General features: G+C 38.4%; 1 protein-coding gene and 1 long non-coding RNA gene across 2 annotated transcripts; both read left to right on the top strand.

Moving 5' to 3' along the window:
* The first annotated feature begins 27,987 nt into the window (after nt 1-27,987).
* On the top strand, nt 27,988-59,137 carry LOC124289951. The gene is made up of 2 exons (XR_006901799.1): nt 27,988-28,154; nt 56,689-59,137. It is a non-coding gene; the product is annotated as an uncharacterized LOC124289951 (long non-coding RNA).
* Nucleotides 59,138-63,001: 3,864 nt separating this feature from the next.
* On the top strand, nt 63,002-65,603 carry LOC124289948 (silk gland factor 3-like). The gene has a single exon (XM_046726618.1). It carries the CDS (start codon nt 63,109-63,111, stop codon nt 64,372-64,374), a length of 1,266 nt encoding a protein of 421 aa, XP_046582574.1. The 5' UTR covers nt 63,002-63,108; the 3' UTR covers nt 64,375-65,603.
* The last annotated feature ends 6,486 nt before the right edge of the window (nt 65,604-72,089 follow it).

Genomic DNA, 72,089 nt, shown 5'->3' with positions numbered 1-72,089 from the left:
CACGTCAAAAGTACAAATGTGTAGTGTCCCGTTAAGACCGAAGATTGTTTCAGTCTTTTTCTTTGCAAAGTAATGAATCACTGAACCAATATGTTGGTAATACATTTCAGCCAAAACTATTTATTATGATTTATTGATATTGGCGTGATGGTGCATTCTACCGACCGTTCTCTTCAAAATAACCATGTTGCCAAGCGTTCCTATGCACGACCGACTCGTTGAGTCACTTCTTTTATGACTTTTGATCTACCAGCAGAAAAGTATTGGAAATGATATTGCGTTCGATGCGACTAAACTCACTCCTGAAATGAAACATTCTAAAATGCAACAAAACATACCTCACCAAATACATTATCTGTCCTTTATGTCCACATAACTCTACATATAGAATTTATGCATTAAGCATTAATAATGAATGATACATGAAAGAGGTTACTTGAAATATATTTGACGTTCATGTTCCGTTAACGTCAAGACTTCTATGACGTTACTCCGCTTACATTTGATTTATAGATTTATAGCTCAACAATACGTTGACCAGCTTGGATCACTGAACGTTCATATTAACACCAAGAAATTATAAAATTTTGTTATAACGAGCAACAAATCGGATATAATTAAAGGTTATAGAAGCGTATTCGACAGTAGATAACCTGTCACTCGGCATAGACTACAGGAAGGCGTAGGCTACTGTTGAACGCATGTAATGTAGGAAGATGATCAAAAGTGACGATGGGTCTAGGGCGGTTACAATTATTGTGTCTCAGAATGAACATCGAAATCGGATTCGAACCCAAAACAAGCGAATCCTGACATCGGATCCAACAGAGATTATAGAAAATCCAGTTAATATTTTGGTTTTATGCATGGACAAATGAAACAAACTTATCACCATGCGTTTCTTTACATTGGAAATATGGATCAGTATATCAAACTGAAAGTATAAAAGGAACGTGGGTATTTAAATTGTGTAACATTATAAGCTTTCAGGACAACGCGATGGGCATTATGCATATTTAAGCTAGATGAATGCATGATAAAAGTGTTAATGCTTATCCCCGTCAAATATGTTACACAACCCTTTATCAATTCAGTCCAGCATGACGGCAACATCCATATGCAAGCATGAAGCACACATTTATCCTTCATTATCATATCCGTAAAACATTGCTGGAATTTTTAGCAAAAAATATATATCATATCGATCAAGCATAGCAGCGGTATCAGGTCTTGTTGAATGAAGGGAACCGGATGTTCACAAAATGAAAGCAGGTTTTAGTACCCTTTGTTCCTAACTAATTGTTTCACATTTCAAGCATTTTATAAAAACTTTCACGTTTGTATTTCGTTGGTCTTTTACCGTTGTTTGGAGTTAGCACATACTTACATTAGTCGTATATTACACAAAAGTTAATTCAACTCTCTCTTTATTCCATTACAAAGTATAACAACAATAATGGCATACAATCACAATGTTTGCAAACGTTGTTTTCTATATTAAAAAGCATGGTGGATATACATACCAAGTTTTCGAATATAAGTCGTATTATAAGAGTTCATTAACAAATTAAATTTAAACATGGTAGCGATATGAATAGTAATATTGTGGTTGACTTAAATCAGTATAGTAAGGACATACAAGCAAAAAGTGGAACTCATCTTCAATAATTACATTTAGTGCACAAAATTTGCACAACCTGTTTTCTCTTGGAATATTCTAATATCTTCCCTTCTCGATCATAAGATCATGTTGAGAGCATCTAAATCTGGATAATGAAACGTGGAATTTTCTAAGATTAATATCGTGGAGGTATTGCTCTGTATGGAAAAAGATTTAAAAGTACTGTAAAATGGATTTGGGGGACTGTATTAAAGATGAATTCCAGATCTGAATGTACATATCTTTTAATCTTTGCGATAAAGCATTATAAAATGACTTTGGGCAGGTAATCTTTTGTGACAAAAATACACCACTAAAACCACAATGATTTAGTGAATTTCTAATATTCCTTACCCAATTTGATTTTCCGTTGGTGTCAAACAAACACATCATGTTATAACATTTCTTGGGAAATCTTGATGCAGGCATATTAGTTAATTAAGGCTAGGTGGTCTCAGTCAGACAGAAAGTAACAGCATAGGCTCTTGCATATTAGTGAGATGGGGCTACGTTCTTTTGGCCACATAGAAAATGACAATAGAGGTTTTCAAGGAGTGAACACGTAATTTATCTATCTGCAATACAGAAACCCGTAAACATGTCCACAAGTCAGATATTCAAAACATAATAACGAAGAGGTTTACTTAAAATTGCTATAAACAAAACGAAATCGGAATATAGTCAGAATTAAAACTGCACAGGGACACCAAGGGTGCAATAGGCCATATACTTATTCATGGTTTTGTTATTAATCTGTCAATTTCAGACCACAAGGTTACAGGTTGGCGAAATGAAGGTGACATTTACACTAAAACAATAGGCTTAACGTTACTGTATATGTATGTAAAGCGTGATATGGACATGCAATGTGTTGCATATTAATATGATGCCTTGAGATGAATGGAAATGTGACCTGTGTTCTGACGTCGAGTTTATTTGTGATGTGTCCCGACCATAAAGAATGCTGGTGGAATATCAAATTTGTGAAAGATGAAATTCAGATCACATTTCGTTGCATGGAAAGTTAATTTATAACGCAAGGTGGTCTTTTCAACTATCCGTGGTATCTCCTTCACCTTGGTAGCTTCTGTCACTGAGTAACACTGGTCAGAGGCAATTAATTCAGATTTAGCTTTCTAGAGTTGATATGTTAAGTTTAAACATGATTAAATTTGCGATAGTGACTCAGTAGCCTTAATGTAAGAAAAACCACGAACGTTAAACTCAGAACGGAGCTTGCTTCATGTCTTTGGTGAGAATAATTTCTATTTGCCATAGACCATGCTGGAATTTGTTTTCTTGAATAAACAAATTCAAGCAGATGATGCATCATTAATAATTATAATTAAAAAATGTAGTGGGCATGGTGTTCGTTACCCTTTTTTACATATGCAAAATTTTGTAACAGCTTAATGCAATGATTTGTCAGTTTCTTTTCATTATTTTAAATATTTACATTTATTTCATTAAATTTCAGGGACGTAGGGGTGTGTCCGAGGATGGGTAGGTGGGTGCAGCCTACGAAGATGCAGATATGAACGATTAGTATTTCCCTTATAGCTGTGGACAACCCATGGATAATAAGGGAACAGCATTTCAGCTTATGTTCATTTCATTAAAACACGCACGAGGAACACAAGTCTGTATATCACGATGGGCACTTCTGCCTCCAATACCACGTCTCTACGCAAATCAAAGGCGTAGTTTGGAACTAGGAAACAACAACTGGGTAGCATTGTGGTTAAAGCGTTCGCTCGTCACGCCGAAGACCCTGGTTCGATTTCCCAGATGGGTACAATGTGTGAAGCTGATTTCTGGTGTCCCACGTCGTGATATTGGTGGAATATTGCTAAAAAGAGACGTAAAACTAAACTCACTCGCTAAATAATACCTGTGAATCTTGTTCGAGATGTGTCCAAATATCTGTTCACGTTGTATATAGTGATAGGCATCACACATTGATTTATTGCGGATTGGGGTGGTGGGGTAGCCTAGTGGTTAAAGCGTCCGCTCGTCACGCTGAAGATCCGGGTTCGATTCCCCACATGGGCACAATGTTTGAAACCCATTTCTGGTGTCCCCCGCCGCGATATTGCTGGAATATTGCTAAAAGCGGCGTAGAAGCATACTCACTCACTCAGCTATTGCGGATGGACAGCCGACGGACTCTAACGATCAACTGGACACTCATCAGTGCCGAGATGAACAGCATGTACTTCACTCGGACCTGTTACATGGTCAGTTACACGCTGGCCATTACATAACGGTCAGATAACACAAGGGGCGGGGACGGGGGACAGTGGTTGCTAATCGTCCATTACTATTTCATTGCAGTCACTTACGTAGCCTCTAGAGAGTACATCCGACCAATGAGTGTAATCTTTCACTGTACATTGATGGTCAGTATAATGTCAATTACCATACACAGCCGTTCAGGGAACCACTGAGTTTGTTTCTACAGAATAATCATGTATATTGATCGCAAAGATTGATGACAGACACCCACAAACCGTTGGCGCTGAGGTGTTGCTTGCGTGATGATCAATCGAAACATATCTGAAAAAATTGTATAAAACCCTGTGGAATAGAAACTACTCACATTCTGCTTTGACACCAAAAAACAGATATACCTTGCATAACTGCAATAACCTCATGTAGTACCTTTGGCTGTGCCTGAATTCTCAAAGGTGTGATCATGTGGCACTAACTGGTTCGCGTTTTAGACAAAGGCTCCTTTCCCTGCGTGTCTTATTCCTTTCGATGAAAAACGACTTTGCTTGGTAAAAGTACTTACTTTTACATGTATTTTAATATGAGTGAGTGAGTTTAGTTTTAGGCCACTTTTGGCAATATTCCAGCAATATCACGGCAGGGAAACCAGAAATGGGCTTCACACATTGTGCCCATGTGGGGAATGGAACCCGGGTCTTCGGCGTGACGAGCGAATGCTTTAACCACTAGGCTACCAAACCACCCCTATTTTAGACAGGAGTGTCATTGTCGTGTATTTACGAAATAGCACATCTTTATATACTGCAAACCCGTGAAGATCCTGGTCAGGATTGATCTTCAGTAACCCATGATTGTCGTAAGAGGCGACTAACGGGATCGGGTGGTCAGGCTCGTTGACTTGGTTGACCCATGTCATCGTATCCCAATTGCGTAGATCGATGCTCATGCTGTTGATCACTGGATTGTCTGCTCCAGACTGCTTACAGACATATAGCTTGAATATTGCTGAGTGCGGCGTAAAACTTAGCTCACTGACTCACGCACTGATGTAAAAAAATTATAGGACAAATATATGTTATTATTTACAGACCGCCTCCATATACCTGGAATATTGCTGAGCGCGGCGTAAAACTAACCTCACTCACACACTTACACACTTCATGGCACACGAAAGTGTACACCATTTAGTGATGGTGGACAAAAATGAAACAAACCAAAACTCATAAATCGTATATATTAGATGCAGGTACCATACGGTTCTTGAGAGGCACATAGAAGTTGGTATTTAAGTATATGACAAAATATCATGGATGTAAACTTCTTCCTTATTGTATACACAACATGTCGGGGCTTTTCCTTTCCCCTTCGTCAGGTACCATAGTTGTTTTGGACTTCGGTTTGCAGTGTTTCGACAATAGTCTGGAATGACGATGACGATGGTAACCTTTGGACATTTCCTATTGTCATGCACATTACTATCCTTTCTTTGCCCTTCAGATTTTATGACACAGATACTACACAAGCAAATAAATTATAAAAAGACACAAGTCATACTGTTTGTATTACTTAAATTCACTACACATTTGACAAAACAACATGCTCATTTGAAAAAAACACATTCTGAAACGCTTCATGGAAACACGTGTTGTGTTTTTTTAGTCAACGCAACAGTTTGACCACGACTTACAAACATCAAAGGACAAGATGTGCCCTTCGTTTTTTAGGAACCCTTCAACACACAACTCGGAAAATCTAATCCAGTTTAGCCGTGTCCAGTAAGCTGTATCATAAGGACTATCAAGTACTGATTGAGCCGGTATTTTCCTCAACACTTTTGTCCTTCCAAGACAATGTTTGCTGTATAAACACTCCTCCCTTGCCAGACCTAAAGTAGTGTAGTCTCTAGTCGGCGATATGCCGCTTACTCCAAGCACTTTGCACAGCTTTCTGATCGTATCATAACGCGCTTATGAAAGCTCTGCGTTGTTTATTTACAATGACTTGAGGCTGTAGTAGCTTCAACATAGAAACCATACTCCCCAAAGCGAAATCCTATCGTATTAAATCTGCATTGTGTTGAAGTAATTAGCCTTCCATTTTTCAGAAATTAATACCTAGTCTAAATTGGTTTATAAATCTTAGCTCGACGCCTTCTCAACCACGTCGTGTTTGGTGCACAAAGCCAGCAGGCTCCGATTGTGACCTTTCAGCCCCTGTCCGCCATCTTTTAAATGGAACACGGCTCTTCTGCGCAGTCGCACTCAATAGATTCCTTTGTTCCGGTGTTGACAGAGTAAACATTTTCTGGCGATTTAGTCCATTAGGAGGAGAAAGTGATATCTAGATATCGGGCAGGTAGACACCCGCTTTAAGTACCGCAACCTGTTTTGAGTTTATTTAAGAATTAAAGGAACACTCCCCGCCTAAGATGGCTGGTGTGATAGGATCGATTTGGTTTGAAAACCCGACATTGTATTTGTGAAATTGATGACAAAGACGCCGTTTGACACATTTGAAATCTGCGTGGTCACGTGTGCTAAGAAAATTCCGTTCATGACGTTGGTGAAGTATTTGAAGTTGTCATGATATTTTGATCTCAGCTAACAATAATTCATATTCCTGAATAATCTGATTATAGCTGCTTAGGACGATTCAGTATCGATTATCTGAACAAACATTCAGCCTAACAACAGTCAAGAGCGCGATTGTTAAAATGACGTTTCTCATAGCAAAGATCTATACAAACTAATTACCGTCCATTGCCTCAAATCAATGATATCTTAATTTTTTTCTACAAAAGAAATCAGTTTGGCAAGTGAATACCTTTTTACGACGTCGCCAGTTTAGAACTGAATGTTGAATAATTATTTTCGGTTTGCACAAGATCGTGTGATAAATAACATGATAATGAATACTAGTTTAATGTTTATGAATGTATATCTGGAATAAGTTTACTTTCAAGAGCGATCGTATCTTGCCGTGAAGCTGGATTCGTGAATGAATATTACAGTTTCTTTCTTCATATATCTACTACATATGTCAGGACGATCATTTCATGTTTGGCGATGTAATCATGTTTCGTTTTGTTATCGCAACAGTTTTTTTCCGGCACCAGTTCAGTCACGTATGTTTAGTTCAGAACTGAACGGCATTTTATGTTTGTTTGATCAAGTCCATACTTTATGTTATCTTGTCGTCTTAATATCCGATTCAGCATTCATACGGATCAAGGATTGGTCTTGTCTGGAGTAAAAACATATACTTGATACCAAAAAAGTGAAAAAACTTAATTCTTCTTTCGTTTAGTGTGTCTGAAAAAAACAATATTCGGCCATGCTCTCCTGGAAATAATATGCCGTGATACGTATCGTAAGGTGGTTTTGGGGTATCGTTTTAGTCCCAATATTTACATCTTATACCGTGCTTAAGTGTGTTTGGGTGTTGATACAAGCAAGGTAGCACATTTGTGACCAAAGTTAAATCACACTATTTTGGCTCTTATTTGTCCAGACACCTGTCCGCACGGATTCTGTATGCTTGGGACGTATATATCGCATCCATGGGGCATTAAAAAATTTCGAGAAACCTGTTATTTAGGGTTCGAATCATGGTTTCTTCCGATAATGTTTCCTAGGTTGGCACCATACAGGTGCTCGTGGATGTTATCGAAGTGGTAAACGTCTTAGATATATATATATCATTGTATTCCCACGTTATCTGAAATAACCGTTTACAATAGTACTATAAAACCCTGACTGCGCTGCCTACCATTGCCAGAAAACCCGAAAACAGTTTTTAGTCCGAACAATTTCATTTGGACCGATTCCATATAGATTAATGGAGTTATACTCTATGGAATACAAAGACATTATAGATCAGTGAGCATCGATCTAATTTCAACGGGGTGAGTGGAAAGATATTTTTGACTGAACAATTTCTTCAGAAATATGATCAAAGTGATAAGCATTTTGGCAATGTATTTAAAAATCTCGTTTGTAAAAATACTCTATTGAATTGTTTGTGAAAAAAAGTGAAAGTGAGTAGATTGTTTGATTGTGTTACTTAATAAACAAATTCGTGGGATACAGCTCCAAAAATATTATTTGTTCTAAATAAAAGTTCACCCAACCCCCAAATTAATTGATGCTCACATAGTCATCTGTGGTGATGAAGTATAAAACAACCCGTAAATAATACAGGTACATAATGGCCTCTTCAATGCCACTCGTGCCTTATCACATTCCAATTTTAAACTAAATCCACCGTCAATAATACACACCACTAAACAAATACATACAAAGTTATTTTAAAGCTAGTTAACAGTAAATAACACCGTCTAACATACTCCACCTGAAGTAGAACGCACCCTAAATCAATTTACCAAAACCTACCTCAAACCCAATGTGATTGATTACGTACTTGGCGGTAGTCAGAACCCGTCAAGTTAACCACACACATACACGCCATGCTGTTATAACCTCCTTGACTCGCCCGAAAGCTTCGTCACAGGTAGAAGTCACAAGAGTTAATGGTGATGAATATGTGTTTGCCTACACTTTGTCACGATGGTGGTGTTTATACAAAGCAGCGAAACACAATGTGGTTCAATTCAGGTTTATCACAATATACTTAACAAGACATGCTTGAAGGGACATAAATGTTCTTTTATGAATTTATTTTCTTCATTTAAATTTATTTTAAAAGTACATAAAAATGTAAACGACACGAGTTTTTTTTAATAGAGTAATGTACAATATAATGCATCATTTGCATTTGTCACTAACAAGGTATTAACAGCTTATGAAATTTATTAATTTAGAGTTCTCGAATGATCATAACTTTATATTTAAGATATTGAGGAATATGTGATAATTTAACAATTTATAATGAATAGACAGAGAAAGGAAAAAGCTACCTTTTCATTCATTATTTTTTAACGATATATTTTGTCTTTATATGAAAACGATTTGATCTCATCAATAGAGAAAAACGATATATGATGTGTCTTCAATATATGAAAAAGACCTTACTTCTACTTATCAGGCCAGATGTACGCCTCAAACCTATAACACTATTCTCTCTGCCAAAGACGGACATGACACCAGTCTTTACAATGTTTATTTAAACTTTCTCCAAATCTCATAAGTCGTAAGCATGTTAGATTTCAATATCTGTCACCGATTTCAACTTTTCAAATGCTTTTAAATGTTGAGCGAACAGACACAGGAGGCGCGACAAAATCTTCACGGTGTCAAATTTCGCAGTATCTACAACACAATGGGAAGAGAGATATCTTGTCGTTGAAATAATTCGCTGCACTGGTCCCGTCTTTTGTTTGATCGAAACTAAAAGTGGTTAGCGAGATGCGATTATCCAACATATGTTCCGCATCCAGTTTGGCAAATTGCAAACCCTTGTCCAATATTGCGCATGCGCAGGGGTTAGTGGTTAGCGTCATTGTGGCGATAAAGCTCCACACACCGCAGTTATGTAAATAATATCTAAATCTCTTTCTCATCATCGGCGTGGACAAGGGACGATTTCTCAAAATTTACACAATTGTCTTTAGGATCCTGATCGTATAATGATGACAATTTAATCGTTCGTTCGTTTTATTTATGGTTTCGGGGAGGGGGCATCTCGTTCATCATTGCGTGGTTTGTGATGTCCGGTGCGCCTGTGGTCTAAATGAAGTCTTGGTTCCTGGCATCGCGTCTTTATTGCTGCCTGGACAGAGGACAGAGACATCATGGTTGTTTTAGATGTTATTTCGACATTCCCAAAACTCCAAAATATTTTTTTCGATCATGATTAATTTTGTCTGTAGTGTCTTTTGGTATACCTAACTTGCCTGGTATACAATTTGAATAATGATTGCTTGGCTTTTTGTTCGATATCGTTCATTTTTCACAACTGCAAACTGTTGACAAGACTTTTATGAAATTGACTACAGCAAACCTCTTAACCGAAATTCGATTATCGAGATATACGGTTTAGTAGTAGCTATCAAGCGGCCATCCTACAAACGGTTTTAGAGTTAGTTTGTGTGAAAATGAACAGGCACAAAGAAAGGTTTACTCGAAAATGTGATGTTTAGGGGATGTTTAAAAGGGATGTCCACTGTACCCCATGTTCCAGAATTTGTGGACTCGATTGCTTTCTTTAGGGCGATGTAACTCTATGCAGAATCCTTCACTAAATGTCAATATCGACACTATGTTTGTCTCGAATAACGGATAACTCGATATATTTTTATGGTGTCTAGGGATTTGTGCAAACAGGTTTCATTGTTTCAATGTATCTTTAGAGGCGGTAATGTAGCTTTGTAGTTAAAACGTACGCTGGTCACTCCGGTTCGATTCCCCACGTCGAGGCAGCAAGGCAACATGCTACAACATCACTCACACCCGGTCTTTATTAGTTTTGTTACACCTAAACATCAATGTGGTTCTACTTTATTCAAAACAACCACACCGAAGATGAGTCATCCGTCCTAATCTTATTTAAATAAATGTGAAACAGTTTTGACGTTTCATTGTGGATCCACGTACTTGTATTTAGGTTTCAATGTATATGTTTCTGGGTTGTCGATTATTTTCATGATTGACAACAACAATAATAACAGTAATGATGATGATGAAGATGATGATGGTGACGATGCCGATGACGATGTATGATGATGAAAATGACGATGACGATTATGATGATCATCATCACCATTATCATCATCATCATCACCATCATCATCATCATCATCATCATCATCTTCATGATCATAATTACTGCTACCTGGACAGAGGCATCGATGATGATGATCATGATGATGATGATGGTGATGATGATGATGATGACGATGAACGATGATGATGATGATCATCATCATCATCATCATCATCATCATAAATTTGCCCACAAAGAAATCGGGCACAGCCTGAGTAATCTGCAAATTCATGCAACGATGCTATTTTCTTCTCAGCCCCCATCCTCGCTAGTGCTGCGTCATCCGAGCAGTTGTGTACAAATAGGGGTTTGGTTTCCCGTTTATACAGAGATTTCCGTGTCTACCCACCTCTACTTACTGGCTAGACTTTCAAACAACGCCACGGCATTGCATGCCTCATTTCAACTCCTGATGACGTTGATTTACAAATACAAAACTCTGGCTCTCACGAGACACAGCTATTACGACATAAAACAAATGAATGGGTATATCTGTCTATCTAATCCTTTGGACCAGTTCAACATTCCAACTATGTAGACTTCAACAATGTACATTTCAGATATGTACATTTCAGATATGTACATTTCAACTAGAATGTTCCGTCGTCCTCTCACGCAGTATATGTGGCCTGGTATGGTTAAGTAATATTAACTAACAGTGGTCTTCAGTGGACTTCTAAGCCCCTTACTATTCACTCGCCTGTGGCAAAAATCATAGCTGCAGTAACATGTTTGAGAAAATTAATTCTCCATTGACCATTTGTTAAAAAGTAAAGACTTAGATATTACCTTTCATGCAATAGAATCGAATCAATCCCATAAAGTTAAACCAACTTTTGGACATCGTTTTTCATTTGCAATGTATTTTTATGTTTATCTTCACGAGTAGCAAAAAACAAAACCGCACTAAATATTCCCCATCAACATTACCCATAACTAATAATTATTCAAATACTTTTACATATATGTAAATAAAGCACGGGACTCTTCATAAGCTGATGGCGATCCGCAACAAATGCAAACCAGTGAACACCTGGTGTTCGTATCGTTAACACCATGACACATGTTCGTCACTGTTTCCGATAACAGGAGATAATTCAAAAACAGCTGACATTATCCACATTCCGTTATTGTCAGGCAGAATGAAGTAAGTAGCAGAATTGTGACAAATGTTCCAATTTCAGCGGGGGATCATTAATCATGAACAAGTTAACTGGGAATGTTTAATTACCTACTTGCTTTCACGGTGAAGTATGCGGCTCAATAATGCATCATTAACTCTCTTGTGAGCAATATCAACGAAAGGGTCTCGCAAACTTTGCTACCCCTTCAAAGTTAGAATTCAATTATCTAGGCGACAATTCGCCCATTTTTCACCCCAGCCAGTAAATGATATTCTGTATGCAAACTTGAAATGGCTCTGCTTATAAGAAGAGCGAAAATATGTCAAGAAATTTTTCAAATGAAGATGCATCGGACCATTGTTCAAGGGAATGAAAGACAGACTCATGCATATTCAGCATTGACAGATAGGGCCCGAAACTTCGTAATCGAATTTTAAAGCCATTTTAGTGTTGATATGACCCCGAAGCGTGACCTCTGGCAGCCATTGCCATTTACCTTCCGGTACTTGTCTCGCGGAATTCTCGCGAGAGTTCGCGATATTGGAATGTCAGTGACACGGGGAAAACTAACACAATTTTGCGAAACCTTTCTTCTAATGGTAATAGAAAGACAATGAATATGAATTAAGAATGTTAGATTTCCCTAAAACAGCGTGACTTCCCGACATTTCAGAAATCTAAAGTGAATATATTTTTACTAGTGTGACAAAAGTTTGAACACTCGAAATTTCAACACTTTCCTTCTTTGGTGTATGGAATATTACTTACATTTTCACAAAATACGTATCTGAATTTCAAATATTCTATGGTGAATTTTGTATTAATGTTTATGCATTTTCTCCCTTCTTGACGAAATATATACATACAAGTAAACCTTTTTAAGGAAAATGCAAATCTAAACACGTTCTTGATGAAGGCGAGATCCCTAGGTACATTTCACACTTAGAGGAAGTAGACGCTCTCGTCAGCTTCTTGAATGCCTAGCATCATCATTGCACGCATCACAAAAATTCGGATATGTAAATTTATAAAATTCAAATGTGTCATTTTCATTCTACTGATTCTATCTCTTCCCGTGACAAAATATGAGCGCCAACGCCCTTCAAGCGCGTTTTAATTCCCTTAGTATTCTGAATTTGTCTCTCCGTTAAATTCGACATATGAATAAGTCATGATAATGAATTGCGTAATTTTGAAAATGTGCCACCAAAATTTCAAGTCTTCTGTGACGTAGGAATTAGAATAATTCCGCAGACACGGTGTACTTTCATCTGTCAGTAAATTGTCTTACCTTTCGACTTTAGTGCTGATTAAACCGCAGGACACATTTACTTTAAAGAGAGACAGAGTATATAAAACGTCTTAACACTGTGATTAAACCTAACCACCATTTAAACCATCATCTTCTATAACAGTCGTGGACCTGACCGTTCATTGATATGCGCATGCGTAACGGTACCTATCGGCGGTCAGTTAAATGGCCTTGCTCGTGGGATGACCATTGTTACCTCGTAAACACATGCTTTATATGTCTTTGTATCCATCAATAAATGATTTATAGTTCATCGATCAGTGTGCTGTGTGGTTAAATCGTTTTATGACATCTTTGTCGTGTTGAAATTTGAACTTTGATCTATAAATTCAGGTTCATTCTGGTTTCATTGTTAATTTATTGTCCATATTTTCAGACCAGCCCAGTATCTCACACAGAGTGTCTGATGCTGCAGGGAATGTTTCAGAACGAATTATTTCATGATTAATTGATACCTTTTCTTGCAGGCATTTTTATTTTTATTTACATACCGTTAATCAATATAAAATCATTTCCCGAGACGAACACGACGTGGAAACTGAATTAAATTTAATTTTTAGTGATGAAGACGTTAATTTTAAGCAGAAAATATAGATGATAAATTAGATAAACATAGAATCCCTATGCGAGATATTGCGTGTTAACATATTAGATTAAGTGTGATGCGATAGACGGGTTACACACGCAATATGTCATTTAAGCTGTGTTTTGGTTCAGCATGATGCTCAGAGTAGTAAAGTAAATTTAACTCGTCTTTAACTGTATACTTATTTCCACACTACTCGTATAGATTTAATGCAGAGAGTTCAATTATACTTCCAAGGTTAAATTATTCAGTTCCTCAAAGTTTCATTTCGGTTGAACCATATAACTGGTGTATAGGAGTTTTTCTGAAGCAAGCCAGTACTCGAACACCAGATATTCTGCGAACATTTTTCCATATTACAAAACACAAACGATTCTTAGGATTGTTTGCCAAAGACCTATGATACCCAGGATGCAGCCCCAATAACATACAGCATATAAAGGTGCGGTTACATGATGGGTGTGTGCGTGCGTGTGCGCGTGCGTGCGCGTGTGACTGATGAGGTTCTTGTGTCTGTATCATAGTGCTATCCCAATGAGATACCATGCCTCACTTGAACACGGATTCTGACGTATTATACTGACTATTGGCCGACAAATCCTTGTTTTGTCCCCTGAATACAGGCGCCAGGCTGGGCAGCAACAAGTAACGTCTTTTAACGATTGCTCATGTTGCGCGACAGTTAATAAACTCCCAACCTTCAGCTCAGAAAGCAAGACCAGAAACGTCTTAGATTTTCTAAATATAACTTGAGGATTGAACAGAAACTGAAAACATATAATCTTGCGAAACCTACAGCACCACGCTATTATAATACCCGTCACACTCTCGTCACATGAACGTGAACACATATCTGATGAAACCCACACCTGCCGTCTTGTCACGCAATGTTAGCAGTACGGAACGGAGTTGTCTCCCTTACTTCATTAAACCTCTTGAAGGCTGTACAAGAAACGAACGCTTCTGACATACATTTCATAGTTTTATCTTTGTTGGTTAATGGTGCCACCGAAACTCATCGTTGTGATAATCACTCGGTAATACGAAATATTGTGTTTTAAGCAAATGGAAAGAAATGAAAATGAGAAAACCGTATCTCGAAGCATTTCTACACAAAGCCCGCCATTGGCAATGAGAAGTCAGGACGAAGATAGCTCTGTATTCATTGCTATTTCTTGTAACAGTATTACTGAGAATAAAATGGTTCTGAACATTTTCAAATGTTTCAAACATATTTCAAAGGAAATAATTAGGCATATTATTCCAAACTCCCAACAGTATTCAGGAACTGTTGTTCTTTTAAGTTTGGTTTTATTCCTCTAAACATGCGTTTTGTATACAGCTTCGTTCATTTAGAAGTAATTCTTGGTGAAGTAATTGTAATAAACATGCTCGAAGATTGTTTTGAGTTTATGTTAATAGAGTGGTCTGTTACATATCTCTTTCTATTAGCAACACAGTCTTATTCAGCATTTGGATTATCGAACTAAAAAGCATAGTAATTACATATGAATTATTTTCAGGTGAAGCTTGTGAAACACCATATATTTCTAAGTCCACAGCTTTAAGAAAAACACATCAAAATTTTGGGCAGAATTTGTTAACTAAAACCAAACCAAATATTCATGTATTATGCTTTGCTTCATAAAGAGACGGAGTGATAAACATCTTCAGACAACAAACAAATAAAAAATGACTTGTCAATAAAAAAATGTTTGCTTTACAAAAAAATGAATAATCTTCAGTCCAAGTTATCAATGTTATTAGAAATGTTTCATCGGGAGATTTTAGCATGGCATTACAATGATAGAGTGATCAATAGCAGTTAATTTAAACCAATACTTAACCCCTCTGAACGTTACTGGAAGCATATCGTCGATCACGAGAAGCATGCAAACCTCTCGGGCACGTTTCTCATAGATAAGCAGGTCGGTAGGACAAATTTTACAGCATTTCTTAAAATAAAATATAATAAGGAAAAAACTTTTCATTTTGTTAAAAACACAACCGGGTCACTATTAATGGGGGTCTTTCAAGCAAGGAAAGTTTGATAACAGCAAGAATGGATAACAGAATCTACTTCACATGACTCGGAAATTTTGAAGACAAATGAAGTGGCAATAGAAATGACTGATTCGCGGGATTAAAAGTCTTTCCCCGATACCCGAAAACATTTCCTTTTTCAGAGAAATAACCCTCATGAACTCACGAATCTATCGTTGTTAACATCTCAACCAACATTTAAGTACATTTTACACATACAGACTTAACTTAAATCTATCCCATATTCCACGCCAATAACAAGCGATTGGCGATAGTTAAATCGTTTAATGTGATCAATATTTTAAACACCACAAAAGGACCATATAGACAAGCCAGTTCTATTTCCCTTTGAAACACCGTCAACAAATAGCAAGTCATATTAATTATCAACGCTGAATTCAGCATTAACATGGCTTCCACCAGGATTCCGTACATGCGCAATAACCCTGTTGATAAAATAATAAAACTGCGAGTTTAAGATTTAGCCTTGACAGCTAGAGTTCCCGGTTAAAGTAAACATGTTGGTGGATTGTAAGCTGCGAATACATAAAAGTTGCACCATCTTAAAATGTACTCTGATTCTCATTTGCCTCTGCAAAACATATCAACACTGAATAAAATCTGAATTTTCTTGTGTGTGTTATTCTTTATGACAGGATTCAATGAGAAACTGTGGTCGTGGTTGGAATAATTGCCTCTATATCGTGATTGTGTTTCACTACAAAATGTAGACATGAGAGAGAAAGACTTAATCAAGGACATACACTTCAGTCGTTTAAACCTTGTTTAACGCAATATGGCCGATACAACGTTTCATTTTAACTCACTCACTCACTTAAACATGTAGCGTACATTAGTCCTTGCCTTGAGATCTGGAAACTTTGCAGAATTAAAAAATGGTAAAAAGTCATGATAAAATGTGTCAATGTGTTCAGTATTTGGTGATAGAATAAAATCAATGACAACTTCTGAATTATTGATAGTAAAGATCACTTTTTGATCATTAGATCATCATTCCGACGTGGTCGACACATAGTACATCTGCTGGAGTTTAAGGCTGAGCATTCGAAGACCCACTTAATATCATTTATGAGAGGTTATGAACAACATCGACAATTTAAACCATTAAGGTTTTGATCATTCAAAAATATGTTTGGTTATTTCATGATTGACATTTTTTATCAGTCAGGCCTAAGCGCCATCTTGATTTTGTAAATCGACATAAACTGTATTTTAAAGTTATTGAACAATTCCATATAAAGAATAAGTCTGAAGATAAAATCTATATCAATAAATCGATCTGCTACAACCTTTCAGTGTGAGCTTTATGCTGGTTGCTTTTATCGTCAGATCCTTACAGTGAATTCTGGGTAAAGTATGCGCCGACATTAACACACGGTGAAGTAGCGGAAAATATGCTATTAGGGCAACAAAAACCCCGGTGATCCAAACAGCTTTTTTTATTTCTCGTAACCATTTCCGAAAAGGCTGCACTGATCCCAAACTTTCACTGAGACGAAATTAATACCGTGTCTAATTACCCTTTCTGTCGAGGCTATCAATGCAACGAGTAACAGCGGCCATTAATACGCCTGCCATATTCGACCTTTCATAAACTCGCATTTGTAGCAGAAAGTTCTGTCATTTCGTTTTGACAAAGGAGAAATCTATCAGCTGATTTATTTTACAATAACCTCCCGTTGGAGTGATAACAAGACGGTGGGAGTGACATTGATCGAGCGAGTAAACATTACAACGCTTGGGACCTAATGAGTTAAACTTAGACTGTCTCCCTTTGTTTATCCCACCCCCACCACTACCCCCACCACTACCCCCAACACCAATCCAGCCCCATCTTCACTTATCTCCCATCTTGTTGTATACATCATTAAACTACAAAACACATAGATATTCGTGGAACATTATCGTTCGTGAATATTCTTTATAAAGACTGCTTAAAATGATTAAAAATAACGTTGTCCCATATTTTATCAATGTTTACACCATTCGATAATCCACTGAATTATAGCAACAACTGCGAACATGATTTGCATACAATTGTTCAAAATTGAAGTTTCTTTGTTTTCCTTAGGGCCTTACCTATCACAGTCTACCTCACACATCCCTTCCTCAGGGCCTTTCCCTCTCACACACCTCCTTAGGATCTTGCCCTCATCAATCCCCGTCCTCAACGCTATACCCCTCTACAATAATCTTCCTTGAGGTCCTTCCTCCTAACGTGTCACCCACCTTGAGACCTTACCTCTCACCCATCCCATTCCTCAAGGCCGTTCCTCTAACACATCCCCTTTATGCCTTACACCTGTACCAATCCCGCTCTGAAAGGCCTTACCCCGTCACAATTCCCTTCCACAAGGCCTTTCCTCCTCACACACATCCCCTTAAGGCCTTACACCTGTGCCAGTCCCGCTCCTCAAGGTCCTTCCCTCTCACCATCCCATTCCATAAGGCCGTTCCTCTAACACATTCCCCCCTTTATGCCTTACCCCTCTACCAATCCCGCTCTTCAGGGCCTTACCCCGTCACCATCCCCTTCTCCAAGGCCTTTCCTCCTCACACAAATCCCCTTAAGGCCTTACCCTCGCCCATCCCCTCTCCTCAAGGTCCTACCCCTCTAACACGTCGCCAGACACGTCAAACACAGACAACATTAGCTCCAGCCATACGATCGTTGCTCGTGACCCCATCTCTTCAAAGCTTCCCCCTCTCCTTTATCCCATCAACTCTCCCCACCGACCCCCGTTTCCTGAAATTTACCGGGGACGCGTGACTTTTGAGTTAATTTTTCGAAACGCTTGACACTTCGACCTCCATTACTTATGCCAGATCAGGCCTCCTGGATACAGTCCAAGTAAACCGTGTTCCACATGACAGCCTCCAAATGTCCATCTGGTCAAGAAACCTAATCTCCGGTCGACCAATATGGCGTAAAATGACCACACTGGTCACACTGTGGTCATTTTCCTGCTGTCCCCTCTCATTGTTCTTTGTTTACAGGGTTCCGCCGAAACACTATCAAGTGACCGGGGACAATGAAATCGACATGCGTCGCGTGCTGTTAAAGGACATGAGGGATGATATCGACAACCTTTAGAAAACCTCCTAAAGGACATGAGGGATGATATTGACAACCTTTAGAAAACCTCACAGAGAAAGCTGTTGCTGAAAACGTTCTCTCCAGTTTCACTGCCGCTGAAATATACCCCTGACCCGAAACAAGCCCTGTCTCTGAAGAGTCTTCCTGACTTTTATTTGAAACTCTACTCAAGTTAATCTAACTATAAATTTCATGATCAAACTGGACCGAAGTTGTATCCATTCAACTTCGTGACAGATGTTGTCTTCATTCGGAATCTGATGCAGGGCCTTTCAGATCGCAAAGGAATCTATTGTAGTCTGACAATAGGCGATAAATGCTGCTGTGTGTAATTACAGGTACGCCACAACAACTGTGATCAAGTACGTCCCTTAAGAGACCCCTTTGTGTGGAGAAAAAGTGTGAAGGTATAGCAATTATCTCTTAAGCCTCGGTTATATATAGAAATAACGGGCTGTGGTATCGGTAATAGCGGAGGAAGGTTTTGAAATGTGATAGGTTGTCATCATTTTGTTTAAAGTCAGCTGTAGGTTCAAGCATGAAGTATGACCACTAAACGTACATGATATCAACAAGAAATACACATCGTATTTGACAGATATAAGTTTGGTGTGTACACGAAATGTATATGGTACCAACAAGAAATAGACATCGCATTTGATTGAAATAATTATGGTATGACCACGAAATGCACATGGTATCAAGAAGAAAAGGCATCGCTTTTGGCAAAAATAAGTATGGTATGACCACAAGATGTACAAGATATCATCAAGAAATAGACATCGCATTTGACAGAAACAAGTATGGTATGACCACGAAATGAACATGGTATCAACAAAAATAGACCTCGCATTTGAGTGAAATAAGTATGGTACGACCACGAAATGTACATGGTATCGACAAGAAATAGACATCGCATTTGACAGAAATAAGTATGGTATGACCACGAAATGCACACGGTATCAACAAGAAATAGACATCGCATTTGACAGAAATATGTGTCGAATGACAACGAAATGTACATGGTATCAACCGGACATAGACATAACATTAATCAGACATAAGTTTGGTATAACCACGAAATGCACTTGGTATCAACAAGAAATAGACATTGCATTTAACAGAAATATGTATGGAATGACAACGAAATGTACATGACATCAACAAGAAATAGACATAGTATCACCCAAATGAACACGACGAATGATGAAGCAATATACACTGTAGTTTTAGAAAATGCAATCTTTGAACCAAACTGTAATGTTCAGCTTTTCCAAATTCAAACTGTACCAAAATTTCGCTAAAACAAATGACATGAAGTTAGAAATGAAATATGCATGGTACATTTTTCAAAAGGATCGCAAAGTATGATCTGTATTGAAATATAAGTTAAAAGACAATTGGGTTTCGCAAATCCATGACTTCCAACTTTTTTACAATGCTTTTTGTCTTTGTATCATAAGACCATCTGGACAATAATACTCATAAACTATTCCAACTCTGTTTTCTTTCACTTGCTGTCGACCTGCCATGATATTATTGAAATATATTCCACTGTCAAAATATCCCATTTCGCATTTGACTTTAACTGTATATATAATGACGAGGAAAACAATGTGTTGACGCATCGAACAGTAAATAATGTATTGTAATAAAAAACAATATGTTAAACTGGTCAAGGAATGTTACTGTACTTGTGAATTTCATAGTAAAAATCCCTAGAATAAAATTTGCATTATCGACTCCTGCGACATTTGTTTCTTGCGATAACATTTCGGCAGGTTTTCGTAGCGCCGATGTTTAATCAGTCGTGTAATCTAACCCTAAATTGTTTGAAGTGGATTTATGAGTGCAAATACATGCACATTTTAAGTCTATAAAACGGTAAAAAGCTCAGTTCTAAGCTAATAATGTATATATAATGAAAGAGAGGGTATGTTTTTAAAGAATATACCATGTCATTTTATTACCAAATGTTCAATAGAATGAGATCATCTTACATGCCATTCATCAATTAACATAATAAAGCATTTAAATGATGGTTGTATGATTTGTAAATAAGTCTGTGTTATCAGATGGTTTGATGACAGTTGCATTAGGTAGAATGAAGTATATGAACCAAATGAACGCCAGTGACATACAGAGACCCTCGATACTCCGTCCAATGAACAATATTGGTTAAATACACAGGAGATTAACAATATATTTGTCATAGTATATTCGTAGATGTGTGTGACCAAAATCGTTCTGATAGAAAGGTTTTTGACAATGATGTGTTCGGAACGAGCTATATGTGTTAAAAAATATTGCATCTCTGGCGCGAGCGAAATGAAGATAGAAATTTCGTGGCCACAGCTATGACCGTTTACGATGGAGAGGTTACCTCACCCCTTTGTCCTTTACAATGCTTACAGATTCAAACAAGATCAGTCCCATTCAATTGCTGTAGCAACGGTGTACGTTAAAGAAACACCACTCTACTGCATGTAGGACTCGAGTTAGTGACAAAGACGGATGTGGTCAAGATTAACAGATGAGAGAATGATGGGCAGGATTTAAGTTGGGATGAGTGAGTGAGTTGGTCTTCACGTCGCTAATAGCATATTCCAGCAATATCACGACGGAGGTCACCAGAAATGGGCTTCTGACATTGTGCCCATGTGGGAATCGAACTCGGGCCTTCGGCGTAACGAACGAACGGTTTAACCAGTATGCTACACCACCGCCCCATTAAGTTGGAAAGAGGATGGGAGAGGTCAAGTAAATCAGATAACAAATATGCCTGGTAGGTCAGGTGTATGGAGTCAGGTGTATGGAGATGTGCCTGGTAGGTCAAGTGAATGGAGATGTGCCTGGTAGGTCAGGTGTATGTAGATATACCTGGTAGGCCAGGTGTATGGAGATGTGCCTGGTGGATCAAGTGTATGGAGATGTGTCTGGTAGATCAGATGTATGGGGATGTGTCTGGAAGGTCAGGTGTATGGAGATGTGCCTGGTAGGTCAGGTGTCTGGAAATGTGTCTGGTAGGTCAGGTGTCTGGAGATGTGCCTGGTAGGTTAGGTGTATGGGGATGTGTCTGGAAGGTGGGGTGTATGGAGATGTGCCTGGAAGGTCAGGTGTATGGAGATGTGCCTGGAAGGTCAGGTGTATGGAAATCTGCCTGGTAGGTTAGGTGTATGGGGATGTGTCTGGAAGGTGCCTGGTAGGTCAGGTGTATGGAGATGTGCCTGGTAGGTCATGGGTGTATGGAAATGTGTCTCAGGTGTATGGTCAGGTGTATGGAGATGTGCCTGGTAGGTTAGGTGTATGGGGATGTGTCTGGAAGGTCAAGTGTATGGAAATGTGTCTGGTAGATCAGGTGTATGGAGATGTGCCTGGTAGGTCAGGTGTATGGAGATGTGCCTGGTAGGTCAAGTGTATGGAGATGTGCCTGGTAGGTCAGGTGTATGGAGATGTGTCTGGTAGGTCAGGTGTATGGAGATGTGTAGGGAAGGTCAGGTGTATGGAGATGTGTAGGGTAGGTCAGGTGTATGGAGATGTGCCTGGAAGGTCAAGTGTAAGGAGATGTGTCTGGAAGGTCAGGTGTATTGATGTGTTGGGTAGGTCAGGTGTATGGAGATGTGTCTGGTAGGTCAGGTGTATGGAGATGTGCCTGGAAGGTCAGGTGTAAGGAGATGTGTCTGGAAGGTCAGGTGTATGGATGTGCCTGGTAGGTCAGGTGTATGAAGATGTGCCTGGTAGGTCAGGTGTATGGAGATGTGTAGGGTAGGTCAGGTGTATGGAGATGTGCCTGGTAGGTCAGGTGTATGGAGATGTGTAGGGTAGGTCAGGTGTATGGAGATGTGTATGGTAGGTCAGGTGTATGGAGATGTGTAGGGTAGGTCAGGTGTATGGATGTGAAGGGTGGGTCAGGTGTATGGAGATGTGCCTGTTAGGTCAGGTGTAATACTCCTAACCGTGTAGCAGGAAGTATGGTAAGCCAGGTAAGCCATGTGTAAGTGTAGCGGGAAATGTGGTTAGCCATTTGCAATATAACGAACATGGCTGAAGACCATGTGTAAGCGCAGCACTGAGAAAGGTGGTTAGCCATATGTAATATAACGAGCAGTGTTGTATGCTGTGTAAGCTTAGCACTGGGAAAGGTGGTTAGCCATATGTAATATAAAAGCATGGTTGTAGGTCATGTGTAATTGTAGCACTGGGAAAGGTGGTTAGCCATATGTAATATAACAAGCAGGGCTGTAGGCCATGTGTAATCGTAGCACTGGGAAAGGTGGTTAGCCATATGTAATATAACGAGCAGGGTTGTAGGCCATGTGTAAGCGTAGCACTGGGAAAGGTGGTTAGCCATATGTAATATAACAAGCATGGTTGTAGGCCATGTGTAAGCTTAGCACTGGGAAATGTGGTTAGCCATATGTAATATAACGAGCAGGGTTGTAGGCCATGTGTAAGCGTAGCACTGGTGAAAGGTGGTTAGCCATATGTAATATAACAAGCATGGTTGTAGGCCATGTGTAAGCGTAGCACTGGGAAATGTGGTTAGCCATATGTAATATAACAAGCAGGGCTGTAGGCCATGTGTAAGCGTAGCACTGGGAAAGGTGGTTAGCCATATGTAATATAACAAGCAGGGTTTGTAGGCCATGCCATATGCGTAGGCCAGTAAGCGTAGCACTGGGAAAGGTGGTTAGCCATATGTAATATAACGAGCAGGGTTGTAGGCCATGTGTAAGCGTAGCACTGGGAAAGGTGGTTAGCCATATGTAATATAACGAGCAGGGTTGTAGGCCATGTGTAAGCGTAGCACTGGGAAAGGTGGTTAGCCATATGTAATATAACAAGCAGGGTAGCACTGGGAAAGGTGGTTAGGTAATATAAACGAGCAGGGTTGTAGGCCATGTGTAAGCGTAGCACTGGGAAAGGTGGTTAGCCATATGTAATATAACAAGCAGGGTTGTAGGCCATGTATAAGCGTAGCACGAGGAAAGGTGGTTAGCCATTTGCAATATAACGAGCAGGGTTGTAGGCCATGTGTAAGCGTAGCACGAGGAAAGGTGGTTAGCCATTTGCAATATAACGAGCAGGGTTGTAAGCCATGTGTAATCGTAGCACTGGGAAGGGTGGTTAGCCATATGTAATATAACAAGCATGGCTGTATGCCATGTGTAAGCGTAGCATGGGGACACGTAAGCGACGTATAAGTGTGTGTGTAGGGTGGAGAGAGGTAAGCCATGTGTAAGTTAAGTGTAAGTGTAAGTATAGCAGAAATGTTGGTAATACATATGTAAGTCAAGCATGCAGGGCAGTAAGTCTTGTGTAAGTGTAGTGGGACTGCAGTGAGGCACGTATAAGTGTAAGCCATATATAGATGTAGCGGGAAAGGCTACACTATGTGTAAGTGCAGGGTGGAGAGTGGTGAGCCATGTGTAAGTATAGCGGAAAGGGTGGGTGGGTGCTAAGCCATGTGTAAGTGTGGCTGGCAGGGCAGTAAGCCATGCGTAAGTGTAATAGCAAGGGGAGTAAGCCTTGTGTAAATGTATCGCTGACGACCGCGAGCCACGTATAAGTGGAGCAGGCAGGGAGGTAAGCCATATGTAAGTGTGGAGAAGCTGGCTTCCACTAATGAGAAGACTTAGATACAAACTTTGTAAAGACAAACAAACAGGCCCATTACTTCAACATCGTCATCAACCCGCTTGCATGACGATGACCTGTAGTTCCTCCTCATTACAAACTCTCTGTTACAACCCAACCCCTTCCTAATACATAGCTTGTCAATTTCAGAAGAATTATATCACGTCATTGTCTCGTGCAGCACATGTGCTTATATGCATACAAGCCTGTCTTTTGTCATACACGAGAAGCCATAACTCAACGTCCTACTAAAACGTCATCAGCCAGAGTCATTAATTGCAATAGACAATACGGTATGTATTCAACAAAAGTGTGGGTTATAAAAATGTAAAACGTTTTTTGAAAATAATATCTTCAATTGAAACCGAAACGGACTGTATTACAGCTCGAAACGGACATTGCGTGGTTAGTAATACATAACTGACTTGGCTTGGTGGAGGGGCCACGTTAATAACTAAAAACTGCCATTTCTACATCCATGCAACATGTATGCAAGGCCTTTTCAAATGTACGAGAATCATATATTCACCCTGCATACAATGAACATCCTTCTGTTGCAGCATTTGTTAATCTTATCAATTCCACATGTCCTCAAACATTGTTGAATGTAAGAAATTTAATTTTAGCATTTAAACTTTACCCATCGTTACATCAATAATGTTATTATCATGTATTGTGTATTACTATAGTTCTATCTTGTGAAATTCATTTATCTATTTTATATTGATGTGTAACAAAATGTGTATATATGCTGTTAATGTACGTTATATGGGCCTGTGGTGACTTGAATGGGAAAACGAGGAACATGAACGTTAAATCCTTTTGTCAAAAATAGAAATAACATTACAGTATGACTGACAGTAAACAATGCAATTCCTACATGAATCGCTCCCGCTGGGTAGACTTCCATTTAGGCTCAATTAATCCGCATCTAGATTTCAGTGCGTTAAAACAAACAAGGCTTCTCGAGCAGCGAGTTCACTCCGTGGAAAGAGGGTGGGTCCTTTTCGTCGCGCATGGGATGGGTAAATATGGCAAGTGTTCTCGAATTTGTGACAATCTGTTGAAGCTTCGGCAACGTTTCTTGAGAAGATAATTTCAGATTTAATATGTTCCCTGGATGTCGTTAACGCGAAAGCACAGGCGTTCGTTTAAACACCTGACCGAAAAGAAGATCACCAACACCACTTGCTCGTCACACAATACGTGTGATACGAGTAATTTGCGAATTTAGATTGCTGAGAATTAGATATCAACTCTCTACAATAAAATACATAGCATACAGCATACAATACAAGATGTTTGATTACCTAGTCATGAGCTATATGTATGAAGTAATTGAGTAGATATATAACATGTATATTTACACAAGATGTATATTTCAGTGGAACTTGAAACCGACATGCAATTGACATTAATGCATGATTATCGTTCTTTGGAACATCTGCAAAATCAAAACTCTTATTACAAACTACTGTATTTGCGTTTTAACCATGGTTATTATCATGTGTTGTGGATCAGAGCCAAACAACTACAATCACGTCTTCTATGTCCATATATATAATAATAATTATTATTATTTCATCCTTAAACACTTGTCATTCCTATAATTATTTCAATTTGAAACAGAAATAAACATGACAATTGTTCAATAATGGTATGATTTTTAACTGAATATGAACCACGAAAACAGGTAAAACGCCAGACTGTTTTAGAAACCTTGTCCTTAAAAACGATATAGGTTATTTAATCTGTGACACCATTCTCATAAGGACGAACTGGCAATGGCGAGGCTTCAACTGAATTGTGGGTAACCTTTCTCAGTCGATGGCATGTGGAGAGCATGTGATGAGGAAACGCCTCTCGTTTCAGTCAGAATGTTAAAAAAAGTTATTTCACACATATACGCAAGATGTCTGCAGTTGACATAGCTGGAGTTAGGTATTTATCAGAAAATATTCTGTTGTTATTGTTTGAAATAGGCATGGCGTGACTGTTTCACCTCCCCGAGTCTGTTCCAACACATTTTACATTGTGAAAGGAAAACTACTTAAACGAGTGAAATATGTTATATTCCGTTTCAGTTTAAACTTCAAGTTTTGTAATCTTATATTAACATGAAATATGCACCCTCAGCAACACATGTATCGTAAAACATTTTAAATTTGATTATTTTTATTTCATAAATATTATGTTGACCCGCAGAATTTAAAACACACTTATAGAAATGACATTGATATTTTGATACATGATGTTGTTGGGGGTTTTAAACTTTTTTTACGTTATTTCTAAAACGATATTCATTTTGTTAAAAACATCTGTGACAAGTGATATTAATCCTTTTGAATAAGAACTTCACAATCCTGCATACGGCTATATAGTGTTTCTACATGGGTTCCCTCAATGATGCGCTTCCCAACAAAGGCAGATTTACAAAGGGTGATCAGGTGATTTCAAGCGTGTGCTTTCTTTCATTATCAATACATCCTGAATATTTAATCATTCATGGCACAAACGATCACACATAAAATGTATATTTGGATAGATGGTTGCGAGTAGATAACGCTATTAGGGTTGATCTCTTGTCAAGTATTACTACAGTATGTTAATACACATTAAAAAAGCACAAAAGTGGCTAAAATAGTCTTTTCATCACGGCGGGAAATTTTATAGTTAATGTCCAAGTATATTTTTATATCCTAATCAATGAAATATTAAATCTAATCAGTCACGAATCCTTCGTACTAAAAATTATATAAAATTGTAATAAAAACGATTAGTAACGTGTTAAAAACTTCGAGGCGTGGGGCGATTAATCGTGCAAAAGGAATTGCTTAAAATACTGTTTCAGGAAGTTGTTTATGCTCGCTTATGTATCTAAAATCCTACTTAATCATTTAATAGAAACGTATTTAGCAAAAGGTGATAATTTTAACATTGCGCCAGTTGATGTATTGATATCCCGTTAGTTTATAATAGAAACAGAAGGGTCGGAAGAATGCAAAACACTTTTTTGAAGACGTCTACACTGACGCTTCGAGGACAAACGTAAATAGTCCTTCATATATACCTAAGTTTTATTTATTATTCAATATGCATTTGATCAGGCGGGATATGGAATACGTGATTTGTTTATGAATATTAAAATGGAAGGGACTATTAGTAAGTCTCGATGAGCGATTTAGTCAGAATTAACGAAAAAGATTTGCGGTTTACGGGAAAAGTATTGAAATGTTTGTGGGAATTTAGCATTTAATTGTACCAACGAGCTGTTCCGTTTGAATAAATCTAATCAGCTTCTTGTAAAATTAGGGGACTCAAGACGAAAAGATGGGGAGAATTCTGATTTGCATGAAATTGCATCACAAATCATGATTTGCCGATTCATGAACTGTGATTATTCATACATTACCGGTCCCCCAATTATCCTAACTTGAAAATTATGCTGAAGGCACAAACGAATTCGGATTTTTTCGTGTGTACGAAATATTCATGTGCATATCTGCCTGTATTTCTCATTGTTCATTATTGTCTATTTGGATTGCAGTTCGTCGCTGTATAAATTCCCTAGCCTACCAAGTTAGAATTTCATTTCTAGTGGGGATAAACGAAGAGAGTGAGAATATGGGGGCTCAGAACTTCGGATTATACGTACAATCGCCGAATCTCCCCACGTAACCATGCATGGAGTTTTCACGTGTGACGCTGATTTTGTTTGAATTGTAAGTATTGCCAGTTGATTTCTTAACGTCATCTCCGTTTTGTGTCAGCTACGCACAGTCGATGGCTGACAAGTTTTCTTATGTGTCTTGAAACTTAAATACGGGATGATAACAGCTATGACAGCTACATCTTCCCAACGTCTTCGCCACCGTAGCCTAGTAGGCGAAGTCATATCAAAATCAGGTATCTGATCAAAGTAAGGTGTGAAAGTTAATGCAATCCGATTTCAAAGCAAACTACCTTTTATTAATAATATTCAATCCATGTCATATAAAATATCATTTGAAGCTAAAACTTAAGTCCCGTCGTCCCTTATGTAAGGAGAAAGGTGTGTAGGGAATTTATACATGCCTCGCAAAGATACTGCCATATAGTCTGTACCATTGCACAAGTATACTCTTGTTGTATAAAAGTACATGAAAAATCTCATGTAAACATACGTCAAAGTTTTATAAGACATAAGAGAAAATATAACCGTGTAAATTCTTTGTTTTTCAGTCAGGGTCCGTATAATGAATATGTCACATTGAAATAAACACATGTAAATATCAAATGTATTTTATCATTTGGATTTAAAGATGAATGTTGTTTAAACTTTTACTTGTGGGACTTGACTTGTAGGTTGTAGGTTCATTTTCTAAGTTATCATTTCTTCTTTCAAAAAATTGATTGTATAATGTGTACTTTTAGGTATATGTGTTATGAATACCACGTAAAGGAATAAATTACAATGCAACATTAATATAGACATGACTAAAATATTGGGCCGTTGCTACATTGCAGGGGACACGTGAGTGAAATCTGCAATCATATGATTGTCATTTAATACGTAGTTTATTTCTCTGAACCTTTTAAACTTTTTCATTTGCATACAATTAGAAATGTTAAATTTGTATCGCAAATCTAACAAAATGATATAATTTTGACCATAATATTGTATATATTGATAGCTAGCATTAATATGGAGACTATAATCAACACAAACATGTTTGTGATGCGGTGATTAACTACTGTCTATTCTTAACATGTTTCGATAAACTATAACACATACACCTAACAATCAAAATATCTAACCATTTCAGATTCTGTAAACTAAACTATTGACAATAATGAAATAGACATTCGGACTGAAATCGACACGGTATAGAAAGGCCAGGTCTGTTATGCAACCGACTCGCATCTCGACGTAACACATTCCACTAACTGTAGCAAAGTTTCCTTTGACACTTGTAATGTACAAGTCTCATGCATTGTCATTCGCGGGAATATAAACAATGCAGTTTGGTCGATCCCTTGATTGACCTAGAGGACAAACTACCCTTAGCTAACGGAGAATGTCCGACTGTGACCACGCATACATAACACTCGACTTTGGGTGGCCGAGGTCAGTGGTTACCCTGGTGTTAGGGTCCGGCTGTAGAATCCAAGCATCACTGTTCTACACGTATCCCCTTCAAATCATACAAACAGGGATTGCGTCTTACATAGGAGCAAGTACATTTAACGAAGAAATGTTTATTTATTTATCTTAATATTTTCAGTATTTAGTGCTAATTTCTGCTTTGGGCTAATATATTGGTAAAATAATGACTGGAATTTAGTTATGCTGTTTTCAAAATGATTAAAATATTTAATTATTAAATGGTATATTATTAACTGTATATTTCATTTTATGCAGAATGTCTGTCGGTGCCAATGTGACACGTCTTCAATATTGTCCAGAATCGTTAGATGTGGTTCTTGCTTTGGTATCGTGCCATGTAATATTCTGAGTAATTATCTACCGGTAAATAAAATAGAATGCAGAACATTTTCAGAACGTGTGTTCATTGTAAATGTTGTATCATTTATACTCAACATAACAGCCTTCAAGTTTAAATTCAGATCCAATCAACTGTAACAAAATGTAGAATTCTTTAGCATATTAACTAGCAATTTAAGAGTATATATGCAGAAAGAATTGTCTTAGCTTAAATCGTGTATTTAACATGTGTCCAATATAATCACATGTAGTCTCAAGAAGAATTCTCATTTATTTTTAAATAAATTCTAACATGAAATTTCAAAGGCTGAGCATTTATCATTACACGCAATGAATAGCTTTATTAAAACAGAAACCATATGTATATATATGGTGTGCATGTATGTGTGCATGCGTGTGTGTGCGTAAAATAGTGTTTCCTTTGACAAAAAAGATATATATGTAGCCTCCAGTGATATTGATTCTTATATTAGTACTGTTGTGTTGATGAAGATATTTCCAAATATTATATGTGCGCTGACATTGTCTTTTACGCTAGGTATTGTATTAGCAGCAACGGTCGAATATAATCAAAGACGGAAAATGGTAATGTATGTTAATGCTGGAAATGTAACCAGATTAATTTATTCATTCCAGAACTGGCCCTTGAAAACCTTACGTTAATTCCAATATATTATAGGGTAGAGTAAATAAGTGTCAAGTGCACGTTTAACATTGTACAAATTATCGCGTGTGTGCATCTGGCATGTACACATTAATCCCGAGTGACATTCCCCATACATGCACATTTCATTCTGCAATATACAAGCATGTGTTATTTGAGTGACAGTTGACAATACATGTCTGTAATCCGCGTCATGCTGATGAATATTCATGGTATTTTGACAATGCCCACATGTTCGCAGGCAATGTGTGAGAAGTACACCCAAAATATTTATATTGAAGAACTTCTTTGAAGGAAATAGAACGGTAAACTGTGGTTTGGGAATCTATAGGAAAACTTGACTTTTGAAATATAAATTTGCAATTAATTCATGATTAGGCGAAGGGGCAACGCTTACTCAAACTTTGAATTCGTAGCTAGAAGTGACATATTAAATATATTAGGATATATTAGATCATAATTGGTATCTGGCAATCTTGTCTGGGATATTGCATGAAGTGTCTCGTCAACCTATTTCTATTTACGTGACAATCAGACTTACAGAAGTACTAATGGAAATCCCTTGGTCGAGTAGATCCCGGTATTCTTGTAGCCTAGCGGTAAAAGCGTTTGCTCGTCACCCCGAAAGCCAGTGTTCGAATTCTCACATGGGTACAATGTATGAAGCCCATTTCTGGTGTCCCCGCCCTGATGTTGCTGGAATATTGCTAAAAGCGGCATAAAACCATACTCACTCATTCACTCACTCTCTTGTAACGAGAGACAAGAAAGATCGCTGGATTATAATGAGTTACGTGGATAGCGCGTATTTCAGCAAGTACGCCTGTGCTCATGCTATCAACCTCTGGTTTCCTTTGGAAGACTTGTTTATTCAAACACCTCCGTGTTTTAGTTACATGTCACACCCCCACTCGTACATGTATAAAAGACCGCCTCCGTGGTGTAGTGGGTAAAGCGTCCGCCCGGAGAGCGGAAGGTTGCGGGTTCGATCCCTGAGCGCGTCATATCAAAAGACGTTAAAATATGGTACTTGTTGGTCCCTGCCTGCCGCTCGGTATTAATGGGTACAAGGCCTGGTCGGCTCGGAGTCAGTATAATGTGTCTGAGTGGGGTATTCATGCTTCCCAGTGGGCTAGCACTATAAAACCAGCTTAAGTCTGGGCTAGTACAAGCAGCCGCACCTACACACGCATGCACGTCGTCATATGAGCGAGATATTCTTAAGTACGACGTTAAACCCAATTTCACCTCACCTCACCTCACCTCACCTCACCTCACCTCACCTCACCTCACCTCACCTCACCTCACCTCACATGTATACAACCTGTGTATTATTATGTGTTATATCTGACGTTTCGTTTGGTATTTTTTGTGTTATTGTTGATGAAACTAAGGAAAGCACACATATATGTTACACATTTGGTTGTTGCAATGTATAGATGAATTTATACGAAACCTTTTAAGATGCATTGCTTGTGAGACATGAGTCAGTTTAACGTATTGAATACTCGGAGACACCGTGAGAGTCACAGATGTCGTATTTGTAGTTGTGTTGGAAGCAGTAAATGTAGTTGCAGGGTAATCGTTGATGCGATGAAGCATAAGGAGGAGTTGTTGAAGTAGTAGTAGCAGCAACAGTAGTTACCGTAGTACTAGCAGTACTTGTGATGATGATGATGATGATGGTGATAATGATGATGATGGTGGTGGTGGTGGTGGTGGTGATGATGATTGTGGTGGTGGTGGTGGTAATAATGATAATGATGATGATGATGTTGTGGTGGTGGTGGCGGCGATGATGATGATGATGATGATGATGATGATGATGATGATGATCATAGCGGAAGTAGCGGATCGATTCCCTCTTTAATCACAATGTCTGAATCCCACCAGTTGTAACCCATGGTAACATTGTAATTATATTGCAGAAAGCGACACAACAACCCACTCACCCACCTGACGGTCAAAGGTAGGTCATGCGCTGCACCCCGGCCTGTGACTGAAACGCTGGACGCGTAACAGCGTGTCTTCTTTTCGATCGGGTATCGGTTCGAATCTCAAACGTCGGTTAGAATTCTCTGTAACGCAGCGTGCCCATACTGCCTCACACCTCTTCCACCCAACCACTCGTTGCCTAGCAACTGTTCTTTCCTGTAACCTTCTGCAACTATCCCCTTCACAATGCAAGGGTTATAAAGCGAGTTCCAACCAGCACTGCATGTGTGACCGAATCAAAACCCCGTCACAAGTTAGTTTCATGCTACACGGAGGAAATGTTACACTGTTTATCGAAACAACATCTCTGGCATGGTGTCATGTTCATGACAACTTGTCATGTAGGTTTCAACTAGACATGGATATGGGACGAAACGGTTAGACACTGCCACCGACGACTAGGGGTCTTAAAAGTATATTGGAACAAGAGCAGTCTACAAATATTTCGTTCAGTTCGTTTTTGTTTCCGCGTTAAAAACAGTTCAAATACCAGGCATTTTTATTCCCGCATTGATGGCGCACCTGGTTATCTGGGGTGAAGTGCCATATATCTGTTGATATTATGGTCCAAATAGACGACAATGAGTGCTTCCTCCCAATCCGGACCTGAGTCAACCATCGGATCGTTTTATCTCAGGGCTCTGCAGCTTTAAATCGCTCCTTTTTTCTACACCATTGTTGATTCTTTAATCTACGTATATATCGCTTGACTTTGTATCGCCTAGAACCTTGGTTAAATGAAAGGTCTGACTAAGTCACGGTCGGGAATGGTAAATATTTAACAGCTGGGGAGAATGTCAATATTTTGACAGGGGTGGGAGCGGACAAGCCATCAACTTAGCTCGAGATTTAGGGTACAAGTTGTAAATCGCAGCCCCGAACCTGCGAAAGGTTGTCAATGTCGCTGCTTTTCAATTACATTTCACGTGTCAATCACATTGCTCTGCCGCGGCAATGATTTCAAATATTCCCAATTTGTTTAAATTTCATTAAGTGTAAAATGCTAAGCATGTTTGTGGCGGACCTGTGGATGGCAGGCTTGAAACCATGGATACAAAACTAGGGAGGTTGGTGAAAGCTCACCAGCGTTTAGTTCTCTCCCTACTGGGGTGTGAGGCGGTTTTACCCTTAATCCATTGCACACAAAACTAAGCCCCGTGCTTTTATTCTTTAACGTCAGCGAGCCCATAAAACGCCACAGGTTCACCGACCAACGATAGCCACCCTGTCTAAACTCCGATACTATAAGAACTGTATAGAATATCTCTCGGCTACGCAGCAATAGCGTCACGGCGGGTTTTTCTCTTCCGCCACAGGAACCCCTCGGAAAGCTAGACACCAACGCATACAGGCTTCGCTTCAAAGGATTCGCATCGGGGTCTATAGATACTACTTGAAGTGTGAAAACACATAACACAAGAGGGTACACCTAGATATCGAGTCAAGTCTTCAACCACGAGCACACAGGGGCTAAAGGGGCAATTCAAATGGTGCGGAAATGAAACTCTATAGCGTTGAAGACGAGACTATAATACGAGGGCTGAATCTGCGGATTATCGGCAACACTGTCGGATGATTAATGTAACACAGCTATGTAGATAAATCAAATAGGAGAGGTGGATCCGAACACGTATTTTATACAATTTGGATCAAGGACAGATAATTGAATTTGAAAAAAATATATATATAATATTTATTGTTGATTGAAACCGTTGTAGGTATCATTTCAGGATGTCATTTTATACAGCATGTCTTGTTGATTGTTGAGAAAGAAATATGACAGCTTTTGAGTAGCTTCTTAAATTTCATAACAAGTAAAACCACCCGACAGTTGTAATTAATGATAGTTAATTCATACTTAGATTTGTTAAAAATGAGTTCGTTTAGAAAGTATTAATTTTCTATTTTCTCTTCACATATTTTTTGCTTATTTAGTCTTTGCAGAAAAAAAGTCTTTTTCGATTTTGAACTAAAGACCATATTATCCCATAGATACCTTTCTTGTCTGCTTTAAGGTACATAGGTTTCACTGTTTTGATTATATATTAGCTTTAGCAGGAAGCAGACATACGAGAGCAACAAAGGTAAATAGACCAGCCTTGTGTTAGAGGAAGCACTGAATCCCCGTTGATCAAAATTATGTCCACTATTGCCTATCGAAAGACGTAATGTTGAGGGCAAGTGTTAAACATGGGCCACAGTTTTGGGACAACGTACACGGGCCGCATACAGCCTCAGATCGTAGCTATAAGATCATCGGTTAAACACGGGTCACAAATAGCCTTAAACATACGTATCTAAGGTCATCTGTTGAACACGGACCACTATCAGCCTCAAGCATACGTAGCTCTGAATTCATCTGTTGAAAGTGGGTCACAAATAGCCTTTGACATACGTAGCTAAGGTCATCTGTTGAACACGGTTTACAAATAGCCTAAAACATACGTATCTAAGGTCATCTGTTGAACACGGGTCACAAACAGCTTTAAACATACGTATCTAAGGTCATCTGTTGAACACGGGTAACAAACAGCTTTAAACATACGTATCTAAGGTCATCTGTTGAACACGGACCACTATCAGCCTCAAGCATACGTAGCTCTGAGTTCATCTGTTGAACGTGGGTCACAAATAGCCGTAAACATAAGTAGCGCTAAGGTCATCGGTTGAACACGGTTTACAAATAGCCTTTGACATACGTAGCTAAAGTCTTCTGTTGAACATGGGCTACAAATAGCCTTTGACATACGTAGCTAAGGTCATCTGTTGAACACGGTTTACAAATAGCCTTAGCCAAACGTAGCGGTAAGTCATGTATTTGAAAGATATTAGGGCAACTCCCAGAATCGGAGCCCATTAAACTGGCCTCTTCAACCAAACGTCCAAAATGCATATATATACATACATGAACAAATCCTTTATCTATAACAAGCAGCGTATACACGACGTATCCTTTCGCCGTATCCTATCGAGTTCACCGTGCCCTTTGTAGAGGTATTAGATTTTAGTCAACATCAATAAGTTCGAAAATTCAAGATTCCTGCAAGTGCGACTTGGCACACAGGATATATCTGACTTTCCACTACGGCACACAACAGGAACTGTCACGTATGATGGAATCCTGGTCCTCAATAACTGTATTGTAGGGGTCTGGCACTGTTCAATCATGAATAAACGTGTAAACATGCGAAACATAAATATACATCATAATTCTTTATTTGGTAAATATGCAGACAGTTCATATCCATTTCTGAATTGTTAGATATTAAAATGAATACAAACTGGCTTACGCCGAAGTACAGCAATCACGCATTTCTCAGCGGATAACCAGAACTCTGAGCTATCGTTGGTATATGGGCTATTGGAACAATAACACTTGGAGCTTATAAATTCCTTGTTTTATTTGACGCACATGTTGATCATGTACAAGTGTGTGAGACGTTTTTAGGAATGTTCCAGCAATATCACGGCGGGGAACATCAGAAATGGGCTTCGCACATTGTACCCATGTGGGGAATCGAACCCGTGTCTTCCGCCTGACGAGAGAACGTTTTAACCACTTGGCTACCCTACCGCCACAAAAGGTGTTGATGATTGAATGTAGAACAAGTACAAATAACCACTGTGAAACATATTACACAGCAGTGTTCATATGATGACATACTTGAAAACACATAACGTCTTCTGATAACGGGACAATTTTGAGTTGCGTCCCTTTGGGGCAACAGAAACCTATGACTGTTAGTTCGATTCCCGGTTCATCCGGGTTATTGTTCTAGGTTTGTCAACAGCATTACATCACCAAAAAGATGAACGTCACAGTTTCGGAATTTCCGTGCTTGAATGCTGTTAAGTCAAACTCACTCACTCACTCACTCTTCCGATTACAACGGGCGAATAACAACACGTTTACAGAGGTGTGATAGTTATACAAAATGCACACAAATACTTAATAAAGTGCCATGCACGCTACAGAGTCGTATGTCCAAAGAATACTATCAGTCAACGTAACAGCATACCTGAACGTTGTAATAGCTCGTCAGTTCATGGAATTTCCAAATAATTATTTCAACAGTTCGCAGGTCACGGTAACACACATCTCAATCCATTGTTCAGAAGGCGTCTTAAGAAATCAATACTTTTTGTATTGGAATAATTGATTCATATGCTCCGATCGCATAACCGATTTAAATTGATTCCTGAACTTGAATATCTTCTGCTTGCCTCAGTCACTGTCGATGCCATTACGGCCGTTTTCTTTAAACTATCGTGTCGCAATTCTATGATGCTTCCAAAAGGCTTTGCACCCGGTAATCCAAAATCCAATGATTTAATACTGTCTATCAATACTGTGGCAGACATAGTATTTCTTTCTTACCGACTCTCTGCTCCAACAAACTGGTAGCAGGCGGATTCTATAGACGTGCTCCAGTCGATAGCTTTAGGCCATTGGAGCATTTAGCTCTAACAAAATGACGACCAGTTTCCATATTTTGTTCCCGGCCTTATCCCCGTTTAAGTAAATTTTGATTAGTTTTTTGTGTGACTCGTACAATTACACCCCTAAATCATTTCTCAATGCCCACCATTGATTGGGGGTTATTGGCTAGGATATCGCTTTTGAAATGGCTTGCAAGCCAGTATTGTGCTCCGTCCTAACGCTTTTAAACATAGAATAGGGCCCGCGCCTTCATTCGGCTATCAGAAAACCTCTTTATAGCTAAAATATATCACTGGTGAATGGCTCATTGTCGCTGATTAGAGGCAAGAGAAAAACGGCCAACGATTTTCCAAACACGGAATTACCGCTATAAAATCCATATAGACATTTATAGCTGACTCCAATGATCGCTGCGCCACATATTTCGTTTACGGATTGAAATTGACTACTGTACATTTCATATGACGGTGATATGTACAAGACATGTACATGATGTTTCAATTTCTCTCCATGGTATTGACTTGTTGTCATTAAGTTTCATATGAAATACAATTTAACTCCATGAAGTTCAGCTTCGTTGTGGGATGCGATGGGTCTGGGGGAAGCTGTCGATTTCATAACGAGCACGTCATGTTGTCAATGCCTGCATACATGCAGTCGATCTGACTTAGACCACACACGTGGAACGACTGATTAATTTCATGTCCTAGCCTGCTCTTAGCAATTCCTAAAACAAACATGACAAGCACACCGCTGCCTCGTCGTATGTCGATGGCCGTCATGCTGTGCAAGACAACAACGTCAACAATAGCTCAAATTGAAGATTGGATGTGAAATGTGCAACGTGATGATAACTGGAAAATTATTGATATGATTTTTTCGAAAAAGATCAAATTAGAAACATCATATATTTTCATATGTGCCGGATTTTATTAATTATGAAAACATGTTTATCTTTGTCAGTAATTTGTGAAATACCTTCACGATTCACGTTCTTTGCTAAATTTGAAAGCGTCTTCATCTTCACCTTTTATGATTTCGAGTAATCAAGATTTCTTAATAAAATGAAACTGTTTTATAAAACTCCATTGGCAAGAAGCGTACAGTCGTACTAACCATGGCCGAAATTATTATTTAAGAGGACACTATTCAATTAGAATTCCGGGCATGCTTGGGTCATTTTATCCAAATAACCACTTGACTGTGGTTTTATTTCCTTGATCGTACCAGCTATGTAGACACGGCGTCTCGTTTTTACAGAAGGCACCGGTAAAATTGCCCGGACCTATACTGAAACTGGCCATCATACCATGGCCATTGTTTCCGTATAAGGCAAGCCTCGTATAACTAACTTGCGTTCTTATCCAAACACAACGTCACTTGTAAGCTACCCCAATAGATTTGGAGGTCCTGGGGATCAGCTCGACTCAGTGGAGAATGCATCTCGGCTGAATAACAAGAAACGGAATATCCTTTCACGAAATTGTCCTGAGTGAGTGAGTGAGTGGGTTGGTGATTGAGTTTTTGAGTGAGTTTTTGAGTTTTTAAGTGAATGAGTGAGTGATTGAGTGGGTTGATGAGTGAGTGAGTGAGTGAGTGGGTGGGTGGGTTTGGCTGGCTGGTGAGTGAGTGAGTGATTGGGTGGGTGGGTAGACGAGTGAGAGAGTTATAACGCAGCTTAAAGATTAAGAACGAAGCATTGATCAGGTCATCAGGCTACCCTCATTTGTTTTATAAAACTCGTGTTTAAAGATCTTACTTGCTGAAGAACGTGAACTTGTATATAATTATAAATAATTTCGAAATATCCGCAGTTCGACACAAGCATACTGAAGTTAAATGTGTCAATTTTTCACTTAGAGGCAGTAATTGTAGTGCACGAATACTTGTCTGTAAAATCCATATTTCATGTATATTCAGTGGGACTTAAGTCGCTTCAAGAGTCACCTCACGTTACACAGAAGCTACATCTCCGGTAATATATTTCATCTCTTACAGTATGAATTCAGATGGTGCATGTCTAAATATAAATCGAGCAATCCTCTAGAAATTTCATGCTTTCTTTTCCATTTAGCCTGATGCGACTACACATGAAATCTTACACGAAGAACGTTACATGATTGTATTTGAAATAAAACCCAACTCGGTCAGTTGCCCCTAAACAACGAGCCCACAAGTTCGAGACATGGCCGTCTGTTGTATATCCTACCGCAGTCCGGCCAATTATCTCCGCTATATCTCCCTAACCGTTAGCGATGTATCAGATATAGACAAGGATTACTCTCATAACGAGAGTGACACAATATGGGATAAAAAGTCAATGACAAGCCATCGAACGAAATGAACATCGGCCCGAAATAGAGCAGTTGGACCTGAGTTATGGCAGATGGGGTGATCTGCCGATAAGAAGAGGACAGAAATCGGTAATTGCTTTTCGGAAACAATAGCCAATCGCAGTTATACGTAACTGTACTGTCAATATAATTTGGCCCTTATCATCTAAATTGCCGGATGGATGAAATGAGCTTGAAATGAACACTGTGAAGGGCTGTCCCCTCCTCTTACTGTTGTCCCTTCTGCATGACATATGTCTCATAGCCTGTCATCGCCACTGAAATGCATACCGTGATCAGGGAAATGTAGAAGATATTGACAATGAGAGCGAATGGCTTGTTGCAATTGCGTTCACTTCCTGTAGTCAGTGTGTGGCTGGTATACTGGTGAAATAGGCAAGATATTGACAGAACGGACGAGGTCCGCTTACAATAGTGAATAAGTGTATATGTTAAAACAGTTTCCATTAAGTGGATTTTATACACTTCACTTGAAATGTACAAGATATTGACAAGGGGCGCGCTCACAACATATGACAGTGAATTGTTTAATAGGGTTGATGTTAAACAATATCTTTGATTAAGAAATTAAACAACTTTGAACTGAGCTTAAATGTACACGATATTGACAAGAGGGGGTTCACTTACAATTGTTTATCAGTGTTGAACAAAATCCTCAAAGTGAATCTCTTACATCTCATATGAAATGTACAAGATATTATGACGGCTTACAATGGTGAATCAGTTTATACGACTGATATAACATAGAATTGCTAGTACCGGTGTACAGAATTCAGTTGAAATGTACATGATATAGATAATGACAAAACGAGCATTAGTGCTCTAATCGATGTGAGACACGCCAAAGTGAAAGAGATACGTGTATAACATCGCTATGTTCTGCCAACAAAACTACATATAGTTCATATGCATGTACTTTTCTGATGAAATGTGAATATTTGTCAAATTAATGCGCACTTTTCCATTGTTTTTAATGTGTTTGGAAACTAAAGCTTTTGATAACATTTATACAACACTGAAAACAGATCGCATATTGAGAATTATCTTAATATACAACTATAAAATATCTCTTTATTTCATCTGTTCGGTTTTACAATAACAGGTCTATATTCTCCCAGTGTGTTTCGATATCAAGCACACAAACAAAAGACCTAGTGAGTGAATATTGTTTGAGGTCGTATCATCAAGCTCGCAACTATTCGCGTCCAGCATCTATGGAACCTGGAGAGATAGTTATTTATCATCCAAAACTGTGTTCCACAGTAGATATCGCTTGTGTGAGATCAGACGATATCTCCTAGGAGATATCGTTTTGACAGGAGATTTTGTACAATGCCCTGACAATGCTATGACGTCATGAACTTGTTGACGTCACAATGTTATGACATCGCTGCACTGCAAATCTAATGGCAGTACTATGTTCAGAGATGTACATTTTTCATTGAAAACTAATGAAGAGTGATTTTTGATGATAAATAGAATCTCACCCTCGTGTCTTCTGATATCAAATATATCAACACTCGTTGATAAAAGTAAAAATATCCTCGGCAAGCCTCGGATATTTGTAACTTTATCAACTCGTGGTGATATATTTGATATCAAAACACACTCGGGTGAGATTCTCTATGTAATTGCAATCATGTACACGAGAAGAGATATAATCACTCACTTTGGACAAAAAAGTGTCAAAACATCTGCGTATCTCTTACCAAGCTGACATGTATTTCAAGGTCATTCTCACTAAAGGAGATTACTAAAGGCCTGTTCGATATATTGCGAAACTGGTTTTGGTTTCTGTAACTGGTTTCTCCTGTTATAAACGAATGTCTAGTTTCGGATACGTGGTTTCAAAGTGAAACCAGTTTCAGTTTTATAAAGGAGTGGATGGATTCACCATCCGGTTTCAAAATGGATAGAAAATAGACGTCTCAGCTACTATATATGTGGAACGAATCGAATGACAGCATTGCCGAAGGTAATATTTTTTGTCATTTTACCAGGGAATTAACAAATAATAAAGAGATGAGATCCTTTTGAGGTAAATATTTGCGTATATGTAATTATACTGTTACAAGTAATTATATGTATACAAGTTACATAAAATAGACATGTTCAATAGACTGGGGTTTTAAATAATATTTTCCTAGTTCTCAGTTGATTTTTGTCATTATTTTGGTTACAGAAACTGCTGCTCAATTTTGCCACCAAGATCAGCTGAACTGATCTTGGTGTTGTGTGAGAACGCAAAACCGAAACTGCGAAACCTACCTGATTTTTATCATTATTTTGGTTACAGAAAATGCTGCTCTATTTTGCCACCAAGATCAGCTGAACTGATCTTGGTGTTGTGAGAGAACGCAAAACCGAAACTGGGAAACCTACCCAGTTTTAGGTTTCGACAAAATCGAGTGCATGGTTTTCCAGAAACCAAAACCGGTTTAGCATAATCGAATAGGCCCTTACAGACCGCCGCCATATAGCTGGAATACTGCTGAGTGCGCCTTAAACAACAAACCAAGCAAACCAGTCACTAAACGAATGAGTGTTGTTTTCAGCCGCTTCATAAATCTTACAGATATTTGCGTCCAGTGTTTACAGAAGCTGGAAATCAGATTATTTAAATACCATAGTTCTTCATTCGGCGTCCGCCCGGAGAGCGGAAGGTCACGGGTTCGATCCCCGACCGCGTCATACCAAAAGACGTTAAAATATGGTACTTGTTGGTCCCTGCCTGGCGCTCGACATTAATGGGTACAACAAGGACTGGTCGGCTCGGAGTCAGTATAATGTGTCTGAGTGGGATATTCATGCTTCACTGCGGCATGGTATCTCAGTGGGCTAGCACTATAAAACCAGCTTAAGTCTGGGCTAGTACAAGCAGCCGCACATACACATACACACGCATGCATGTCGTCATATGAGCGTAATATTCTCAAGCACGACGTAAAACCCAATTTCACCCCACCTCTTCATTACGCAATGCGTCGAATAGAATCACTGCAATCGCATTCACACATCACAACTGCGATCTTGTGTGAGATAGTTAAATCACGCGGTTTTATCTGCTGAATATTTGATTGTAGAATTTGCATTATGCAACACGTCGCTCGCTGTTTCTAGAAGTGATACTGGATACAGTTACCAGCAATCATTGTTCAGTTGAGAAAATGAAATAGATCATTATTGTTTAATAAGTATCCATATTTGCCTTGTATTTTATTTTTTGCCCAAGCGTTCTGACAGTGAAAGGTGATACGTGCAACCATTAACAGAGCGAGTCCAGCGTAGTATTTAGATCTGGGATATGCTTTCAAAATGATTTATAGTTGTGTTGTTATTCAAGCTTAGATCGTGTTGCAAGTAATAAAACAGCATGTCTTCGGCAGCACTATGCACGTGTAGAGGTAGAACCTCGTTAAGTCAAACTTCATCATTTCTGTATATCGTTTGACTGTATGTGACATTTTAGTTCCTAGGGAGTGAGTAACTTTGCTGTCGCTTTAGCTCAATTTTCAAAAGTCCACTGTTCGTCTCGAAATACTGATATGTTTGAGTTGTCGAAAACTTATAGCTGATGAAATATCATTGCTTAATCATATATACGTTATGTACTTATTGCTTATTTTGATCACTGGATTGTCTGGTCCAGACTCGATTATTTACTGACCGCCGCCATATAGCTTGAATTTTGCTGAACGTGTGTCGTAAAACTAAACTCACTCTTATTGCCGTTTTGTCTGCCTGCGAACCTCTGCTTTGTATATATGTTCCTTTTTTCTTCTTATGCCAGTTGTGTGAGTCACGGATGTAGTGTAGGACAAACATGCCCTTTTGTGAACACCTGGTGTCATCTCTGATTTTCAGTGATCGATTCATATGATTTTACCGCTGCCTTGTCTTTGGTCCCAATGGAATCTGCATATTCAAATTCTCGCAAACAATGGGTGAAGCTAAATCGTGATGTCCCCGTCGTGATCTTGCTGGATTGTTGATAAAACTCACTCAGACACTCACTCAATATTCGTGGCAATATGTATATGAAAATAAATAATAACTGTCTGTCTGAAGACTTTGACTGACTCTCGTGCTTGCAGGTACTGACTGTGTTGTACATAAACAAATATTTACAGGTTACATACCTGTATTGTTCCACGTTTGTATTCAGCCATATCTTGTGAGGGCACGTTCATTCCCAAATAGAGCGATTCAAGTTCTAATATCGAGTAACCTATCTTCATCAGCTGTGAAAATCAGAACCCCATACAGTTCCTTCACAGTCACGTGGACTATTAGCACGCGATACATCATAAGGATTACATTGGTTGAGAAATATGAAAACACACTCGCCAAAACCATTTCCAAAGTCAGCAGATATCTTTACCAAAAGCAATGTCCACTCCACGGTTCCGAGTACATTATAAAGGGACGGTGGGGTAGGGTAGTCTAGTGGTTAAAGCGTTCGCTCGTCACGCCGAAGACCATAGTTCGATTCCCCAAATGGGTTCAATGTGTGAAGCCCATTTCCGGTGTTCCCCGCCATGATAATGCTAGAGTATTGTGTAACAGCGGCGTAAAACTAAAATCTCATGATCAGTCACTCATAAACATGGCTTATTAAATAATTACCGAAGTAACGATATGGGGTTTTCGCGAAACGTTGAGCATACCCAGTTCCACTGGTGCTACCCGTCACAAACACCATGCAAAGGCAATTCAACTGTATATATTTATTTATAAAAGCATTGTATTTATCATTGAAAATTAATCACACATTATTACTTCAGACTGCTTCTTGGTGATCTCATTGTTGACTGTAACGGTTCATGCAGTCACCAGGATCAATATCACTTTCAGTCTCTTGAATAATATCTTACAAATAGGACCTCATACTATGAGTAACGCTTTTATGTCTATTTTCATTTTTTGTGGCAATGTTTAATTAAAGTAACCTTAACTTTACTGGAGTTCACTGGTTCGAAATGAGACGAAAATGCTTGGTTCGAAGACTCACATAGTGCTGTGAGTGTTATGTGATGCGTCTCATTGCTTTTGTCTACAGCGATATATCTTGACATTTTATTGGGTTTCTGTGAAACCCATACTAAGGGTCTCATTGGAATCATGGTCAATGCTGTAGTTTATGGCCTTGACAAATGGCACCGCTTGACTTGACGAGACACTTTTGGTTCCTGATATTGTCTTAGAATTGTCCTGGTCTGTTGGACAAAGATACAGTGAAATGGAGCCCTTGCTTTGACCAATGATGAAGGACAATTGCATACAGAGTGACCTCAATCCAGATGTGGTCAGCATCTACGCGCTCGGGAAAATTGATGGCGACAAATTGTCTTCGCGCGATCTAGTCTCATCATGATATTGTCCGTGGAAACTGGATAGAACCTTTTTGTTGGAGTGTAAGGGCGGACTTCTCCTATTACGGCCTAAGAGAGCTCTCTCTATCTCTATCTCTCTCTCTCTCTCTCTCTCTCTCTCTCTCTCTCTCTCTCTCTATCTCGCTCTCTCTCTCAGTTACGGTCACATCTCCTGAAAGAGGAGTTGAATCAGTACATTTTAATTGTTCTACCCTGAGCAATATTGAAATACGCTCTTGGCACACACACCACAGAGAGAGAGAGAGAGAGAGAGAGAGAGAGAGAGAGAGAGAGAGAGAGAGAGAGAGAGAGAGAGAGAGAGAGAGAGAGACTGAAATTAACGATAGTGACATGACTGACACTGTCACGAAGGTCAAAGTTACGAAATGGCAGTAATATGATTGTACATTAAATGTGACACGAACGTGACAGAACTATTAAATAGGCTCGGGGTGTCATGGGTGTGACATGATTGTAGAATATTAATGAAGCACAAACGTGACGTGAGTATGTTTGAAGCTCATTCTATTGACCACCAGTGTATACCACAAAAGTAGAAAACGTCCTCCTGTCGCCCCAACCTTAAGTCAATGATTCTCCTTGAACTCCATCCACGTACTCTCTCTCTCTCTCTCTCTCTCTCTCTCTCTCTCTCTCTCTCTCTCTCTCTCTCTCTCTCTCTCTCTCTCTCTCCTCTCATACGCTCGCTTTCTCGCCTCTCTCTCTCACACACACATACACACACACACACACACGCTTGCTTTCTCATTCGCTCGACCTCGCATCCATTTGCTCTCTCATCTGTACTCTTTCTCTCATCCGCTCGCTCTCTCATACGCTCGCTTTCTCATCCGATCGCTCTCACCCGCTCGTCCTCTCAGACGCACTCTCTCTCTCTCTCATACGCTCGCTTTCTCATCCAGTCCCTTACTCACAAGCCAACCCAAGCTGCAGCAGCTTTGCAGGATGTTCATTCTCAAATGTTCATGTCGATGTAAAGTGTAACGCCATACATGCAGCTGGAATACCTAGTATCCGCATAATGTGCACCACATGCAGTCTAACAGAATAATGCATATGCAACGCCCTGTTGACCCGCTCTCAGACACGGTTCACCATGCCCAATGCAACTGTTCCTACACATGTAAACAATGTACCCAACTTTCAGACTTATTCAGTACAAGCCATGACTGCCCACAGAGAGACACCACTCCTCTTTCCGGTTTCCAGTCCAGTTCTACACGCTGTAAGGGGCGGCGAGGTGGCATAGTGGCTAAAGTGTTCGCTTGTCTCGCCGAAGACCGGGTTTGATGGGAACAATGTGTGGTTTCCCCCGCTGTGATATTGTTGGAAAAGTGCTAAAATTGTCGCAAACCATATTCACTCACTCTGGACACAATTGAAGCCCTGTTTAGAATGAAGACATTTATGACAAACTTGGAATGACATAAAATTGATCAACATAAAATGATTGAGAACATTTAATTAAAATCACTTACAATTCGCCAAAATCTAAAACCCCTTCAAATTAAACTAGAAATGGGAATGCATGAGTGTGCTAAAGAGAAGGTCAGATAAGAAAATGCCTTATAACCATCTGATGCAATTATTTTACATTAGAGTGCTCCACACAATTAAATCATGAATAAGGACAATATCATGTTATTAACCTAGTTATACTCTGAGAGAAATTGAAGTATAAAAAACGGTGCCAACAATTCGGCACTGGAAAGATTATTAGGCGCAATTTGTCTACCATTCTGCACTCGTTACGAAGACAATATTCTGAGAACGGATGAAAGTGAGAAGAGGAACACATTTTTATAGTTAATTATGAAAAAAGGGGAAATGTAGGTAGATGGAGAACTGGTTCCTCGAACAGGCGGTGTTTCTGCTCTAACCCTGATCGATAATGTCGTATTGAACGAATCAACGTCACCAGCGACGTCAATGCCGACTTGTACAACTTCTGGATATGGGTGTGGGTGGTGGGGTTGTGTTGGAGTGAATAAAGACCAGTAATAAAGGTTTGTATTTTGGAGAAGGATCTCTCTACGGTGGCGGGCTTCTAATTCAAGTTCCCCTCAATGACCGAAACGGACAGGGACAACATAACAGAAGATGGTAAAATAATGTGCGTTAATCACGATAAATTATTATCAAAGTTTATCATTATCAATTACTTTGAAAACAAATTAAGGGTACAAGAATAAAAACGAAACGTATAGTAATAATTGCCAAACAATAATACAAAATATAAGAGAAAATATAGATAAACTTAAATACCGCAGGCTTCAATGTGTCAACAGTGTGGGCAGATTAACTTCTATCTACACTCTCCAATTTGGTGTTTGTCTTTCATCCGAGATTATTCCTAACCTATACCCCTTTGTTCGAAAATGTCTTTATTTCTTTAATATGCAATTCCCGTATGCACATCAGATTCTTATGTCTGCCTAGTCTGTCATACAGACCCCGGAACAAATATATCCAAGAAAGCCCATGCAAGTTTAGAATATGTGGCAAGTCTAGATGTCCACAGATTCAGGCTACATGTTGTGAAATTCCAAGAAATTATCCCCCTGCAGATTTCTTTAGTCTCTGAAAATGAAAAAAAGTCTCAGGGCTCCTTTTCATTATATTTCAATTTAATTTCATTTATTATGAACTGTTTTGTCTGTAAAATATGTTCATTTCAGAGACTAGATGTTAGTCTAATATATGCCTAAATGTATCGTTATAATACGACTATATGTTATTTCAGAACGCTTCCCTCTTCTAACGAAGTAAAGTTACTGAGAAATATGTGTAGAAACGTATGAAATGAAAATATAGTATTAGTGTGATGTGAAATATGCATGCATTATTGCATGAATCCATCGTGATCTGTATAGAAGCGTGTACGGGACAGTCTTGCACAAGAATACAAGACTTGATAATTTAAAGCGTTTACAATTGTCCAAGTTCAGGAAGGAAAATGGTTACATTTTAGTCTGTCTTTGTTCTGAGCGATATGTCTATTGATCGGAAAGGACACAAAAGATCACTCAACATTCAAAGGATAGTGATTGCACGTGTATCTGTTTAAGATATCCGAAATATCTGCAAAATGTTAGTTATCAGTACTCGTTCTCATGACATTGTGTTAAATACCAATATCTTGTCGAGTTCACTCTCTCAGTAAAGATCAAAGAAAAAAGTCATAATTGTCTTGTCAATTTCAAAAAATGAAATAGACGAAGAAGGGCAAGAAATGTGTTTGTCTGCCCCTGTTCTGTAATCTCCTCACTGTAACTGCAGTGGTAGTTTTCAAGTGATGACAGGTTATGCTCAGTGAAGAATTTCCCCTTCCCGTAACAGTTGTTGATTTCACTGAAATCGACACAAATTGACGAGCCTATCAAGCCGATGAAATGAAACAGACACCGTTAACTACAACATTTACACCACGGTTTCACTTTGAATTAAAAGTAGAGGCTCAGATTTGGCATTTTTCATGCCGTTCTGCCGGAATTATTGGTCTTTCGTTACCGCCTTTGACAATGCAATTACCACGTGGCAATCCAAACCAGTCGAGTGCGAAAAACGCACCAGTTTCGACTGAAATGAACAACGGGGATCGCGTTGAGTAATAGGTTGGGAAATTAACCAAGCCCCTCATCCTGTTTGTTTTGATCTGTAATTAAGCAATTAGTACACTTAATGTCATCTTAATTATTGACCGAATCTTCAAAAGAAAATTACTTTGCGGTGTTGGTTACAGCTGATTCGGAGGTTGTGAGAAAAAGGGCAGGGGCGTTAGTGTGGCTAAGATATCTGCCTTCGTGCTCCTCTTTTGAATCGTTTCCCGGTAATTTGGAAAGGATCGACAAATTACAGGATACATGCTTAAATTGAAGTGGTCAGTTTATCAAGACTTGGGAAAATAAATCAGATAGAACTTACTTCAAGTATAACACACACTGAGTCTTAAATAAGATCATGTACCGGACCAACTCTGTTGAATCAAATATTTGCGTAAAACATTTTACAATATTTGATGTGTTTTTTTTAAAGGAATATTAATCAGTAACATCCGTGAAAAGAGAACCCAGACTGTAATGTCTTAGGGTGAGTGTACACCCTACACTACCAAATACATGTTTTATTTATAAATAGATTTTGTAATTGGATTAGATGAGAACCCAAATCTAGATTGTGTGCGGGGTGAGGTGAGGGTGGGGGTTTGAGGTTGACGCAAACAGTTTGTGTGTGGGGTGTGTGGGTTGGGTTTTCTTTGACGTAATCGGTATTGTAGTAATCAAGTCCACCTCACTCTCAGGTTTACATCCTATTCCCCATTATTTTTGTGAATTTTAGTGGGAAATGATAATCATTCTTACCATGAAGCGTTGTTCCTGTTGAAATTAACAGTTTAATTGTCATAAGGAATATATTTGAATATGCTTACAACAGTTAAGTAGCATAAAATTCAACACTTTACATCTCAATCAACACTTCCTTCCTCCCAAATCGGAAAAATAGTCCGGAAATTAATACTTCACGACACGTGTTGTTGTACATTTTAAGGAAATATCTTCCAGATCTTTTCAATCACAAATGATTGACAGAATATATCTGATAAAACTGACAAATGTTTGAGGTAATTATTCCCAAAGAAACCACCCACAACTCCTCGACAGAAATATCTAAAATTATACTACAACCAGTACGAAACTCATGCCTCCGACAAGCCTAGACTCAAGACATATAGCGCTAAATCCAACCCTTTCTCGTTGTATTAGGTTGTATCTAACACTTCATTGTTACGCTTCCATGGCGTCCCAGTGTTATAGGCAAATATGCAGTAATACAAACCTTAGCTCAATATGAATTTCAATCGCCCCATAAAGAAATCGGGTACCCCAGTCTATAAACAGTTCTGTGACGAGTTGAGAGCTTTTGTCGCGTTTCCCCCGTGCGTTTTAGACCCCGTTCACAAGATGACATGTCGGTTTCAGAGATCAGCTTGTGATATGTTGTTATCGATTTCGTACTATCACAAACATGGTCTTCTCAGTGTATGCGCTTTCTGATAAAAAGAACTTGATTGAACGTATTTCAATAATCGTGGTATTCATTATGAGATAATTACATATTTCTCGTTTTATGGCATAAACCATAAACTGAGTATTGTGTCAATATACTACTGTAAAACAAACAACATTATTAAATAAACAGTACATTGTATAAGTTTTCAACATGTGATTTGAAATTTAGATTGACACAAGCTTCCAACCATATACAATAATAATAATCTTTTGTGTAGGTATACAATATGATATGATAAACAAAAACAAGACATAATGTGAAATGCAACTTTAATGAATGTTTGTACTACATGCTTGTATTGTTTCTTTCTTAATGACGTCTTAACTTCAATTAAGGATTGTTAACGCTACACCTTGAATATTGAATCCTTTTGGGGGAAATCGAACAGACCTTTTACTTTTAAGAGTTATGGATTTGTTCTTAACTGGTTGTGTTTTCTTTTTAATAAACGCACATGCCGAGAAAAAAATCTAATTGGGATTATAAGCAAAAAAAAGACCGGGATGTATTTCACGGTCCCTGCGAAAATTAGGTCCATACCCCTATGTGTTTAATTGCTTTCAGAAAACTTAGAAATAAAAATCTCTTAAACATTTTGTGAGTATTTGTTAAACGAAATAATATTTGAAGATCTCTTAAGGGTTAAGTTAAATAAAACTGTATTTCTGTGAATACAAAAACTACATCAGTCTTTATAATATATTGGAGAACAATGCAATATGCTGGGGTTTAATCAAGTACACCACCTGTTTATATGGTATTCGTGTCAAATAAATGCCCATTATTATTAATATTCAATGCAGAGACAAAACAGACATAAATGGGTTTAAACACCCCACCGAGTGAATGCTAAGCGTTCCCCTGTCTCCGATATAAGGCGTCTGTCTGTCACGTATCAGCAGTGAAGCACTCGGCTTACAGGCTCTCTTACTGCATTTAGCTTCAGCCAGAATGAGTTATTTACCGTCTGTTGTCTTTTAGCTTTAGTTCATTCCAGTAAGTCAAATAATACTCGTGTCATTTGCTACTGTCGCCAAATTGTAATACTTAGATAGTCTCTTTTGGTTAGCGAATTTCTGAAAGGATAAACGTATTAGTGAAAGAGAGATATGAGAGAGAGAATATTGGAAGGGACGTTTGAAAGAGGGATGGGTGAGTGATGACGTGTCCAAGGGGTAGTGAGGGTGAGAGTGGGTAAGGGAGACTGAGAGATACAAAGAGGTGAGGGGGTAGGGAAAAGACGAGAGAGAAGGGAGAGAGACACAGGGAAATAGATGTATGTCCACACGACATATTGTTTTACCATTCGTAGTAACAAAAAATATATATTCCTATGTACTCTGGCTGGAGGTGTACATGGTTGTACATGGTAGTGTATAGCGGATTGAGAATTGTAACTAGTGGGACTTTGTGGTTGTCTTTAGTGGAGGTGGGGATGATGCGATTAGGGGCGGTGAAGGGAATGGTAGGAGAGAGAACGATAGGAGTGAGTGAGTGAGATATGGAAGAACAAACTGATATTTAGTTCTAGGCAAACAAATATACTCGTGCCAATAATGGTTGTCACTCCCTTCAATTTTATTAATAGGCTAGGGGGTGACAACTATTATTGGCACATGAGTATATCTTAGATATGTATTAGAAAAGGTATACACCAAATGGAGCCTTCAATGATCCGAGACAGAGAAAGTGAGACAAGGAGAGGGGTAGAAGCAGAGAGTGAGAGGAGGGGTAGAAGAGAGGGGGGGCGTGGTAGGAGACGTTCGCCCGGTGTCCACCCCGACTGTCGATGTTTCGGGTATTACGTGAGGAGGTAATTAGGCGTTAACACTATGGCGTTCGACGCTCCGGGCATTAAGGAAAAAATATACGTTATACAGTACATTCTTTATTGTGGACACTTTGTTATACGGGCATGCTCGGCCATATGTCTCCTCTTTTTTGTCGAATATTTAAGTGGAATTATTGTATTACTGGGGTTTTTTTCTAGATTGTTTTGTATAATTTTGCATGAATGAGATATCTAATGAGTGGTTTAATTAATTTGGGGTTTGTTAGAATGTGCTTAGAATTGGTGTTTGTGCCATATCTTGAAATATTTCGCAGCCATAGAGTAATTTAGATTTGATTAGTGATTTATGTAATAGTAGTAATGTTTGTTTGTGCTACCCCATTTACTATGCGATAGGTATAAAATAATGTTGAGATCTGACTTGCATTTTTCTTGTATGAATTGAGTGTGTTTGTTCCACGTTAAGAGCTGGATTTCATTAAACCATATTGCTCCATCGTCGGCAAACTGGGATTTGTTTATGTTTTTACTGAGGTTGTTGAATATATCATGAGATTTGATGGTCTATGGAGTATTATATAGATTTTGTGTTTCAAGATATTGTGTGAGGCGCTTGTTAACCATACCCTCCATGGTTTTGTATATGTTAGATGTTAGAGATATTGGCCGATATGATTAGGCTTTGTTTACGTCTTGGCCTTGTTTGTGTATGGGTATGATAAGGGAATGTTTCCAGGCTTTTGGTATTTGACCGTTTATCCAAGCTGTATTATAAAGTTTTAGTAGTTGGTTTATTAATAGTTTGGGGTGTTTTTAACATGATATAGCTGATATAGACATCGTTTATGTTACTTACCTAGCTTATATAGTTACATATGTATCCGTGAGAAGAAATGTGTCAAATCTGATTCAAATCTAGTTAACTTTTCTCATTTCCACAACAACGGTTGTGTACTGTATCTGTATCATTGAGAAGGAAATGTGACAAATCTAGTTAACTCAAACTCAAACTCTTTTCTCATTTCAACAAAAATAATATTCATGTCTTCTCCCTCGTTAATTAGAGTAGAGCGGATTAGCGCAGTCTTTCTGCTATTCGCAGGTTCATGTTCTCCAAGGCAGTCGACACTCCGGCTGTTATTAGAGCAGAGTTGATCATTGCCACGCTCCACTACTTTTCGACAGTCCGGGTGTGTATTCGATAAAACATTCGACAGTCCGGGTGTGAACCGTCCGCCCTTGCACTCCGACAAAAAGGTTCTATCCAGTCGCCACTGATAATACATTGATGAAGCTAGATCGCACATCCTAGATCATATGTTGAAGACATATATATATATATATATATATATATATATATATATATATATATATATATATATATATATATATATATATATATATATATATCAAACTCTGCATCCCAATATCACACACACACACACACACACACCACACACAATCTAAGTCCATTTAAACAATCTTTCCAACACAAATCCACCCCCTAAATCGGATATTGCGCAAGGTGTAAAATCATCCCCTCACCTGTTCAGATGAAAACAATCATCATATTGGGATGCAGAGTTTCATAACACACTCCACAAACTAAATTCCTTAACTGACCACCTAGGCCTCTATAATTACACCTGTTTGCGGTGTTAATGACCCTATAAACGGATACACATTATGCGGCTAATCCAAGCGTTCCACCCCAGTCGCGGCTCCGTTGGGGGTGGTGCCGCAATAACGGCAGTAAATTATTACAAAGACTCCCATGCTGAGATCGATACTCCCTCCACCCACTAAACGTTTTGTTGCCCTCCTTATGTAATGTTTAACAGAGTTGGAATATGCGCATAAAGTAGCGAAATCTCTTTGAAATTCGGATGTTTCTTTTAACGACTACATTTTACGTCATCGGGTATATCACACCTTAACCATCGTGGTTCCAAATTCACACAGCCATTACAGGTATTTAACAAGAGACAATATATTCCATGATTTATCATGTAAGAAGTATATATTTTTCAAAGTTTAAACCATTTACGAAATATTAATATTTGTTGCTAAATGTTGCCAGTGCATAGAAATCATGAATCTACATAATTGAAAATAATCATTAATATACATAATAGAAAATAATGCAAAATGGATTTACCAGCATCTTATAAACTATCAATTATTTTGGCATAACGTTTATTTACTACACGGGTGTTTATAATGTGTAGAAATTCAAAGATGGTATTCTGTTAGAAAATAATTACCACTTAAAAAACGACTATTAACCAATGGTCTCTCCCCCGATGCCCATGACGTCACACTTCAGCCACTCTCCAGCCAGGGTACAGTCCCTCGACCGACTGTATTTACCCAGGATTGTTCTGTACATGAACCGAATAGCTAACGCCAAAATCCGCCTTCTTTATAAGGGATAAGGAGAAACTGATCTAGGGAACAAAATATCACGACCTCTTAAGTTTTCAATTTGCATAAACATAGTGTATACTTTGCTTGGGTTCTCGTAAAATATCGCATCAGAATATCTCATCAATCTGTTGCTAGAAACAAACCACAGGTGACGTCACATATTTGGCGCCCTATCGCACACCGGGCACTCTACAATATTGCTTTAGGAAAACGTGGAAGCGTAGCAAGCGAAAGGCTGTCGTTTAACTGTCTACGTGCGGATGAGTGTGCCTTTAGCTATAGACGTATTGCAAATGAATATATTTATTTCGTTGTTGTTTAGCTTTAGGGAAACTAGGATGTATTATGTAAGTAGGTGCACGTACCAAAACGCGCAAACGCACATGCCAAACATATACAGACGCACACTGTTAAGGCTTTTGATTTCAGTTATTGGGTTCTGTTTATTTTTAACAGATACAAGGAGATGTTGATTTAAATTTTCTTAATGTATGAGAGAGAGAGAGAGAGAGAGAGAGAGCGAGAGAGAGAGAGCTCTCTTAGGCCGTAATAGGAGAAATCCGCCCTTACACCCCCACAAAAAGGTTCTATCCAGTCTCCACTGACAATATCATGATGAGACTAGATCGCGCAAAGACAATTTGTCGCCATCAATTTTCCCGAGCGCGTAGATGCTGACCACATCTGGATTGAGGTCACTCTGTATGTAATTGTCCTTCATCATGGGTCAAAGCAAGGGCTCCATTTCATTGTATCTTTGACCAACAGACCAGGACAATTCTAAGACAATATCAGGAACCAAAAGTGTCTCGTCAAGTCAAGCGGTGCCATTTGTCAAGGCCATAAACTACAGCATTGACCATGATTCCAAATGAGACCCTTAGTACGTGTTGAGAGTAGTAGTGAGAGAGAGAGAGAGAGAGAGAGAGAGAGAGAGAGAGAGAGAGAGACATTTGGATAGAGAGAAGAGAAGGCAGATGAGAAGGAGAGAAGAGGCAGGGAAAGGACAGGGGTCAGAAAGTATAAGAACGTAAAAGGGTGAGCTATCGTTATAGAAAGCATCGTGCCACCTTTGACAGCAACGAGGAAACTACATTACTTATTTGCTATAACAATCTGATATCCCATCCATTCGTAATCTAGCTGATCACTGAAGGGGGACACTTCTAATATACCGTCTCCTTTATCTCACAACCTCCTTTATCGCAACCTTGCACACTACACTCGTTCCTTTATAAACTAAGTAGAATTCTGTTAAATTAACCTTAAAATGTTTCGAGTGCAATATGAGAATGACAGTCAATTTACAAAGACTGCAATTACCGTCGTTCGAGGCACATGCGTGCAGTAAGTACGGCAAACGATGCTTCCCTCCCAAATCTATAGTCTAGCTCACCTGTGCACTTTTTTAGCTTCGAGGCGTAAATGTGGTGCAATTAAATGTCAATGTACATATCATTAAACGTAGCATCTTTCTGTGGAGGTGGTTGGTTTTTAGCTCTTCTATTCTTCCAGTGTTTTCTAAGGCAAAGACGAATCACTTGACGCCCGCTGGGTGGTATATTTACACTTGGGCTATTGACGTCGTTGTAGATTTCATGTCTATTTCGTTATACTTGTCAATAGCGTCTCGTGCTTCAACATCTTTAAAGGTATCTCTATTGACATTGAACTCCCAAGTTGTTAATGGCACGAGTGTATGAAATGGATGACAAAATCTAAGAACATTCAAATCATGCTAAGTGGAGTAGATATCAACATGTAATGTTATGTCAAAATACGTGCATGGCGCAAAAGTTTGATTGTCGATGAAACCACGACATTTAGGATGAGTTAAAAGGTAATATGTACATTTATCCAAAAACCATCTTTATTTATTCTGCACTCTGTGCGTGTGCGAGCGCGTGCGTGTGCGTGTGCGTGTGCGTGCGTATGTGTAGGGGTGATTGTTATAATTAATTTTGCTCAGAGTTTGCTCCAGTGCTTCTCAAAACGATGCAATAAAACAATGCTTACAGACAATCTATAAAAATATAATTTTTATACAGTTTAGCATCATGAATAATTGTCATTCATATGAACCAGTCTGATAACTTCCACATTGAATACTAAATCTCTGTTCATTATTTAAACCATGCATATCTAGTACACCAAAGAGAAAGATCATACCTTGGCTCTTTGACTTAATGATTTCACATTTGCCCTGGAAAATATAAACGGAACCTTTTTGTTGACCTCACGCAACTTTGTGACGAATATTTATTCAAGTGCTCTAAATTCACTTTCAAATTTAGATTGAGGCTAATGATTTCGACAAACAATATCATAATATGTCAAAGGGTTCATTCTTACAAAGTGCAACATGTCATTTCTGGATAATCCATAAGATCCTACAGCGATACTTGAACTTTCTTCAGATATTAGCGTACTATCTATTCATTTATTCATGATCATAAACACCTTCAAAAGGTACTGAAGCGTTTTATTACTCCATTCATCATGGGAAAAACTAGCGGTAAATTGACAAGAGTTGTTAATTACACTGACATGTCAATCATTACGATGAGTGACAACTAACAGTCCTCGTGCTGATCAATGACCCGTTATACCTTTCATGCTTCGTTTGTCATTGCAGATCCAGCCTGTAATTAGCCGGCGGTTGATGACGTAACTACCCCTCTCCCAAACCACACGGGGAGGCCACCCGCCCGTCCGAAAACAGCGTGACATTACACACCACGCCACGTGCCTATTGTCTAGAAGTACGCGCCATTGATGTCGATTGTCACTTTGGGCGATATATACACACTTGCTTGGATGTTTATTTCGCGTGTAATATATCATTATCAAATATTGCCCTTCGTATAACCTTACGTAAGAGAATTGTACTGTTATTTTGGTCTTCATGATGTAATTTGTTATTGCTAGTGTCTTTGTTAGTTTCTTTGTATATTACATACATATCCACCTTAGTAATTGAACTTAGTGAATTTCTTAAATGATGTAAAAACACATTAGTCAAAATTTTAAAAGCACATAACCTGGAAATTTAGTATCGTTTTACTAATGTATGTTGCTAAATGCATGCTGCTTTGTAGTGTGAGACAATAGGCTTCTATATAACACATACATATTGTTTACAAATAATCCACTGGCTCTTTGTTTACTTTGATTACATGAAGATTATGATACGATCATGAGTTTATCGTTTGAACATTGTTTCAATATCGATAAACTTGTAATTCATAATGCTGAAGAGAAGTAAAAGAACGCCTAATTTTTTTCGTATTAGTATTCTGTCAATGTTAACTAATTATTGTCATATGAAAAGGGTCGGGTGCCTTTTCCTTCTTTGAAAAACACTATTAACATAAGAGATATATTTAGGAATATGCTCCTTGTGGGAAAAAAACACCATTATCAAGTATCTATGGTACCCAGTATATAAAAAATCAGAAACCATATCTGGGTTGAAATAATATTTATCTTCACTAGCAGGGAATAACTTACGTGGAATATTCGATATTAGTGAAATTTTGATTGAATGTATCACATACATGGTGTGCATGTTATCATGAGTGTGGTTCGATGATAACGAAGTGTGCCTGTAGTTATACTTGATTGTAGGCTAATTGAAGAAACTCTCTATAACCGATACAAAAGCTTAGTACAAGTAGAACATATTGCCTAAAGGGATGGGGAAAAATCTAAATAAAATAAACGGATTCTTCACGCAGTAGAAAAAAGAGATTTTGAGAAATCACAGAATCCTATCCAGAACAATCACAGAAAATGGGAGTTTTCAGCGACATGTGTGCCCTAATTGCACTCTGATTTTATACATTGTGCTATTAAGTGTACATTTCATTTAATTTCTGTCACAATTAAATTGTTATCACACACACAACCTGTTGTTCTAAAAACGTATGTAAATGCTAATAACTTTGACTACATGTCGCTTATTTGGCATTGATTGCTTTACTTCCATATTTCATAAGACTCAGTTCAGATTTATGCATGGAAATGTATAACTTATAATGGTTATATTATTATCCGATACGGGATTTTCACTTAAACCAAAATTACTTCAGTAACACATAGTAATAAAACTGCTCATATTAGCATGTCATCTTCATGTATATATTATTAATTCGATATCCAGCAACCTAAAAGAATAACCCATATTTGTCTTACGGTTTATCATATACCAATAGGGTGAGAGAATAGGGTGGAATATATGGATTCCAAACGCTTCGTATGATGCTTGGTGTACCCAGTACAACCACAATCCACTCAACGGATTTCTATGATTTTTATTTAAAAAATATAAACGGAAGTGTACATTTCAAGGACCTGTTCAAATTTAAACAACCGTTAGACAGTTCCAGATTTTGTTTCACAAAGCTCTATGAGACTAGATACGATATTTCGATTTAATGAAAAAATGCATATTTATGTAGCTGGCGGAGACTCTCCTATTTCGCTGCGATGACACAGGTAACAATGTTAATGACGTAAGTGAAGATGCTCGGATGGTGCTTATGAGATGAAGACAATAAATATAAATGACCAAACGTTATATCTGTACGTATCTGTACCGTTACAATTTGAACTATATTTATTGCCGTAAGTTGAGAGTGATGTATATTGCAGTGTGGAGTGAAATTAACAGCAGTGAACTAGATAGACATGACCGTATGTGACGCGATGTTTGACAAGTATAGGCGGAGTGTGAGTCCGGACAGTGTGTTACAATCATCCAATGTACATTGTATTGTATAAAAGTCATATCTGGGGGTTTTGACTGGCAGCCTGTCGTGTATACTGATAATAAATTAAACAGACAAACGTTGATGGCGGACAGTCTGGGATTATTTCAAACTTTATGTGTTAGTAGTTGGGGTAACGGTGGGCTAAGAAAGACATCTATTGTGCCATTTAGCGCCCATTTTACGCTTTATTTCCGTGTGCGGGTGGTATTTTTGGAAGACTTATGTCAAGCTAAATACATCCTATATTCACTTTTTGCAAATGGTCATTTCCACTTAATGACCTGTTTAGATAAGAGAGAATATATTGTTCCGTAAAGAGCGATGTGTTCTCCTATCAATATGTAAATCATTATACAGCTACGGTAAGATTCATCTCGATGGGTGGTCATTTCGAGATGAAAATGTCGTTTTGGTTTAGTAAATAAAAAACATTCTTTGATAATGCTGAATTATATTTGTATCGTTCGAGTTTCAAATACCAATATCATATTCACATATATCCACCATGTACCCTGTATATTGGAATATGTTATAACTTAGTGATGTTTATGCTTTAGATTACACTTTAACGGTATAACGTGCAAACAGTTTCCCGCGCAGACACATCTTGAAGAGAGCCTATTCATTCGTGGTTTCTGCTCAATGGATTCGTTAAATCATAAATTTGATATTATATATAAACATTCAAAACACCTTGAAAACTTGGTACGCTGAAAACATTAGATTTGCAAATAAAGTGTACAACGACATTATAAATTGTATCCAAATTTTCATTTTTAGAAATACGTATATCAAGGCGACAAAACTGGTTCCATTATCATACGATTTGTCTGCTGAAGTCAGTGACCAAAACCAGAAATTCCGACAAGTCATCAATTCCCACTATAACACTCCAGGTGTTTCAAAATCACTGTCAAATTGTGATGATGTTCGACAAAGTGAAGGTTTCCTGTCCCATGAGTGGTACATGTCACAAACACATGCAAAGTCAAGTAAATCGTTCACCCTAAAAATACATGGAATCATATGATACAAGTCAAAATGAGGAATAATGTCACTGATGCTTTACGGATGGGCATGTTCTCCTCATGTCATGTTCTCCTCATGTCATGTTCTCCTCATGTCTGTGGTAAAACCTTGTTGAAAGCTGTACTAATCCCTTGAATGTAGTAACCCCAGCCAAACAACATTTTGTATTTACACACTTAACATAAAAAGCACAGTTATGGTAGGATCTGTGAATGTAACATACATTATGTTTTCATAAAGGCATACCCCAATAAACATTTATTCAAACCTGTTAACCCCACTTTAGATTTTAAACCTTGTCATGCAAAGGAAATCGGAGCTAACCCAATGAACCAATTTTCACCTCCACAGTCTCACAAAGTGTAATATCCGAGACTCATTGAAGTTAAAACTATAACTCATGCGTATGTTGGAATGTAAGTTAAAAGAAGTTTTATATCAACAAAACATTGTAACATATGTCATTTTAAATGATTACTAAAGTGACTCTGTTTACCCTGTGGCGTGTGTTCATCGTTATTCATCAAGGTTCATAATAGCAGCACAGGGTACATACAAATATATTGATGTGTATTTTTTCTGAACCCCCCTGTCAATAGGAAGCAGTATAAATGAATATAACGAGGTTTATCAGTTCCATGCCGGCTCAACTGTCACCAAATTCTACCCTATCTTTATCCAATCTATGGCTGTCGTGTTGGGGCGAGCTGAGATATTGTTAGGAGCTGTTCATATAGGCACGGCTTATCGGTTAAATCTATGAATATATTCTGTTTGGTTAGACATGTTTCAGAAATTATTTGTTTAAATAAATGATTATGTGCGATCAATATACAGTTTAATTCAAGTTTTGATACATCTGGAGTGTATGCTCGTGAACATATCTATTAGACCATGAAGATAAATGAATCATTCAAAAGTCACTTCCACGACAAGTTGTGATTAGGTTCAAATGGCCTCGCAGGTAAATAATGAACAGATTGCGCATCGTGACTCAGATTCTATAGGTACAGGCTTGTTAAATACAATGATTACATCAAAGATGCGCACACACACACTCTGAAACATACGCACGAAAATGTATCTATAGGTATCTGCGCATATATAAACAACGATAATTAATGTAAAATTTAAAAGAAAATTCTGAATAAAAACATTTTCTTTCACAGATGTTGATGAAAGTGACAATATTTGGTATACATATAAATGCATAGATGTAGGTATATTACAGTATAGATATATGGTTACAGATATATAGGATCCTTATTTTCCATCTTAAAAACAAACAGTAGGGACGAATTGTTACCTATGTACATAAACAACTGGAATTACCATTCTGTAAATTCATTCTCGTGTGATTTTTACTACCCAACTTTAGCACACAAATAGGCATCATAGCCTATTCAGACATTTTTCTCATATCATTATACACTATCGTAAATAACACTTGTGTACATAACCGGTCAACCAAGCGTAATGCACGGCAAGACTATGGGGAGCTACATAGTGCTGTATTGTATCGGGAATCGCTCAGTCCTCACCCAACCGAAACGTCATCCTCCCCAGACATTTAGTGGTAAGTTAGTTTCAGCCCTCATATTCTATTAGGGTTGAAGACAGATAGATAGGGCTCCCGTGGCTAGGGGAGTCGAGTTGCAAAATAACCTTTATACTTCGTCAACAATGAAAAGCGCCATTGCCTGAATGAAATAACATTTGGAGCGAGCTTTTGGAGAGGTATTTTGTTAAGTTTTCTATGCGACCGTCCTCGCAATATCGAACCCCCAATGAGACATATTTTAAGGCTTCAGAAGCGAAGTGTGATACAATTTATCCCGATACAGTTAATTTTTAGACAACCCCTTGTCGACGGCGGGTCATTTAGACATACCTCCTTCCAGGGATACAAAACATGAGGATCTTTTGAGCCATTGGTATGACAAATTTGACACTGGTTGATCCTGTGTGATTTGAAGCTGTTTGTTGGTTTATTGCTTGAAATAAGGGGGAGGATTATGACGATGAATATATTCCTATTGTTCTAAAACAAATCTAATTACAAAGTATTAACGATTTAGTAGACACCTTTGATGAAAGAGAACATGCTTTTAAATGCTTTGGTTTCGTCACCCCACTTCATATCAACGAGACTGTGAGATGTAAGTGCATTTTTTTCATAACATGTATACTCTCTCCTTATAAGACACTTCATTGTACGGGGTGTGACTGATGTTTAAGGTTATATCAATAGCGGTATTAATTCCAAGAGGATAGACATGAGAACATGGCCATACATTATGCGATTGTCCACTCGAGTGGTCAGGTGTCCATTTAGCGGGTGTAAAACCTCTTATTACAAACAGGCGTTCATCCACTTTTAGTGACCGCGACTTTGCCCTGGTCTATTGAAATTGTATCTCTCAAAACAAAATGTACAATACTTGCCACGCACGAGTGTCCACTCACGTGAGAATAGGCGAGAGGTCTCCCGATAGATTTCCCTCCCCTTTGACTGTGAGTTGACGAGCTAGCCGACGAAGGAACGTTTCGCAGACTTCATCTTGTATTGAGAAAGACTGGCTATTTTAACATATATTCAACAATCGGTTCGTGCGAGGCACGCAAAAACTAAGACATGATTGCTAATATTTATTTTGTTTACCGCGAAATACCGTTGTTATTCATCCCAACGACGTATGTGTCTAAGAGACCATGTCCACGGGCTGCGAGTGACAAATCTAATTAATCCACGATCTAAACATTCACCGCCCACTTTTTCAAAGCTAACGCCTCGGCTGATCTCCGAACCACGCCCACAAACAATCGCGTCTCAGGCATAAACCTGTATTAAAACTCTCCCGATTCTGGCAAACCTTTCCAACTCCAAACTGACACACATTGTTCGTTTGTTTTGCAGTGCAGCTCAGCAAACAAAACCTAGAAGTAGCGTAAGGCTTGTATTAATGCTGCGGATTTCGGTTGATCGAGGCCGAATGTATTGTCAGCGGAGCGGTGTTTGTCAATGCTAGCGACCAATGAGATGCCACGAGAAATTAACATGATAATTCACTCGACCGTAATGCCTGTCACTCATCCGCACGGCGTCAGCCAATGAGCGCAGAGGACATCCGTCATCGCAAATGATGTCTGGCGCTAAACTATCGCTGTTCACCATACATGAATAACCGACAGCGTGGTAGGCCGGAGTTCTCCTCAGTGATCAGCCTTATGTAGTTTTATTAGTGATAGTGAGTATGGCCGCTACTAGCACTGGACTTTATCTGTCTACAAGTGTTCCGTCTTTGGGAAACCAGAGTGTCGGAAACCATACCATGAGGGACTTGAGGGAAATGCAAGGGCAAGTCCCAGTCAGCCAACCTACCCAATATTCGCCGAGAGATTTATCCGAGATGAAGTATATGCCACCCCAACATCAAAACGGACACCCCTTAAACCATCACCACAACCCCTGGGCGCTGGACCAGGGCTGGCATACGATGGGTGTGATGCATACCCAGGATATAAAACCTTCTCACGGCAACGGCCTCGTGGACGGGCACACCAGCACCTTACATCACCGTCCACCACAGCAAATGCATCCAGCTCACTCCTGGCACTCGCCCGTGTCCCCACCCCATCTCCAGCTTCAGAACGGGTCCCCCCAGCTTCAGCACCCGGCGTATATGGGGATGAACGGCATGGGGATGAACCAGATGCACCCGGGGAGTCTACATGACCCGATGCACGATCATCTCCACGACCCGGAGCCCGAACTGGATCACCAAACCCAATCGGACGAGGACACTCCTACCTCGGACGACTTGGAGGCATTCGCCAAGCAGTTCAAGCAGCGGAGGATAAAGTTAGGCTTTACACAGGCCGATGTTGGACTTGCTCTGGGGACACTTTACGGTAATGTTTTTAGTCAAACCACAATTTGCCGTTTTGAGGCATTGCAGCTAAGTTTTAAAAACATGTGCAAACTTAAACCTTTGTTGCAAAAATGGTTAGAAGAGGCGGATTCCACTACCGGGTCCCCAACTAGTATCGACAAAATTGCTGCTCAGGGTCGCAAGAGGAAAAAGAGGACAAGTATTGAGGTCACTGTGAAGGGGGCACTAGAAAACCATTTTCTAAAACAACCTAAACCCTCCGCAGCGGAGATAACCCAGCTAGCAGATCAGCTGCAACTTGAGAAAGAAGTGGTACGAGTATGGTTTTGTAATCGGCGGCAGAAGGAAAAACGTATGACACCCCCCGGACCTCTTGGTCCTAACGGTGAGCTAATGATGTGTGGTGAAGACGGCAGCCCCCCTATGATGCATGGGGGACACGGGAGTCCCATCCACCACCCAGGGGGTAGTCCCCTGTCTCATAATGGTGGGGGGTCACCTGTGATGAACATGTCTCCTCACGGGCTCTCTCAGAACTCATTACTATCACAATCCCTCTCCCATCAATTTCAGCACTCCCCACCCCAACAGACTCGTGGCCTGACCCACTCTCCGCCGCTTCACTGAGCCCGGGGGGGTCGGGCAGCTTGCCCGCAGGACTGTCATTTCTCAGGCGCAACTATGGGATAGTATTATGATGTATATTGCAGATGTGAAATTGACGCCTCTGAATCAATTACAGAGTCGTTGTCATTGTGCGCTGTTCATTTCGTCGAGTGAATGAAGAAAAGAACGCTACCGGAGAGATACAAACTGGTATAATCAAAACAAAGAAACTCTTTCTCTCTCTCTATCATGCGACTGTGAATTTATTCCAAGGATGGGGTGTGTCAGTGTCGGAGGTCGTGGAACTGAAATGGACATCGTTGTGTGCTAATTTCATCTGGACTGCGGTAAATGTTTGACGTTAAACGTCAATCATAGTGTTTAGATATTTCCACAGAAAGGAAAGTCTTCGGTATGTATTACTCGTGCTTTAACTCTTGCCGAACTTTGATAAATATGACACTTTCAAAATGCTGTTAATTTAAAAAACAGCAGGCAAAATATACAGCAAAATGTGAACGGTACAAAGAGCTGTACCGGAGTTTCGATATGAAAGTGCCATAAGTTTCTATTGTGACATGCCGAGGTTTTGTACATAAATATAGAGCTACGCTCAGAACTGATACGTAGTGTTAGACAAGTATTTAAATTTATAATATGAGGTCTAGGGTTGATCTCAACTCTCATGTTTGTGCTGTCAATGTGTCAACTGTTCAGACACTGTTTTATGAAATAGGTTCTTGAGAATTTGTAGACATGTCAATTTCTTCAACGTGATATGATCACTATTATCATTCCATAAGTTAATCATTTCACTGATTTGTTGTAATTTATGTACAAGGTTCAGATATAGTATTTAATTATTAATTATTACTTTGTAAATTAAGAAACACAATGATTCACTTTCTTTCTGTTCGCCATTCCGATCAAAATCTGACCTTCATTACAACTGATATACGTATTTCAGTTTCCGAGTCTTCAAATGGAGACAAAAATAATTATTTATTTCTTGTTGAATTTTTTCCCCAAATTCTGCTCATTACATTCTACCACGAGCTTCCAGTGTACGTTACTGTCAATCATGAAATTGAAAGCTCAGAAATGAACATTTATAACCGATTTTTAACGGTGGTTTATTATGATATTGTGAAATGGATTTGGAAGTAAGCATTTGTTATATCAGAGCCTAATAGCTCGTGGACCGTTTCCTGTCGTGGAACACCATTCTAATAAAGATCGTAATGAGTGAAGCACTTGTTGTTTTTCAATTTGGGTCTATTTCACGTTCTTTTGAAATATATATTATTTATTTTCTTTAACATCTACACCGCTCAAGCGTGGCTATGAAATCTACATATGCCAATATCATTTTCTGAAACAACACCGGCTGAGGCTTGATGTTAGAAGTTTATTTTCACTGACCACTTACGAAAATAACAGCTTGTATTAAATATATACCCATTGCTAAGTAAAATAAACGATAGATAACAGTGGCTATTTCGTTTATTTATCTCTATTGAACTTAATAATGGAGTCAATTAACCTGCACATTACTCATCAAAAGGTGACAGTTTCAAATCAGTCAATTTCACAGCTGATAAAACGTTATTTTCCAAAGAAATGTGTGAAATTAACAGCTATTTTCTTCAACAAACACCCGGAGAGAGTCATTTGATGTGGTTGTCGCATTAGCGAGAGTTTGCTCAATGTTATTAGATTGTGTTCACAAATTTAATAAGCCGACTTTGCTTGTCACTTGCCTAGTGAGTATTCCCGTGGTCGCGGGTGATTAAATGATTTCACTTCGACAGGAATACGTATCAACTTTCCTGAATTATACAAATTCTGCCCCCTATAAATAAATAACTTTTTCTTTTTCTAAAATGTACGTAATTGTTACTTACCCAGAGAAAAATTACAATCAGTGACATCAAGTGATTCATCTAAACTGCAGTTTTAAAAAAGGATCATGTTACAAAAAAGTGCCCTTCTTATCTAAATGATGCGCAATTAGTCGTGACTAATTCTAACACTCAATAATTCCACAAATGTGTTAGTATCGACAGTTTGTTATCACCCGGATGGATGAATTATTAATAATTTGCAAATCAATCAATGTTAATTGCTGTTTATTTCCTATCCAGCATCGTATCACAATAGCGCTGACAATCATATTATCAGATTTTACTTTTATGTGTGTTGGAGAAAATATCACTTAAACTAATTTTATCAAAATTATCCATTTCAGTGAGTTCTTGAAACATTTGACATTTCATGGATTAAAATGAAAATATGAAGCCAGCTTATCCTCAGCAGGCGACCGCACTGCGTTCGATTCCCCCTGAGCATGGCATTCTCTTATACTATAGGTACATTAAGATCTTAAAGACAAGTAACAGGTATATGAATATATTTCAAATTCTTTTGTACATTTGCCTATGGGATATCTCTGTTGCATGTTTGCTAAAGGGTAGCTGATTTATTTGTTCATATCAGTTTAGGAGATTTTGAAATATACATGTGCCTGTCACTTACAAACATCCTTCTTTAAAAAGTGCAGAAAAGCGAAAGTATTTCACCGGCAAACCTTGCGTTATTGCTCTAACCGCTGGCATAAACATTCGCTAAGCCCGGGTAGCTATAAAAGCAGGACTTTTACTAGAGGCAATTTAATTGAAAGCTGCACTCGTTTGAACTTTTTGAGGACAATTTATTCCGAGACTAAATCTGCAATAAGTCTGCAATTAAACAAACAAATGCAGGAATTTACAACGTACAAAATGATGGTAAAATGAATTTCATATTGTACTCAATTAAATTGGCTGTTTTACGATCTATTTAATATATTCAAACTTTATATTTTATGAGAACTACCAGCTGAATTGAAGACATTATTTGACTGTTAGTTTTCAATTTTCTACCAAATTACACAAACTCAAAGTTAAGTCTTAAAGTTGGTAGTTTCTCAGCTGTCTGGGAGGATATTACAAAGGCAATTTAACTCCAAAAACGAATATCTATCGAGACGTCTTTGTGACAGGTATGATTTCCACTTTGAAGACTGATTGAAATTTCGAGCATGAAATTCGACGAAATTTGTGATTGGGCGCCCATTATTCATTTAAATGAAGCTGGGTGATAGGGCATGAGTCTTAATTGTTAAGGATTCCTCTTCTCGTCAGTGTGTTTGTTTTTCACACCAAGCTGAATGTTTATGGAGATTTCATTATCGCTCGCAAAGTGGTGAATATCTGTAGAGGCTGTTTAGTCTAGGACGTATTGAACCGTGTCGGTGACCACCCCGTCTCACGGCCCTCTGTTTTGAGGGCAATCAAGCGCAGCCACTTGTCGGGCTTAGTGCAAATCGATATACAAAGTGTCAGTGGTTTATATTATATATTAAATAATATATCAAGACGTGATTGACACTCATTCATTGCAAATTAAGATATTTGTCTTTCTCTTGAATATCGGCTTCACGATTCTTTGCTAACAGATGAATGACTTTTACCGCCACAGTGAAATAGATGTCAGGTAGATTTCACATTGATATTTACAAGATGGGATAGGAGTTTATTCGTGTGATTTTTACATACGTTCTGACATTAATAAGCACGCACGTATTGCAAATGAGTTTGTCAGTTTTATTTTTAATGTACATAGTTACATTTTCGATTCTATTGCACTTAATTATTTCACTAAAACACACCCAATAATCATTATAACATGAAAACAAATATGCATATCATTTACAGCGCATCAACAGGTAGTCACAGTCTACCAATTCTATGCTAATCTGACACACAGCCACACATGGACACACTGGCACACACAAACAGAGATAAACAAACAAACATACACATTTGAAGTGGGTACATATGTGTGTGTGCCGAAATATGTTTGTGACTTTCAACGACTAAAATAGAGTGCAACATAATCATGTACCGTTTACACAGAAATTCTGCAAGTGCATTGGATGCGACAAAGCAACACGAACCAGCACCATGAGTGGTCACTGAGCACGACCTACACGTTACCATGGATATCATTTATTAAAACATTTAAAACAAATATATGTGAGTTTAAGGGATGAATTTCATGTCCCACTGATGACGCTCCTAGAATAGCACGGCTGCCGATATGATTTTATGCAAGGTCAACAACTAATCACATCACACCTATCACTACAACATGAAGTATGACTTCATGGATATTAAATCATTCCAGCGAAGGAAAGTAGTCAAATCTAAATTTCAGATCCCCCTTTCAGTACCCAAAACAATTGTTTGAATTACTATTGTTATGACATTGCCAACCACACTAATTCGAAAACAAATATTTAAAAAAATAAATTCAAACAGGTAGCAGTTGATGTAATCATATATATAGTATTCGAGGTGATATTTGTTAAAATGTTCATCTTAATAACCTTCTGTTTACTTGTTTGTGTGGCAGTTGAGCGAATACTTTGTGTGGTGTGTTCAAGGCAACCGAGGATTTGTATTTGAATATTTTTCTTCGAGGCGTTCAGCAATAACATAACTGGTACCCTTAGGCGATGTGGAGTTGTACCGACATCATCATATTGCACTTCCCTCCAGGAAATGTCTTTCGTGCTCAGCCAACGTAGACAATGGTCAAAATAGACATCAAACCACATGAAAATAACATGTGTTGACAGTTTGTGTTTTTCACTCATTTATTTTTCATCGGAGTCGTATTACGTGTTTTGAACCCCATACAGAAGGACATACTGCCAACGTTGATACACATACATCATTATAGCAGCTATCAACAACAGTCTGTATATTTCTACCTTCAAGATAATCCATACTTGTCAATTTCAATGAAAATTACACCCTGGGAATAATAGGCAGTAAAGAGCCACGTTTTGCTCATAACAGCTGTTGATGATCGTATTTAAGCATCATATTACCCATGGTTTCAGCATAGTAGCATGTGGGTTCATAATGACACAAATAGGACTTGTTTTAAAATAATGTGTTCATTTCATTTCAGAAATGTACATGACCGGTCATGTGTCTGTTGTACTTACGGTTGTGTATACGTTTAGATCAGTTTGATGGTCTTTTGCTTTTAGATCTCAGATTAACTCACGATACGTAGATTTCAATTACAGGTAACAGATGTGAGCATACATAAGTGAATAGCAACTTGAAATTTTATCGTGGATTGTATTGTGGAGGCATTTAGAATAACATCAAGTCATTCACAATAGCTCTGGAGAAACATCTACTATTATTTCATGTTCCAATATTGAACTCGAATCTTTAATAGCAAGCGACGATTTACATTTGATCATAAAGTGCGATATGAACCGCCATAAAATTGATTTCATGGAACACAACCCGGGTCAAAGATTTAAATCTACAGATGGATGATTTTTTAGTATGTGGCAGAATTGTACAGTTAAAACGCCTTTAACTAATGTCCTAGGAACTGAATATTCGGTTTTCTATATCAAGGAGCGTAAGCAGTGGTCAATGTAATTCATATAAATTAACACTGTACACAACACATTCTGGCGAACCAACGACCTACACAAACCATGTGTGGTGCTGAGAAATTGAATATTTGAAACAGCCCAGCTGAGAGGAAATTATTGATGATTATGTCTTAATAATTACCAGCAGTGAAAGGCAATTTGCGGGAAATTGTCATACTTAAGTCATGTATGGAACCAAGCAAAGCCCCGATGTGTTCTCTACATTGAGACAATTACAGAAACATTCTTGTTTCTAGTTTATAAGTATATTTCAAAACTACGTAACTCTACACTATTTTATACATTTTTAACGTCTTTAAAAAGGTTTTTGTTTTCAGTTTTGCTGAAACATTTCAAAATTTAAAACTGAAAAAAAAATAACAAGGTCCACAGCATGGAAATAAATTCATACATAGATTTCAATATTACACATGTGCAAACAGGAAAATGCAAATTCATTATCATAAGTTTTCGAAATGATTGTGGAGATGAGTAGTGGAAAGGCAAATGAAACTGTTGCCCCAAACCTTGAAAAATATACTTATGATACATTTTAATATGGCAGCTTCATATAAATGATAGTTTAATTAAGTCATGTATTTTCTCATAAACATTCAAACTGAAGTTTATGCGCTAATGCGTGTCAAATAAACATTAACGATTGCTATCATTGGAAGTGTGTTTCGATACAATGGAGTTGTGTTACCTTACATTGCAGAGAAATCTTTACTGTGCACATATAGCGTTTAATATTTAATATTTCAGGATGAATAACGGTTGATATAATCTTGATATCAGTATCAATTTTGTTTGTCCATAATGCAAATATATTGTAACACTGGGTCATCTCAAATCAAATATACCAATAGCTCGTGTGTATTCGTGTAACAAATCTTAACATGTCAATTTCATATTTACTCGCACAAAATCGTGTTATTGATAATGTTAAGTTATAATTTGTAGCATTTACTGTTATCATTATCCAGTTAACAACGACATCGTTGAATTGACATGCTTCACAAAAAGTAAACAGTCAAAAATACACACCATTTCTACATACCAAATCAGCTTTAATTTGATTTTATGCACGTGCACCATCTGTATCTGTCAATGCCTGTCGCCACTCTGGGAGAAATAGACAAGTTTAAACAGCTGATTTTGATGTCTGTTTCGTTTCGCCCAGTCACAAAGAGGAAGCAGAATCTTCATTGGGCCCGGCGTGATTGGATCTTATTTGCTGGGTTAATTAACCTCCACTTTATCTAAATTTTGTGTGAAATCGAACTTTTGGGATCTTGTTCGATTGCCCACTTTGATGTTCGGAACACATTCTCGTTTCATGTTGAATGCTGCTTCACCCTTACGCTAAGTTTTCCTGAATTGTGAATTAACTGTATTTGTTTAAAGTTTCGAGATAATATGCATGTACATGTCCTTGAAGAGAGATGCTACATTAAATTATAAACATAATAAATGGAAGTATCATCTCGGGGGATAGTTGTAATTAACCAAACGCAGTAACTTGGCATAGATTGTTACACTACATGGAATTAAAAGTGCAAACATTAAACACACGTAACGAGATTGTGATACTATTTTCTCTGAACGTCATATTATTATGCTACAAATATATCAAAGTGTGAATGAACAACAAGATATTTCTCGACATAATTCTGACGTGTGGAGATTATGATACTTTTCTTTCCTCTGAACGTCATATGTATGTTATTAATATTTCACAGTGTGAATGAACAACAATAATTTTCTCGAAATAATTCTGACGTGTGTGTGCACTCCAGTTTCCACATTATCTGTAACACAGATACTTTACACTTGTCATAATCCGACAAAATCTTTAGATAACACAAACACAGATGTGTGTTTCAAGTTGGCTCAATTCCACACCGGGATTACACGTGACGACCACTAGCTGAAATGAATTTGTAAACAAACTATTAGATCAATGGTATATATTCCACGTTATAGTGAAATGGATTATATATTGCTGCAAGGTGTCTATTTCACGTCAGTTATAGAGTCGTATCACTGACAAATAACGACGAATATTATCTACTTCCTCGGAGGTGTTTCTGTCATTCACGATGGAGTACATTTCAAGTGTATACTTAAATCAGAGCAAAATGTCCTCAAGGTCTAATCAGTCGGAACTAACCATAACAAAATTCCATGAATCAAAATATTTCAAATAAGCTGATTCGATCAAGTACAA

This window comes from Haliotis rubra, unplaced genomic scaffold, assembly GCF_003918875.1.
Source record: "Haliotis rubra isolate DU_JTF1 unplaced genomic scaffold, ASM391887v1 Scf452, whole genome shotgun sequence".
Classification (NCBI taxonomy): domain Eukaryota; kingdom Metazoa; phylum Mollusca; class Gastropoda; order Lepetellida; family Haliotidae; genus Haliotis; species Haliotis rubra.
Note: the sequence above shows the minus strand (reverse complement) of the source record. Positions and strands in the feature narration are given on the sequence as shown.

What these genes read in the sequence shown, in the direction of transcription:
- LOC124289948 (XM_046726618.1), top strand. Translation starts at nt 63,109, where the DNA reads ATGGCCGCTACTAGCACTGGACTTTATCTGTCTACAAGTGTTCCGTCT.